This window comes from Hyalella azteca, unplaced genomic scaffold (genome assembly GCF_000764305.2).
Source record: "Hyalella azteca isolate HAZT.00-mixed unplaced genomic scaffold, Hazt_2.0.2 contig13440, whole genome shotgun sequence".
Classification (NCBI taxonomy): Eukaryota; Metazoa; Arthropoda; class Malacostraca; order Amphipoda; family Hyalellidae; genus Hyalella; species Hyalella azteca.
The window spans coordinates 914-73002 of NW_025943363.1; the positions used below are offsets into that span (position 1 = coordinate 914).

The 72089-nt window shown below is 37.7% G+C and overlaps 2 protein-coding genes and 1 long non-coding RNA gene across 3 annotated transcripts; 1 reads left to right on the forward strand and 2 right to left on the reverse strand.

Annotated features, from left to right (window-relative positions):
- The first annotated feature begins 29133 nt into the window (after positions 1-29133).
- On the forward strand, positions 29134-36964 carry LOC108677735 (armadillo repeat-containing protein 6). The gene is made up of 10 exons (XM_018166004.2): positions 29134-29285; positions 30974-31246; positions 31841-31993; positions 32830-32973; positions 33672-33792; positions 34019-34290; positions 34410-34559; positions 35541-35665; positions 36387-36553; positions 36762-36964. Exons 1-9 carry the CDS (start codon positions 29163-29165, stop codon positions 36484-36486), a joined length of 1461 nt encoding a protein of 486 aa, XP_018021493.1. The 5' UTR covers positions 29134-29162; the 3' UTR covers positions 36487-36553; positions 36762-36964.
- Positions 36965-37931: 967 nt separating this feature from the next.
- LOC108677729 (glutamine amidotransferase-like class 1 domain-containing protein 3, mitochondrial) lies at positions 37932-39563 on the reverse strand. The gene is made up of 3 exons (XM_018165999.1): positions 39393-39563; positions 38779-38919; positions 37932-38557 (listed from the first exon to the last, which is right to left on the reverse strand). Exons 1-3 carry the CDS (start codon positions 39492-39494, stop codon positions 38030-38032), a joined length of 771 nt encoding a protein of 256 aa, XP_018021488.1. The 5' UTR covers positions 39495-39563; the 3' UTR covers positions 37932-38029.
- Positions 39564-50422: 10859 nt separating this feature from the next.
- Positions 50423-52713, reverse strand: LOC125177550. The gene is made up of 5 exons (XR_007157052.1): positions 52633-52713; positions 52356-52433; positions 51850-51959; positions 51501-51656; positions 50423-50894 (listed from the first exon to the last, which is right to left on the reverse strand). It is a non-coding gene; the product is annotated as an uncharacterized LOC125177550 (long non-coding RNA).
- Between the last annotated feature and the right edge of the window lie 19376 nt (positions 52714-72089).

Below are 72089 nucleotides of genomic sequence, written 5' to 3' on the forward strand. Positions count from 1 at the left end.
TTGGAGTGGACAGTTGAGATGTACTGTCGAAAGTACAGTTAATCTGTACAAAGATGGGGTGCAGTTAGGATAGGTACTTAAAATATTCAGTTGTGTTAGGGTTGCGGATGTACTGTAAAGTACAGTTGTTATTTACTACTGCGATGTACAGTTTCATTGTCCAGTTTTTTGTCGCCATTGCTATTTTTAATTGCCATGGACAACTCGTTAACGTTGCTTAATATTTTATTTTTTGCAACATTTTTCTTTTGTTTTAATATGATTTCTCTAATTATACACTTTAATCGCTTGCATTTCATTCACTTTTCATCACCCATTAACAATCTAATTTTCACCACCACTCACTATTAAACAGAAACAATAATTTTCTATCGCACGTAATTTTTGAAGTTCTGAAAATTATTTGATAATCCACCAAAATATTGTGAATGATATTCCTACGTAAATTAGAAAATCATAAGGCGATAATAATTCAAGAAATCCAGAAATATTGTCAACGTTAATATATGAATTTAGGGTTTAAAATATCATATACGAAACGCAAATTTAAAATCGAGTTAAATCATCGAATAATCAAGAAACAAATGCTAATTTGGTTCATGGAGGCATTAATTGACACAGATTACAATTTTTCTTTTTAAACATTTTCTTCTTGAACGAAATTTTTCTCATTATCTGAACTACGAATTTTAGCAAAAATTTTCAATGAAATTTCCGTGTTTTAATTTTTAAACAACACTAAATTTTCCGCGGTCGAAACAGCGTATCGCATTATTTTCCGGCGAAAAGTTGTGAGTTCGAGTGAAGTAATTGGTGAGCACATCAGCAACACAACCACACCTGACAACGCCTAACAAGGCACTGGCTGGTGTTCCAGTTCCAGGATTTGCCCAGGGAAATTCTCGGGGTAAAATCAACACAAACTTTATTGACTTCTTCGCCATTCTTTCGTCGTGTCATTGCCGCTAGGAAATATATCATTAGAAGAATGATAATACAACAGATAATGATAGAGAAATGATAGTACAGCTGAGAGAATGATATAGGAATGATAGTACAACATAGAGAATGATAGAGGAATGATAGTACAACAGAGAGAATGTTGAAGGAATGATAGTACAACAGAGTGAATGTTAGAGGAATGATAGTACAACAGAGAGAATGTTAGAAGAATGATAGTGCAACAGAGAGAATGTTAGAAGAATGATAGTACAACAGAGAGAATGTTAGAGGAATGATAGTACAACTGAGAGAATGTTAGAGGAATGATAGTACAACTGAGAGAATGTTAGAGGAATGATAGTACAACTGAGAGAATGTTAGAGGAATGATAGTACAACTGAGAGAATGTTAGAGGAATGATAGTACAACTGAGAGAATGTTAGAGGAATGATAGTACAACTGAGAGAATGTTAGAGGAATGATAGTACAACTGAGAGAATGTTAGAGGAATGATAGTACAACTGAGAGAATGTTAGAGGAATGATAGTACAACTGAGAGAATGTTAGAGGAATGATAGTACAACTGAGAGAATGTTAGAGGAATGATAGTACAACTGAGAGAATGTTAGAGGAATGATAGTACAACTGAGAGAATGTTAGAGGAATGATAGTACAACTGAGAGAATGTTAGAGGAATGATAGTACAACTGAGAGAATGTTAGAGGAATGATAGTACAACTGAGAGAATGTTAGAGGAATGATAGTACAACTGAGAGAATGTTAGAGGAATGATAGTACAACTGAGAGAATGTTAGAGGAATGATAGTACAACTGAGAGAATGTTAGAGGAATGATAGTACAACTGAGAGAATGTTAGAGGAATGATAGTACAACTGAGAGAATGTTAGAGGAATGATAGTACAACTGAGAGAATGTTAGAGGAATGATAGTACAACTGNTGCAATAGGTCATTAGCCATGCAATAGGTCATTAGCCATGCAATAGGTCATTAGCCATGTCAACTCGATCGACTAACCTGTTGCCTGTAATGCTATTCCTACGGAAGCGTGAAACAACATAACTCCTCATTAATTATTAGTCTATTTAATTTGAATAGATTCCATACATTTTTAGACAACTCATCGAAAAATATTTCAGAATTTCATAAGTTCAAAAACTTTTCATGCTTTTTACAATAATTTAAAAAAGCTATCCGAGCCGAGAATTATAAAAATTATTACGACAATTATAATATAACTATATCGATGATCACCGGAATAGTTAATAACATTTTCTGGTCGCATAACATACCATTAAGATATTATATTATTTCCTAAACTAAAATTAAATAATAATATAATAATATTACAATGAATGATGAAATATTTTTAATTACAAGTTTGGATCTATTCTCAATAAAGGCACTTTAAAAATGTGTATATTGTATATTTTCTATACATTATATATTATAATAGATTATATTTTCAGAAAAATAGCATCCAATGATTGGCAGGATTGGCTTGCAAACAAACTAATACAAAAACGATTAGCTGCTGGGTTAATCCAGTATATTCATTCTTCAGTTTTCCTTTATTTTGAAAGTTACCCGCCTCAGGACGGCAGACGGGCAGACGTTCACGCCTGAAGCCGGGTAGACGGGCAGACGGGTCCGTATAAATCCAGTTCGTGTGGTGGCCCGAGGCGTAAAAAAAATTCTTCCCGGAAAAATAAAAGCGGCCGCGGCACGGGCGTTGACTTGCGAGAATTCAAGGTTAGCGACGTCGAAAAAAAAACGTTTCCTAAAACGTACAAAAAAATTAAAACGTAAAAAAAGTTGAGTAAACACCGCGCTTGAATGGCTCATCTTCGCTGGAGACCGACTTTATTTTCGGCATTTTTAGTACACTTCTCCTTATATAACTTAACTTCTTGTTGTTTGTTTGTTTGTCAGCTGCAAATCTTATAATCGATATTTAACATAATTCTAATTGCCCAATCGCTCTGAAATTTTACACATTTGTGTTGAGTCGGAGACAGCGATTGAATTAATTGACAGAATAAATAATTTAAAAAATTAAAACAAATTTTTTAAATATGAAACAAGTAAAAATATATTTATTTTAACATTTAAAAATAGAATTAGAAATTCATTGTACATGTGTAACATCAGAGACAGCTGCCTCTTTAGAAGTGTTGTCTTTAAAAAGTAATTTTTAAACTCATATTATTTGTTTTTATGACGGAAAATTACGATAGTTTTTTGTTGATAAATTTAACAGTGGTTATAGAATATTTATTTTATTGTATGACGTGTATTACTGTACGGTGCTCATTTACTATACGGTTCTCATTTACGGTACGGTTCTCATTTACTGTACGGTTCTCATTTACTGTACAGTACTCATTTTACTGTATAGTACTCATTTTACTGTACAGTGCTCATTTTACTGTACAGTGCTCATTTTACTGTACGGTGCTCATTTACTGTTCGGTGCTCATTTACAGCACTGCTCATTTACTGTACAGTACTCATTTTACTGTACGGTGCTCATTTACTATACAGTACTCATTTTACTGTATGGTGCTCATTTACTGTACAGTGCTCATGTTCCTGTACTGTGCTCACTTTAGTGTACAGTATTCATTTACTGTTCGGCTCAATTAGTTAAATAAGAAAAAAAAACGTTATTTATTTTATTTATTATTTGATTAAATTTTTAATTATTTAATTAAATAATTGAGTCTCACCTCAGACATGCTGGCTCCTGCCAACTGATGTCTTGCGGACGCGGTTGCCAGTTGGGATCAGGGTACAGTTAGTATCACAGTTGTACAGCTGATGTACAGTTGAAAGTACAATTAAACTGTACAATGGTAGGGTGTAATTAGATTGTTTAGTTGCAGGGTACAGTTGTGATGTACAGTTGAAAGCACAGTTAGTATCACAGTTAGTAGTACAGTTGTACTGTACACCGTTGAGGTGTACAACTGATGTACTGTTGGAAGTACAGTTAAACTGTTCAATGCTACTGTGTAGTTAGATTGTTTAGTAGGAGTGGACAGTTGAGATGTACTGTTAAAAGTACAGTTAAACTGTACAAAATAGGGTGCAGTTAGGATGTGGACTTAAAATGTTCAGTTGTGGTAGGGTTGCGGATGTACTGTAAGGTACAGTTGTTATTTACTACTGTGATGTACAGTTTCATTGTCCAGTTTTTTGTCGCCATTGCTATTTGCAGTTGTAATACGCAACTTGTTAACGTTTCACAATCTTTTATTTATGTAACATTTTTCCAGTTTTTTTTAAATGATTTCTCTAATTATACACTTTAATCGCTTGCATTTCATTCACTTTTCATCACCCATTAACAATCTAATTTTCACCACCACTCACTATTAAACAGAAACAATAATTTTCTATCGCACGTAATTTTTGAAGTTCTGAAAATTATTTGATAATCCACCAAAATATTGTGAATGATATTCCTACGTAAATTAGAAAATCATAAGGCGATAATAATTCAAGAAATCCAGAAATATTGTCAACGTTAATATATGAATTTAGGGTTTAAAATATCATATACGAAACGCAAATTTAAAATCGAGTTAAATCATCGAATAATTAAGAAATAAATGATTGACACAGATTTCAGACAAAAAATTTTGTCAGAATTCAGACAAAAATTGACACAGATTTCAATTTTTCTTTTTTAAACATTTTCTTCTTGAACGAAATTTTTCTCATTATCTGAACTACGAATTTTAGCAAAAATTTTCAATGAAATTTCCGTGTTTTAATTTTTAAACAACACTAAATTTTCTGCGGTTGAAACAGCGTATCGCATAATTTCCAGCGAAAATTTTTGAGTTCGAGTGAAGTAATTGGCGAGCACATCAGCAACACAACCACACCTGACAACGCCTAACAAGGCACTGGCTGGTGTTCCAGTTCCAGGATTTGCCCAGGGAAATTCTCGGGGTAAAATCAACACAAACTTTATTGACTTCTTCGCCATTCTTTCGTCGTGTCATTGCCGCTAGGAAATATATCATTAGAAGAATGATAATACAACAGATAATGATAGAGAAATGATAGTACAGCTGAGAGAATGATATAGGAATGATAGTACAACATAGAGAATGATAGAGGAATGATAGTACAACAGAGAGAATGTTAGAGGAATGATAGTACAACAGAGAATGATAGAGGAATGATAGTACAACAGAGAGAATGCTAGAAGAATAATAGTACAACAGAGAGAATGTTAGAGGAATGATAGTACAACAGAGAGAATGGTAGAGGAATGATAGTACAACAGAGAGAATGTTAGGGGAATGATAGTACAACAGAGAAAGATAGAGGAATGATAGTACAACAGAGAGAATGTTAGAATATTGAAATAATATTGAAGTGATAATGAAACAGGGGAAATAATATCAATACATTAGAAATCACGTTGAATAAATGATTATAAAGATTAATGCGATATAAATGATTAAATTGAGAATGGTTTTAAAAGATTAATACGATAGAAATTACTTTTAATTATAACTGAGAAATTATCCAAATCTAAACAGCCATGCGCTTTTTGTCCTTTTCTATGGGTCATCCTGATGCAGTTTGGCCCCACAAAGGCCGTATCAGTGCTACGTCCGCTCTATGCTTTTGCTGAATGTAAGAAAGTCCCTCGCTATTTGGACAAGACGACCCGTTCATTTGTCTGAGTGCTGGGCATGGTGAGGGAGGCTGGCGCCGCCGCTTCAAATCTTCCCTCGGATATTTTTTCCCTCTTATTTATTTTATTTTCCCCTCTTTTTTGTATCTTAGGCGCCGGCCCCTCAGACGCCCAGGCGGCGACGGCTTATATATATAGGCGCCACCGCGCCCCTCGTAGAAACTTGCAAGTCATCGGCAAAAGTTGATGCGTCATGAAAATGATTTTAATAATAATTAAAATCATTCTAATGATATTAAAATGATAAATAGTAAATAATGGAAAATATCATACCTTAAAATATATAAATATTATGCGAATGAAAAAGTAAAATGAGACGAGATAATAAAATTTTAATAAAATAATATAGAAGTAAAATATATTATATTAAATTTGGTGGCGAAATAAGATATTAGGTGAAAAATGATGAACGAAATGATGAAAAGATGTGTAGATTACAATGAAAGAATGATGATACGTTGAAAATATGTTAATGGAATGACATACATTGGTCTGTTGGCAGTTAAAGCTTCAGCAGGTTCAACAGGTTCAGCAGGTTCAGCAGGTTCAACAGGTTCAGCAGGTTCAGCAGGTTCAACAGGTTCAACAGGTTCAACAGGTTCAGCAGGTTCAACAGGTTCAGCAGGTTTTTAATATCCATCCAGAAGAGTTGTTTGTAAACTCTTCGATTCTATGTATCAGATTATCATACAGTCCTTTAATTGCATTTAAATTTATGTGATTCCTTTAAAGTTCTAAAAACCTGTTTGAATTGAACCAACCGGTATTATAGATTTTCTCACTACCTAATTTGAATTTATAAAACTTAACTTGTAAATTCAACTGTAATTTAATGTTATCGAATTTCGACTGTCTAATTACTTGAATAACTTCAGAAGTTATATTCTTGAGAAACAACTTAGGATCGGTAGTACTTATATCATGATAAATATGTTCTGCGCATGTGTCATTAACAGCCTTCTTAATTTCCCCCTCGCACGCATTCAAATTTATTTTTAAAATGGGCATTTGAATCTTCATGTACTCCAATATCGTCCACTTCTAAATTACAAAGATTACAATAAAAGAAAGAACTGGCTATTATGTTATAATTTAGACGTTTTCTATGAGCATTTGTTTGTTCATGCCTTTTCACGTTTTGAACTTCGCGATTACATATCACGCATTTTGTCTTTGTATTGAAGTAAGCATTTGATATTATCGAATTGTTAAAACGGAATTTGAGAAATCAATCGAATGAATTTTTGCGAACATATTGATGCAAGTAATCAGCCAGACTATTTCAGATCAAACTATGGCAATCGTACACTGAAACAAATCGGTGTGTTGGTTGCAGACATCTCAAATAGCTACGACGCTCAATGTAGCTAAACGAATCATTCCAAAACGTTGTACGCCGTTTTCTCAACAGTTCGTTCACCGTCTTCTCTAATTTTCGCTCAGCCAGCCACAGCCGCTGCAGCTATGCGTATGACGTCATGGCAGGACAAATAATGAAAACCGAATATTTACATGCAAGTTCGAATTTAATAGTTAACAAAAAATTATAATAGTTTAAATATTCCTAAAAATGCACAAATTTAAATTATTATAGTTTTGTGATATAACGCTCGCAAAAACACATCCACAATTAAGCTTTATAGTTTTCACTTGCATCATTGGTGTCAGTTTTCCCGCGCATGCAGCGGCTGGCTCTTAGAGCGAAAGTTGAGAGTTTGAGAACTTAATTCTAATGTCATGCGTGAAGTTGGCAAGCTTATAAATAATTTGTATAGGTTTTTGTGTTGTGTGAAAATCAGCACCGAATCTTGAATTTGTCATTGCGTATAGACAGTATTTTGTGCTACAATACATGCCCTAAACTGGCATTTACAGTTTTACACCGTTGGGCGTTGTACGGTACTGACTAAAACCCGGACCCGGACCGGTCCGCCGAACCCGGACCGAGTGACTAAACCCCGGACCCGGACCTGTCCGGCGGACCAGGTTCAAAAAATAAAAGGCTGCAAATCATCTGAAACGTCGAGAAAACTTTTAATTTTACATATAAAATTTTGATATTTACTTAGAAAAATTTCGTCGCCCCCAACATATGAGGGTCACAGAAAAGTTCATTTTTCGATCTAACTAATCGATAGAGAATGTTCTGAAACGTCCAGAAAACATAAAACTTTTCTATCGAATTTTTGAAAATTTACTTAGAAAAATTTCGTGTCAGGTCCGGGGAGCCCCGGACCAAGTGACTAAAACCCGGACCCATGTGACCAAGCGGCTAAAACTCAACCCCGACTAGTGAAGAATAGGTAATTAATCTGAATAAGTATTTTTTCTTTTAAATCTTTCGACAAAGTCAATTAATTAAGAAAAGTTCGGCTGTTTTTGACTGATTATGGGTCTAATTTTTCATCTAATTCCTTGAACTTTACTCGCTTTTACAAAACTATCCAACTTTAGGTAAAATTTTGCGAACGTGTTCACTTTATGATATAAATTACACTACCTTAAATATTGTTAGTTAGCAATGCTCAGCTTTCAGTACATAATGCTTAGTTTTATCTAGTATTTCGTATTCTAAAAGAAAATCAATCTTTTGATTCTCATTAAATTTTTATTTCTCCTCTTGCAACCAATTTGCCCTTACCTCAGATCCTTCGAACAAATTAATATTGGTAATTAATATTTATTTAGCTTCATTCGTTTCAAGATAAACCGATTCCAAGGTCAATAATATTAGAGTAGCCTACTGGGCCTAAGTATAAGGAGAAAATCGTCACGATTATTTTCTGAAATGAAACTCCATTTATACAGTGTATAAATGGAGTTTCATTCATTTAAACAATTAAATATGTGAAAATAAAACAAGAAGCGACTCTTTTAACTATATATGTATCTACAAATTCTAAAGACTTTATAAGAGTTTAAGCGGAAGAATGAGAAAAAACTATAGGTTATGAGCGTGAAATTCGGACATGAAAGCAGAAAAATTGATCCGAGCGATAATTGAATTGAATGCCAAATTTAAAAATTCAAATTTACAAACGTCATATACCAAATGACTTCCAAATAGTTTCACATTAACTTAATCACAGTTGATTACACAATTGCTATGATCATTCTTAGACAAGTCCATACATGCATAGAATATAGATATCAAATATCACATAGATATTTGATATGATTATAATGAACCTTGATTCTTTAAATAAGCATTGAATCTTTAGAACTTAATTTCTAACCAGTTCAATCATTTAAACTGACGGTATTATGAGCTAAAAGTAAAACATAATATTTAAAAATCAGATATAACGTGAACAAAGAAAGTTGTTCATTAGGGCACAAATAATTCTTCATTGTGGCACATTTGACCTTTTCGATATCAATTACAAAATAGTTTTAACCATTCAGGGGTGCGGCCACTTACTACGTAACAATATAGGCGAATATATACGTACGTTATTGATCAGTTTAATTATAGGAGAAGAATTATTTAATCGAACGATGGACACAAGTAAGAGATGTTTTCGTCATTTTGTCTTTGAACTCAATATAGCACAAACATATCTAGCGGCAAGACGATTTTGAGCGTTTATTGATACTTCGTAACTGTTATAGCTTTGATCGACGAAAATTCACACGAACACTGAAATTAGTCACGAGATGATATTCATTAAATCAAAACTTTATTAAACTGCCATAATAATTATACCGAGCCTCCTTCTTGCTAATTTCGGCTACAACGCAATCAAGAATATAATGAGTTGCCATTTGCCATCAGTTCATTAATTTCATTAATTCGCTCAATACTCGACTACAAAAGTAAGCTTCATATATCAACACTGAAGACATTTCATTAAAACTTAGGCCAATTTGCATTAAGTACATTGAAAAATGTTGCGATCCTTGATTCACTCCGACACATCTGCAACAAAATAATATTTGCGGTACAATTGAATTTTTGAAATAAAGTTTCGTTAATGGCGTGTCAGCAAGTTGCACTCAAAGTGTTTGCCCCAGGAAGCAAAAATTGCTACTATAGAAAGGTTGTTTTGGCGACCACATGACGAAGCACACGCCAGTTTGCCGCTCTCAAGCTTGTGTCATAAATCAATCTTGTGGTTGAGTGCGGGGAACACAGTAAGCATGAGGTGGTAACATTCCTGAGAATATTTAATAATAGTGAGAATACGTTCAGTATTAATAGAACGTTTTACGTTGCTAAATATTTATCGTTCATATTTGCCATGACAACAGTAAACAAGACGAAGACAATTGAGAAATTTTAAATATAAATAAATATAAGACAAATTAAAATCTTTTGTAGAGTTACGTATATAGACATGGGAGTATTATATTATAATGCATTTTCTGACCGGCATTTCATTATTCTGACCGTCATTATATCCATTTTCTGACCGGCAACCTTTGCTGCTGCCATCAGTCATGTTCGAGTCAAGACAGCAATTTCCGACATCGACATGTTCGTTCATACAAAGCTAATACTGTGAGATCAGTGGCACTGAAAAGAGTGGACTTCGTCTTGAAGTTGATGCATTAAAAGCTGAGTATTGTTCGCGAATAATATCTGAGTTCAGGCAATTTCTATCCTACAGCATAAGCGTTTGCAAACGTTTACCTAAAATTAGACATGTTTGCTGAGAGCTTATTACTTAGAACGTTTTCAGATTACAAAAAATCATTTATTCTGCAATCGATTCTTAGCGACACCTATTTAACGGTAAGTGAAGCGATACCTATTTTTCACTAGTCAGGGTCTAGTTTTAATCACTTTGTATGGAGTTCCCAAGATCAGACATGAAATTTCATTAAGTAAAAGGACGCAAAATTTGCTAAAGGACGCTTGGTCACATGGGTCCGGGTTTTAGTCTCTTGGTCCGGGGCTCCCCGGACCTGAAGTGAAATTTTTCTAAGTAAATTTTCGAAAATTCGATACCAACTTTTTATGTTTTCTGGACGTTTCAGAAGATTCTCTATCGATTAGTTCGATCGAGAAGTGAACTTTTCTGTGACCCGAAAGTAAATTTTCGAAAATTCGATACCAACTTTTTATGTTTTCTGGACGTTTCAGAAGATTCTCTATCGATTAGTTCGATCGAGAAATGAAGTAAATATAAAAATTTTATATGTGAAATTAAAAGTTTTCTCGACGTTTCAGATGATTTGCAGCCTTTTATTTCTTTGAACCTGGTCCGCCGGACCGGTCCGGGTCCGGGTTTTAGTCACTCGGTCCGGGTCCGGCGGACCGGTCCGGGTCCGGGTTTTAGTCAGTACCGCAAAGTCACTCGGTCCGGGTCCGGCGGACCGGTCCGGGTCCGGGTTTTAGTCAGTACCGAAAATATACTATCTGCAATAACATTAGGTCCTTGGAAAGTAAGCTGCTCCCGTCCTAACCAGGCAAAATATTTGTATGGTGTAGTCTCACCAGTGGAAATTGATGCCGATCTGGAATCACTTCAAGCCTGTCTGAAAGTAGAAGGGTCCGCTGAAGTAGTGCGAATTGAAAGGCTTATGCGGCAGCAGGAGCGTGCAAGAGTACCATCCGCATCTTTGCGCTTGGTATTTACTGGTGACACACTACCAGTCTACCACCCCATATCAAGTTTGGACCCATCCGCTACCGCGTCCGTGCCTATGTTTTCCCTACACTCCAGTGCTTCCGCTGCCAGCTTCCAGGGCACTCAGCTCAGGGGTGTCGTGGTCCAGAACGTTGTCTGGTTTGCGCTGGACCCCACCATGTGAGTAGCTGCAAAAGTAGTGAGGTAAAGTGTGCCAATTGTGGACAGGGGCACAAAGCAAATTCAAAGTTATGTCCAAGACTGACCCCTCGTGTTGGTCAGGGCCCTCAGGCTCAGGGACAGCCATCAAGAGCCATTTTGCAACCCCTGAATCAAACTCAGACTACAGCTGTTCGTGACAGCAATTATGCACCCCCCTCAGTTTGGGAAAGGAGGACAGTGGGATCAACTGTCGCTAGTTCTCAAGATGTAGCCAGCTCCTGGAGCGCTGCAGTTTGCTCCCCTGGGCCAGGATGGCACAACAGCTCTGCAGTGGCTGAAATACATCAAAGCCCTGGAGAGCCAGGTACATGCCAGCAGGCATCTGCTGTGACTGATGCTCAAAAAGTAAGATGTTGTCATTGCAACTGTGGTAATGTGTCATTAAGCACATGTCCGACCTGGGCTGTATCCTGCACAGTTACAAGCAGCGGTCTACAGGCGGTAGCGTCTTTCGATCGCAGCCTCTTGCATGCCGTTATATTCACAACGACGTTAAGTGCCTTGGCACAACAATCAGTAATAAACTCAGCATCCGGAGCATTGATTTTTCACCCATTTAACAATTCCTGAGATTTTTCACCCATTTATTTGCAGTAAATAAATGGGTGAAATAAAATAATAATAATAAATAATATAATATTATATAAATAATATTACATATAATATAAAAATAATAATTTGTCAAAATAATGTAGAGTGAAATAGGGTAGGGTCACAGAAAATCCCGATATACTAAATAACACATTCGATGAGAGCCACAAAAGACACGAAAGCAAAACGTTGTTATTATTAAGGTCAAATTACGTTCCAATCTTTAATAAATATATACACAATGATGAGTATCGAACCATTGTAAACTTTTTGACAAGATAAAAAAAGTCGTCGGGAGAAGTAAGGCGAAGTAAATGTATTCACCAAAGCACCCGTAGCTAAGATACCGCAGTGATGGTTGATATTTAACCTTCTTAGGGGACGATACGTTAGTACCACACGCATTCATTACCAATTACAATCGAAAATGAGAAAATGTCAACGAACCACGAACATGAGCCGAAGTGGCTTAATGAGAGAGAATATAAACTACACACCACTTATGTGTGTGACGGAACCCGCTGAAATATTTTTTCCAAGAACGTAGTATTGGCTGGACTTGGAAGCTAAACTTCATTAAAAGATTCGAGTTTTGATATTATATATTACGTTAGAATATGACTTAATAATGCCTAAATATATTCATTTCATAACTAAATATGGAATCTCGTTTAACTGACATTATTTTGTTAATTCATAGGATTTAGTTGTTAGCGTCTTGGGACGAGACTGAATGTTTTACAGCTCCAACGTGATTGATCAAGTTTCCCCTAGCCTGACGATGGTGCATGTTTGTACGCCTAGGTATATAGTCTTGGACGATGGAGAGCTCGGTTCGGTCTCTTTAGAATTAGTTTAGGATTATTCGACCATAACTTGTGATTAGTTTGCCGAGAATTAAAATTATGATAAATTTATTATACTGTATTATATTATCTTCTTTTGTAGGTACCTGAATTGTGAAGATAGTCCATTTTGTTGCACTGTACACGAGGTATTGTGGCAAGGTGATTTTAGCTGATTTACCCCTCGCGAGCAAATTGTGTGTGCTCAGTTTGACTGGGTGGGGGTGCAGGCGTTTCTACTCGAACTCAAAAAGAAAGCCATGCCTGTGCTTCCAATGCTTCACCGCAGTTCCGGAATATCTCGTGAAGTGATGATATAGCGGGGAAAGTTACATAGGCTGTGGTGCATCGTACATGAAATGAAATTGTTCTAAGAAATTGTGAAATAATCCATAAATATGTTTACTTTCTAGTTATTTTCTGAACGTTTTAGAAGATTCCCTATTATCCCTTAGCCTTAGTTCAATCGAAAAATGTTCTTTTCTATGACCCGAATAAATAGGTCCGGGGTCCGCCCCGGAAGGGTACGCAGCCGTGCACCACTAAATTTGTGCACCAATCAGCCTTGAAAAGAACGCCTAGCATATTTCCGGATGACCACCAATCAGCCGCGGATTAAGCCATCCGTCGGTAACCAGCCCATGACATCAATTTGCTTTAAATATTAGGAGCTTTACGCCACCACATTCTGAAGCGAATAGCCCAGAGAATAATGGTTATGCACCACTGAACGTTGCATCGAATCATCACTTCATACCCTGACTTTAGCTCGAACTGTAACCTGCGGACAACGGACTGCGACCAACCAGCCCAGGTCGCCAGTGGAACTGCATGCATCCTGCCGTGCACCACCAGACAGTCACTTTTAGCTCAACATCCGGGGTTAGGTTTCAGAAAGCATAGTTCTGTTCAAAAGTCTATCGTCCGCCGGCGAGTGACTTCCGCAGCTTCGCTAAATTACGTAACTTTTAGCTCACAGCATCTGGGGTTAGGTTCCAGATAGCATAGTTCTGTTCCAAAATTTATCGTCGTACGACGCGTGGCCGTTCGACCCTGGGCTGATTCGACACACGGGACAGATACGGACGGCTCCGGCGCGCTCCGTCCGGGTGGTTTAAAATTTTTTCGCGTGTTAGCAGACGACGCTGGGCCATACGACGCCAGGCTTATTTTCCTGTGGGCTGATAGATCTAATTCAATGGATGTGATCTGTCTGGTGGCGTGCGGCTGATAATGTTACAGTCAAGATGTGTTGTAGGCTACGTTCTTCAGGGAAGGGATCATGATAGTCCATTCGAAGCACGGCAGTGGTGGTCACCGACAGGCGTCCCCGCCGGAACTGAAATGAAAATTTTCTAAGTAAAATGACAAAATGTCGATAAAGATGTTCTATATTTTATTGACGTTTATGAACATTATCTATCGATTAGTTAGATCGAAAAATGCACGTATCTTGAACCATCATTTGCTGGTGCGACGAAATTATACGGGAATTTTATATATGAATGAAAGTATATATGAAAATTTTATATGTAAAATAAAAAGTTTTCTCGTCGTTTCAGATGATTTGCAGCGTTTTATTTTTGGTGAACCTGGTCCGGCAGACCCATGGTTGAACTAGTATAATGTTGATCCATCAGAAGTCCATTTTTGCGGATGTAGCTCGTTGTTCGCCTGTGACGACACTGATCTCAGTGACGTCACGGGTATTAACCAATCACCGAAATGCGATCAAACCAGTCGACCAGTCCTTCATGGGAATGACGAGTTTGTTTACGTTTCTCGATCTACGTGACGTAACAAGAAAGCTGAACTGAAAGACGAAACTTCTCGTGGGTCAACCTTATATAGTTTAACCATGGGCAGACATCTCCAGATGATCAGATCCGGGTTTTAGTAACTTGGTCCGGGTCTGGCGGACCAGAACGGATCCGGGTTTTAGTCAGTACCCGCACCTCTTAGGGGTGCATGCCAGAGGGTCGCGGAGTTCGATTGTTCACTGGTTGTGTGAAGACGTGTGGTGCAAATCTCATAGAACGAAAACGCACTCTAGTGATCATTCTCATTGAAAACTTAAAACATTGTCAAAGCCTAACGAAAATGGCTTTCAAGCTCCAGGGCCTCCTGGAAAGGTAATTTCTAAAGACGGTGAAGAAAATCTAACCGGCTCGCAGTTAGAACATTTTGTCACTACTGCAGATGACTGGGCCGAAGTTGAAATGAGAGAATCTACTGCTACTGAAATAGTGAAGACCATCACCAATACAGACAAAACCAAGAGGAAAGCTTCAGATGATATGACCCCTGGCTAGTCTGGAAAAGTCCTATTTTTGTCTGAAATATCGCGGCTCTAATATCATATAATTTCAGTAGGTATGAAATCTCGCGGCTCTAATATCATATAATTTCAGTAGGTATGAAATCTCGCGGCTCGAATGTCATAAATTTTTGTTTGATTAAAAAATCGCGGTTTGCACTTCGTAAACATGTCATTTCATAAAATTTTCAACTTCCGCAATCTGCATTGCTTTACCCCCTGGTTCACAACAGAAAAGAAGCCAAAATTCTAACAATGCAAGAGTAACTGCAACAGAAAAGTTGACTAACCAGGAAACTGTGACAATTTCAATGGAGAGATCAAAGCCAGGACCAAACAGACCCAGAAGAGGAAGCAACACTAACCTAGTCACTTTAGACAGTGAGGGAGAGGGACGAGCTGCAACACAAACTGCTGGAGCTGATGGAAAAACTGGAACATCTGGGCTGTCAAAAGCTCATGCTGGGATTAGAGGAAATGAATTGGCAGACCAGGCAGCCAAACTGGGACATGAGCTTGATCACAGCTGCTTCCATCCGGTTGAATATTTTGATCAAAGATATTGGCTGAAGAGACGATTTCTGGCATGTTGGCAGGCAGACTGGCACCAATCTGTTGTAGACACTGGGAGGGGTCGACACCTGTTGACTGTCCGGGAGGACCTGCTCCTTTCCCCTTGGTTGCATGCAAAATCTCGACGTATAGCAGTTGTACTGGCCCGTTTTCGGATGGGACATGTGGGCGTGAATGCATACCTGCACAGATTCTCCATGTCCGACTCACCCCTGTGTGCCACCTGCAACATGGAAGAAACTATTGATCACTTCCTACTCGAGTGCAGGCGCTACAGTGCTGCGCGCCAGAAACTGAAACACACTCTACAGAGCTTGGGCATTGGGACCCTAACTACAAAGATACTGCTTGGTGGAGGAGACTATCAGAAACAAACGCAACATCTCATAATTAAAGAAGTCGCTGCGTTCCTCGCAAGTACTGGACATTTGGAGACACTTTGAAGAGGGACCAACCCACCTGGATCAGCTGAAACAAAAGGAAAACAACTTCAGCACTTCAATCAAGCATCAGCTAATGGGAAATACTATGAAGAGGAATAAGACCGCTTGAAAACATAGAAAAACTGCAATTCCACAAACAATTGATGGTTATCTGAAAAACCATACATTGAATCATCATGGCCAAGAAGATCAACAAAAACCATGATATAGTTGCAGTGCTCCTATGAGCTAATTAAACCTATAAGTGGTTGGAAAAATCAGTATTGGAAAAACATTAACTAATGCCATGTCCAGGTGTGACAGTTGGCCTGACTGAGACCACCTCTACACCTCCAACAAAGCAAGCAAGCAAGCAAGCAGAGGGTCGCCTGCCGAAGACCATCACTGCCCTGGTTGTAATGGACCATCATGATTCCTGCCTTCCGGAACGTAGCCTTCAAGTTTTCAACACTTCAAGCCATCCGTATCTAGGCCATGGGCCGAACTAGCCCTCGGGTTCTGTTCTAACCGTTGAGCGGTTGAGGCAAGCGCAAGAGGTTCTTTGTGCTGAGCTCCCGTGACAGTAGTCGGCTTCGGCCGGCTGCTACGTCATCTTCCTCGAACTTTGAAAATGCCGTGCTGTCCCGCTCCGAGGCGTTGAGCCGGCGAATGGTACGACCAGCTATAAAGTGAATTTTAACTCCTGAACACATATAAATGCTCCCGGCATCTACTAGGCTAACTGCAAAATTTGTTGCAAAGATTTTAAGATGCCTCCATGTGTGGTTAGTGCCCCTGGCCCTGGGTTCATGGTTAGTGCCCCCAGGTGAGTGAGTGGTTAGTGTCCACAGTCCACAGGTAGTGGACTAGTGGTTAGTGTCCCCAGGTAGTGGTTAGTGTCCCCAGGCGGCCAGGCAGGATGGAATTCTAATTTCGAAGGTTCATATATTATTTCGATCCACCAAGACCACTTTTTTGATCCAACATCGTTATTTGAGGCAAAAAATGAACTTCTTAAAGGCTTAAAACACGTACGCTAACTTGCTCAGTTTCTATAAAGTACCTAATCACTTGGAAGTTGCAAGTCTGCACCTTTCACTCAACAATTAAAATTAGACCTATAGTATTAGGTAGTTGAAAATTTGTCTCTTAAGTTGAGTTAGTTGACCGCAATGAACTTAACTTCATTAAGTAATTATAACTACGCTGCAAAGCAGAGTTTCACACACACGCACACTAAACATCATGCACACTAAACACGTAATTCAGAGTTCAGACGAACAGAACTATATAGGTACAGTATCACGTAGGCCAGCGTGCAACTGAATTAAATAGGTACCTACTAGGCTACTAGCTTATTTCCCACTCCCGGTGCATTTCTAGCGGGTTGATCAATTGTATACATAATTCGTATATGATTGTATACGAATTAACTAATCATTCGTATACTTAGTGCAAGAGAATGAATAATTATGTTGTTTCTGATCAAACGAACAAAAACTTTTTCTGTTTCTGATCAAAAGAACGAAAACTTCTGATCAAACGAACAAAAACTTCTGATCAAACGAATGAAAACTTCTGATCAAACGAACGAAAACTTCTGATCAAACGAATGAAAACTTCTGATCAAACGAACAAAAACTTCTGATCAAACGAATGAAAACTTCTGATCAAACGAACGAAAACTTCTGATCAAACGAACGACAACAAACTTTTTGAAGATAATTCTGAAATCGTAAGTTGTAACATCTATTGAATTCTATGAATTTTAATACGGATTGTTAATTTAAACATCGTATTTCCAAAAATCAATTATTGCATTTCTTTTAATTGAAAAACATCCTTTTACATAAAAAACAATGAATTTTTTCTTACAGCTCCTCAGGAATGACGAATGAATGCTCCTCATATTGACAAATAACGATCTTACTCTTATAGCTAAAAATTTTAAATTGAATGATGTATTATTAATGCACTATATGGTACGTGCTCTATGTTTTATATAATGAAATAGTTTCCCATGTTAAACAACGAAAATTTTCTAAAAGACACAAAACGTTTGAAAACGCGGGATGGCAGACGAAATCATTCAGAATTTGAAGTGAATTGATCAAGATGAATTCAACATAATAGGGCAAAAAATTCAAATCTGGAACGTATAAATAGGTTTTTATAATTTAAAAAAAACTTTCAATCATTTAAATCTCAGAATGGAATGTGAATCAAGTCTATTTATTGTGAAATCAAACTAGACACATCCAAAACATAAGTGTGTGACACCGTCACACCGATATGTAAACAGAAAACACCATGTGAATGTACGCAGTGAAAGAGTCGAAGTTTATCTCATAATTTTGTGTGAAATCGAAAACTTTGTGGGTGTTGTCCAATCGTGAGAATTTTTTATGAAGCTGGATGTGTTTTTTTTTTATTTTAGAACGTATACATTGCAAAAATGTGTCTGCTAGCCTACAGATAAACGACTAGTTTACTTGATTAGTCGTTGGCAACACGGGATTGGATTTTAAACCACGCGCGATTTCGGAAGCACAGCTGTTTAAAATGTGCTCAGTTCATCAATTTTCATTGCAGTGGAAGTGGTGTAACGCGGTGGTAGGGTTGGTATTTCAATACGTTTTCTTATATTGACATGAGAATATATTACCTATACAGAATTCCATACTGTGACCAGGACCCCAGGTAGTGGTTAGCAGGGTTGGCGATTTTTTTTATTATTTTTAAAAATAAAAAATCAATGATTTTTTTTATTTTTTCCATGATTTTTTTTATTTATTTGTTTTTTTTTATTTTTTCAGCTTTTTTGTCTTTTTTGAGGTGTTATTTTTTGTTGCAATTAGCCTACTAACAATAACAGTATACATAGTGGCAAACCAGAGATTTTTTAGAATCAGTGCATTTTTAATTTCCTCAATTACTCAATATTTAAACCAATTTCTTATGTATGATAATGCTGTTATCCATGATACTTTACTCAAGTTTACTGGTCTACTTATAGTAATCAAAATTGAACTTGTGGGAGAGTCTAAAAAACTCTCTGCTTTGCCACTATGAGTCTGTCAGTATATGGATCATAATGGATGGCTAAAAAGGGCACTTAGGCCTATTGCCTTCAATAATGGCCAACAGGCCAAGGTGGTGTTTACCACTTTGGGATTTTTGGGTAAACAATTATTGATAAGTCTATTTATTAGCTTTGTAAAGTTTGTATGGAGCAAGGTAATGAGCTAAATATTGACCATTTAACTGGCTTCAATATACAAAAACACTTCAGGAATGCAGATCTCCTAAACATTGAAGAGTCACAAAACAGATAGGTAGCTGATAGCACAGTGCACAGCACTATCAATAGATCTACTAGTTTTATGTCCTATAAATCTACCAGACTCTACCCTCTATACACACTGACTAGTAGTGGTAGTGACTGAGTGACTAACTGCACTGTTCCCATTTAATTCAGACCAATAAACCAATACTAAACATAAACTGAACGATAACCAAACAAACCTCATACGACTTGAAACGAGACTGAAGTCATGAGAAAAGCTAACACTGTTTGAAATAAACATGTGCACAATTCAAATATTTTATATCCATTCACTGCATTTAATATGCTGCAATGTTGCAAAATTTCTTGCAGCCCATGATGGAAAACATTGTTGAAAATGAAGCATTGAGAGATGTGTGGTTCCAGCAGGATGGGGCTACAGCTCACACAGCTCGAATGTCACTCAATGTTTTGAAATGCATGTTTCCCATAGGTCTGGTGTCTCTGAGGGGTGATTTACAGTGGCCTGCGAGGTCACCTGATTTGAGCATTTGCGATTTCTTTCTTTGGGGACATCTAAAAGAACCACTGTGCAGAGAGTGGATGAATATTGCAAGATCTTTGGCGACGCTTCAGTAGCAAAATTAACACCTTCAGATCTTGCCGACACATTTAGATTGAAATTCTTGCATTTAATATATTTGTTAGTCTTCGGCCAACTATTTAAAAAAAAAAAGATTTCCGATATGTTGGATGGATCAGCATGCAGTGAAGCTTGTCCGGAAATCAGTTGCGATGAGTTCCCGCTAAAAAAATGTAAACATCAAGCTTACAATTACATAGTTGCGATCACATTAGAGCGGTCAGACTTGACATGTTCAGTTGACACTTGCTGTACAATCAGACTGTTTTTAGGGTAAAATTAGTTATTTGGGTAACACATGCATGCAACCTTGTAAATAAGTTCGTGGCTTGTAAATAGTTCTTCATTACTCAGCGTAAATGGCTTTTCATTAAAAATTACCGGGCGACGCATCTTAAAATTACTCGGCAATGCTTAGGGCTTAAAAACCCATATATTGGCGACGGTGCATCCACCCTCTGCGCCCTGGTAAAAGAAAGGGTGTTCAGAAGTTGCCCTCACACCCTACCACAGCTAAGGGGACAGATTATTGCAGAAGAGGTTATGGCCATACCTCGCAATATGTGTGAACGTGCTGTAGGAAACTTCCGAGAACAACTCCAACAGTGTGATGCAGCTAACAAACCCCATCTTCCTGATATTGTTTTCAAAACATAAGTATTTTAAATGGTATGTTATGCTAATCTTGAGGAAAATAAACTTTCTTCTTTATGTACCTCCATTACTCTTTTATTTTGCCTCAAAACTGTTCAATCAGTTCTGCCCCACCCTGTACAAGCTAGCTAACACATTTAAATTGTATATTGTAATCATTATATAACAAATAGTCAAATAGTTAGACTACTTATAGCCTTATAAGAATTAGCTAAGCTGCTAGCTATGTATAATGTATTGCACTCTTGATGCCTCTGTATCAAAAACATTCCATTTATTGGAACCTAATACACACTAAAGGCAACAAGTTTATATACCAATTTGTCATTCGTAGTACATTTATACTAAACCATGAATAACAATACCTCAATAAAATTAAAGACTGCCACTCAATATTTTTAAATATATGAAAAAAAAATCAAAAAATAAAAAAATCATGATTTTTTTATAAAAAAATCAGGTGATTTAATCACATGATTTAATCATTGCCAACCCTGGTGGTTAGTGTCCCCAGGTGAGTGGTTAGTGTCCCCAGGTTCCATGGCCTTGTGTGGGACTATCTGCCCTGGAGTGGGGCTTTCTGCCCTGGAGTGGGGCTTTCTGCCCTGGAGTGGGGCTATCTGCCCTGGAGTGGGGCTATCTGCCCTGGAGTGGGGCTATCTGCCCTGGAGTGGGGCTTTCTGCCCTGGAGTGGTGCTCTCCGCCCCGGTGTGGCCTCCACTTTGGTGGCCCCGTTCTGCAACCCTTCAGCCATTGAGAAATCTTGAGTTTTTTTTCCAAGACACCCAATTTTGTACCTGAAAACAAAATTCAGCCAAATTCCTTGAACTGTTCTGACGTGGGGCCGCATTGAACAAGTCTTCAGAGGCTCCCATAAATTCCAATTAAAGAAAGAGAACTAGCCCTCGGTCGAACGGCGACTCGTTGAAGGACGATAACTTTTGGAACAGAACTATGCTATCTGAAACCTAACCTCAGATGCGGTGAACGTGAAATTACGGAATTTAATGATGCCCGGAAGTCATATTCGATCCGCAGCCTGGTGGTGCACGGCAGGTGGTGGTTGAGGCCGGAAGAGGACAAAGCCGAGTCACCCGAGTGGTGCACGGCTGATTGGTGTATGTCCATTGTCCGGAGAGATCAAAGATTCCAAGGCGTTCGCCGTTTGATTCAGGGCTTGTTGGTGCACAAAATTGGTGGTGCATGGCTGCGCACCCTGGCTCCCATGCCAGAGGCCAGCATTGCCCAAGACCAGCATTGCCCAAGACCAGCATTGCCCAAGACCAGCAAATCTTTCATCCTCCTTTCCGCTGAAGGAAAGGAGGATCTGCCTCCATCCTTCCTCCATTCTGCCTGCTAAAGAGTAGACTAAGGGATTATATGTTAAAAGCCAATGGCACAAGTCCCCTTCATGGAAATTGGAAATTAACCAGCAAGCTAATGAGAAAAAAGCCACCAATACAATCGCTCTAAGCCGTATTTAAAACTGCCCAACAGCTCTATCCCATGCCGTCTAACGGTCTAACCTCACGATTTTTGGTAAGCAACTCCCTATGCCATAGCAGCCATGCCGGCAATACCGCTGTTGATACACAGCCAGCAGCCCAGCACTCCAGCCCGTCTGTTCATCGCAGCTGTTTTCCCCCAGCGCCAGCATAACTCTACCTCCACACTTATTCTGTCTCCCTGCCTTTTTTCACTGACTGCCGGACGGCTTTTCTTAGTTTCTGCTCACTTGACTGCATTACTTGACGCTGTAACCGGGCGCACTAGCGGGTGGAACAAACTCGTTGTTCACTTACTGAAATTTACTCTTATAGTGCTCGTCACAGAAAACAGGAATTAATGACTTACTTAGGGATTTGCTTTTATTTGAGTATTTATTTTCATTTATTAAAAGAAAAGCCAATATGTTAAAATTTTATACAATAAGAAATAGTTTGCCAAACTCATACTTAGAATTGGATCAATAAACAAGATAATTGAGGACTATAGAACTATGAAACTATAGAATATGAAACAATGGAATGAAACAATGGGTGGAGTGAAACACACAGCAACTGAAACAAACAAATGAACATAAATATACATGCAATAAGAGACATAATAATTTATTTGCTATGTGAGGGAATTTAGTGAATTAATTTGACTTTAAACATGAACAACAAAATAGGATAGTGAATTAAGGAATATATTATATAGAGTTAAAACAGTCAAGAGCAAGTGCAAGTGCAGATCTTTTAAATGCAAAAATGATTTAAGAAAACAATTAAAGTAATTATTGCAAGCACAAGCATCGCACTAAAAATTAATCAAACTGACAGATATGAAAAGAACCATTGTAACAATAAATGACAATAGAATGAATAAGAACCAAAATGCATAAAACAATCAGCCTAAAATATGTACATAATTGAATCGCACGCAAAGACTAAGCCAACTCACCAACTGGTGACGGCAGTGCAAGTTTCAGGATTTTATCTGCTCGGTAGCTAACTCGAGACAAGTTTATTTGGCATGCATTAATTTAGGTTTATGGGGCCATTCAATACCTGAAACGAGACATAAAACATAGGGCGACATTAGACACAAATGCATGAAATACTATTAGTTTGCCTGATAAGCATGAAAGACGACAAATAATAAACATGTTTGCAATAAGTGAAAACAATAAATAAATGAAATCGATAATAGACATTTGTGAGCTGAAACACATGAGCTTGGTCTGCCCTAAGATTACCCCAGGTAACAACGCTATGAAAAGAGGATCTACAGTGGGGGGAAATAAATATTTGTACACTTGAAAAATCGTATTTTAATGTATGTAAGTACACAAACTTAACAGGAAAAGTGATTTAAATTATGTATAGAGATGCATAGTATTCAAAAATACTATCGAAAGAAATTAAATATCAATGCAACAAAAAACAATGCAACGTGTTCACTTTTTGGGTGAAAAAAGTATTCGTACAAAACAATAAATCCGCATTATTTTAATTTAATACTTGGTTGAATACCCTTTATTCAGATCTGGTAGTTTGCAGCATTCATCCTACCATCTATAAGTGATATGTTACCAACACCTTTTGCGGAGAAACAGCCCCAGATCATGATGTTGCCACTAGACTCCTGCATCTTGAAATAATTTTCTCGAAATGAACCGGGACAAACGAAACAAGACGAGAAAATTATGGGAAAAAAATAACGGGACAGAGGGTAAAATTTGTCCTGGAATAAACATATGAACCGAGACAAGACTTCTGTCCTGGACTTTAAAACTTGTGTCCCGGTAAATTATGAACCGGGATGAGACAGACAGATTTGAAACGAGACATAACGAGCCGAGACGAGATTTGTCTTGATTATTTGATACAAAACAAGTTTTTTGATTACGATACGAATCATTTTGAAAACATGGGTTGAAGAATGACAGGTTAGCCCTTTATTGCTAATAGGGACATAGACAGTTACAAGGTAAATTGAGTTAATTGCAGATTTATCATATCATAACATAACTTAGTGCTCTCGGCACTGCAGTGTAGGCCTGATGTGGCCTGTCGCCAATTCTTTTCCTTTTCGTGCCTTCAATGGCACTTATGGGAACCGTACGAATATGAGTCGAGTTTATTACGCGTTTGGAATGAGTTCAGGTGCCGTGGAGCGCATAGGGAGTAGGGACGCAGAGCTAGATTAGTTGGCCAATTAGTAGAGAGTGGAATGGGGACCTGGTAAGATATTCCTAATAATACTAAAGCTAGTATTAAATTATCTCTGCCTTTAGTAAAATTTTGTGCTAAGCCTGCAGGAAATCTTCACAATTGCGCAGTTTCCTGAATTGTTATCAAACATTTGGGCTTGTTTAACATTGTTTATTATATTTTTTCCAACTTGAATTTCGTTGTATTTTAAAATGTTGTTGATTTTTCTTTCCAAACTTTTTTGTTGAAGGAGATTGCTTAAGGCAAGATCGATGAATCTGATTCTGTAATAGAGCTGGAGGCAAATTAAAGTCTGTCCAGTCAGCCAATGTCACCAGCTACAGCTAGTATGGCCTCCTCCAAACCATCATAGAACACAATTTTTGAAAAAAACGTGTTTTCCATTTTTATTTGCCTGTCTAGATTAACTACCATATTAAACCACATCATGTATTCGTCGCAAAAATAATTTTGATTGCCGAGCTCCAATCAGAATAGTAAAAGGATATGTCTCAAGTTATTATATAAATGCAGAGGTGGGCAGTGGCGCGCTACATGTAGCGGCCGCTAAATTTTCAGTAGCGGTATAGCGGCGCTATATTTAAGCAATTGTAGCGGTAGCGGTAGCGCCCGCTACATATTTAAGTAGCGATACGAGGTTTTGCAGCTACAGCGCTACCGCTACATTTGTAGATAAAGCCTTTAGAGATTTTACTTAATAATATTAAATATTATTTAAAAATCATCATGATACACACATAATATAAATTACAGAATAAAACTGTACCGTTACGAACAATTTCGGTGTAATGTTGTCAACCTCAGCCTGTTAATATTGTTAACATGTTTGTTGTTACCAGAGGTGGGCAGTAGCATGCTACATGTAGCGGCCGCTACATTTTTGGTAGCGGTAGTGGCGCTACATATAAGCCATTGTAGCGGTAGCGCCCGCTACATTTAGAGCAGTAGCGGCCACTGCATTTCAAAGTAGCGCTGCCCAGCTCTGTATAAATGTATGACGGTAAGCCAAAGTTTACACCACATCAATAATTGATTAGTCTCGTTATGTCTTGTTAAAATGGCTGTAAATTCCAGGAAATTTTAAGGTACCTATTTTAACCGGGACGTCTCGTCTCGTCTCGGTATCGTCCCGGAATTCCAATGGAAGGCTGAAAATTGTCCCGGTTTTTATTGTGAACCGGGACAGAGCCTGTTGTCTCGTCTCGTCTCTGATTAAAAAAAATACCAAATGCAGGAGTCTAGTTGCCACCACCAAACTTTACAGTAGGCACAGTGTTCTTTGGAAGGTAGGCTTCACCGTCTTTCCTCCACACATGGTGACGATAATTTCGACCGAAAAGCTCAATTTTTGTTTCGTCCATCCAAAGAACCTTTTCCCAAAAAGCATAGTCATTGTCCTCATGCTCCTTGACGAATTTCAGCCTGGCATCTCGATGTCGTTTCATTAGGAGTGGGGTCTTTCTTGGGGTGCGTGATTTTAATTCGTTTCTGTGAAGTTCATTGCTTATCGTTCGTTTGGTTACTTGAATTTCTGAGGCACTCAGGTGACTTTGCAACTCTCCTCGAGTAATCTGTGGATTTTCTTGGATTTTTCGTCCCAATAATCTAGCAGATCGTGCAGAAATCTTCCTAGGAGCACCTGATCGTCTTTGGTTTTCAACGCAATCTTCCTATCTTTCCTATAACTTTCTTCCTTCCTTCCAACACGATAGAATTAGTTGTTTTTGGGAACTTGTTAGTTCTTTACCTTTAGCCATTTTTGAGACCTTCTTGTACTACGGGCAGTTGCAGAATGATCTGGTAGTTGCAAAATACGTTAACTATGGGAACTGATTACATTACTGGAACGTGCTACATGTTTCTAGTACATTCTGGAATGTTCTGGTGTGAAATATTAGTCAAAAGTTGTTTTGTACGAATACTTTTTTGACCCGAAGAAGTTAACATGTTGCATTAATTTTTGTTGCATTGAGATTTAATTTCTATTGATGCTATTTTTGAATACAATGCACCTCTATACATAATATAAATCACTTCTCCTGTTCAGTTTGTGTACTTACATACATTAATATACGATTTTTCAAGTGTACGAATATTTATTTCCCCCCACTGTATACGAGTTGTAAGTTACTTGTAACCTAACCTAACCTAACCAATATTGTTGCATGGATGTGAGGTGAGAGCCTAATGACTCCTACTTAAAGAACTGCGTGCACCAAAACTAACTAACTAACCTTAGACTTTAGAGACTCTGTCAAACCCATCCAGGAGACAGAGCCTGCTGCTCCTAAGTCCTAACATCAGTAACATGTTAAGAAAAGTCATTATCATTGAGCCAGTTGCAGATACCCATCCAGTTGATGAATTCTTTTCAAATGATCTTACTCTGAGCAAGGCCCTGGGCTCCTGGCTGACTCACCTTTGAAGAGCCTAGAAAATATTTTACTGAATAATATGATGCTTGCCATGCTAACTCCTCTATCTATGCCAACATTCTATAGTGCACACTATAATCACCTATCACCATTGCACATTTTCTACCCTGGACCTCTCAATAATTTCCCCAAACTTATTACCACTAGCATCAGTGCACATCAGCACATGGAGGCTTGGAGGACAACTTGGGAAGTGACCACTACCTTGTCACTACCTGCATTAGTGTTAAGGCCTCAACTGTTCAGCGCAGAGCTCAACCCTCCTGGAGATTCTGTACGATTCAAAAGTGGGTCATGGGGTGCAGGGTCCACTGCCCTGCAGCAGAGTGACTTAGCACCATCTCTTGAGTCTTGACCACTGTGCAGAGAGTGGATGAATATTGCAAGATCTTTGGCGGTGCTTTGGTAGCAAAATTTATGCCTTCAGAAGATCTTGCTGACACATTTAGATTGAAATTCTTGCATTTAATATATTTGTTAGTCTTTGGCCAACTATTTAGAAAAAGTAAAGTTTCCAGTATGTTGGCTGGATCAGGATGCAGTGAAGCTTGTCCGGAAATCAGTTGCGATGAGTTCCCGCCAAAACAACAAATGTAAACAACAAGTTTACGATTGCATAGTTGCGGTCATATTAGAGCGGTCAGACTGCATTATCACATGTTCAGTCAACACTTGCTGTACAATCAGACTGTTTTAGGGTAAAATTAGTTATTTGGGGTAACACGTGCATGCAACCTTGTAAATAAGTTTGTGGCTTGTAAATAGTTTTTCATTACTCAGTGTAAATGGCTTTTCATTAAAAATTACCCAGCGACGCATCTTGAAAATGGTTGGTGATGCTTTGGGCTTAAAAACCCATATATTGGCAATGCTGCTTCCACCCTCTGCACCCTGGTCTCTTGAAATTGATGTCAGCTGCTCTAACTTAATAGATCATATCATCTCTGCCAGTACCAAGGTATTTTCACGAAGTATGGCAATTATTACCCCCAAATGTAACAAGTCTTGGTGGACAGTGGACACCAGCCACCAGGCTGTCAAAGCTAAGAGGGTGGCAAAGAGAGTACGTATTGATTTCACAGCCATCTCCAAACAACCTAGTAGCATTCAAGGGATGTGAAGCCAAGGTTAAGTGGGATATTAAAAGAGCAAAACAGAACTCATGGAGCAATTACTGCAGCAAAATCTCATCCAACACTCCCTTAACTCGATTGTGGAAGAAAGTCAAGCTTTTTTTGCTAACCTAGGCTTTACTGTAAATATGGTTTAGGGGTGTCCATTATTACCCTGGGGGGGTGTCCCTTGTTACCCTGTTGTGCGGAAATGGCCACCAATTTTTTCTGGAATGAGATGCGCTAATTCTGTCAATCACATTTTTAAGCCAACACCTGTGTGCAACTTTTATGTAAGTAAAATTTTGTAATACAGTGAATATATTTTTTCCTACAGATCTTAGCAGAGGTACTTTTCCAAAATATCAATTTTCACTTTTTTTTTGAGGATTTTTTAGAGGTATTAAATGTATGACTTCTCAACTTGCTTTATGCTACATAAATAGTAAAAATGTTGAAGTTTATGCTACTATTTTCTGTTTTGCAATATTTTAATTAGTTTAGCTGCTACAACATTTCTGTGAAATGTCAGAGGACTGTCCCTTATTACCCTGCCCGTCCCTTATTACCCCGTTTGATGGTAGAAAAAGCATGCTCTGGTCTTCAATCTAACTTGTATAGAAGAAAAGCATCTGCCAAACTATACCAATATATACGGTACATTATTATTGGAGCAACAAGATTTTAGCAACTAAAATATTTGGGTTTGGATCCTTAGGCAAGAAGATACATAAGAATATAACTGTGGGAGAATTTATGTTGCTATTTTCTCAGTCCATGCTGATGCAAAGAAATATAATTAGAACAAAATGCACCATGCACCAAAAATAATTTGAATGGATAGTATATCAGAAGGAAACATGAACCCAACAACATAAACTGCCACATGGCTATATGTATTTGTATAAGTGATTGTGCATGCAACTTGTAAGTATGTTCAATGTTGTTGAACTGAGTATCTGGCATCAGTGGCATGGACACCAACTGTCTAAGCCAATTTATCAAATTGACATCCTTGTGGTTCATTGCATCATCATTTGAATTTGATGTCTCTTCTTGGTGCAGAATGGATATTGATAATTTATTGTTAATATGACTGGGCCTAAGATCATCAGCCAAGAAACCTATGATGAAGTAGTTGTAGAAAATGTAAAAGACTTTGACAAACCACTTGATGAGGCAATCCAAGACACCATCCAGGAGTTTGAAGCTCAGGTAAGATTTGTTCATCTCTATCATTGATTAATCATAGGGAGTTGATGGTATTTTGTGTGTTATGTTCCAGCCTGAAATGATTGAAACATTTTTTACTTCTTAATTCTGCAGTTTTAGTGGAGCTCATGCAAACTTAATCAGAGTAAGAGTGTTGCAAATGGGAAATTTGATGCGATTTTCTACAGATGTTCAGTAAAATAAAAGGGAAATAGTTCTGACCCTAATATTCTTTTACCTGCTATTAAAGAAAGTGACCACAAGTCATCAACATTGAAAATCTTGATAAATGTGCAAGTTCACCTCATTCTATGTTTTATTATGTCTATTTGGTGAGTGTCAAGCAGTGGTCTAGTTTCATTGATTTCAAGTTAGAAAGAGTGAGCTGCATGGGCTGAAACCTGCTAGAAATACAAATGAATGATTATTGAATTTACTTCTGTGATGAGTAAATTCAAACTTTTTCATTTTTTTACACTATTTTCTTTCAAGTTTTTCCTTTATTTCTTCATACAGTAAGGTGTTGTAAATCATTGTATGAGATTTTATGATACTTGGTTGGTTTATGTTGTCCTTTTTCAGATACCTTGTAAAAATTGTTGACTCTGTATTTGTAATGAGATGAATTTTCAAAGAATTTAATGCCTAACTGCAAAATTAAAGCAATTAATATGTCTGCAGAAGAGAATTTATGAGCAATTAATTTATACATGCTGAAAATAAAATTAGTTTATATTGCTATGCAACCAAAGAAATTTTACTATTTAATTTTTTTCAACCAATTAGTTAACAATTAATGTAGAGATCTAATGAATATTTTTAGTTGTTATTTTTTATCACAGCTCATCTACTATTTTAGCAAATAGAACTTTGATTAAGTTATTTTTTTCAGTGTAGGTAATTCATTGCCAATTTCTAGTTTTGGAAAAAACCTGCTGTCATTTACCCCTTTGTATTCTGATAATAACTTGGACCAACTGGGCATTTGATTCTAAGACAATCAAATGCTTGAAATCAATGGCTATGGAACTCATATATTCAGAAGTTGATGCAATATGTCAAAATTTACTTCTGCTTCTGACTTATATGTTGGTAAAATTTTAAAGGTAATGCAAGCCATGCATTAAATTGCTGCTCATTTTGCATATTCTTTGCTAACTTTATCACTTCAAAGCAATATAATAGAAAGTGAAAGTTCATAATGCACTGATATTTTTTCTGTTATATCTCTCATGGAAATAAATGACAGATAATTTTAGAAGTTAATGCTCTTTCTGGAAGAGATAAGCTTTAACTTGTAGGGACCACTGTATCATTGAATAATAATTTCCTTGCCTCAGATTGAGGTTTATTTAAACCTCAATCTGAGGGCAAGGAAATTTTTATTCTTTACCTGACATTTAGAAATGTGCTGCAATTGTACTTACTATTTCTAATAATATTATTCAGTTTATTAATAGCTGGCTACTTTACTCCTATTGAGTACCTTAGCCAATACAAATTCTGATAATATTGTACTGTTTATTAATAGTTGGCTATGTTACTCATGTTATGTAGCCAATACATGTTTTAGAAGCCATTTTACTTTCATGTGTGTGCTTGCCTAATTCAGCTAATACATGCTTTAGTAGCCATTTTATTTTCATGTATGTGCTTAACTAATCCATCAACATGTTTAAATTTGTGTGCAGGGTGTGTTGCTGGCCAACATTATAAAGGAGGTGAAACTGGATGCCAATAATGAGAAGGTGGTTCACCCAGTCCTTGAAAGTTTGGAGGTGATCAAGTCTGCTACATCAGATGACAGAGATGAACCTGATTGCCATGCCACGACTGCACCAGTTGATCTACTAGGTGCTTTGACCACCTTTTCTGACGAGTGCAAAATTTCTCTCCCCCATCGGGTGTTGGCAACTAAATATGGTGCTTACTCCTATCTCATGCGCCTTCTCAAACAGGCCAAGGTGTGCATTTTATGCAGTACAGGACTATGGCATGTGCTTACATTTAAAATATAGATAATAGATGGCAGCCTGGAATATCTTTACTTCCAAGAGAACAGAAAAGTTTTTCAACTAAATTGTACTGATATTTTTTGGCAAATCAAGTTAATTACTTTCTCTTTATCTGCTATGCTCTTAGTTTAGTTATGCCTAAATATGTTGAGTATTTGAAAAACTCGTTTCAAATCCATCTTCAATTGATGTACCTATTTCACATGCAATGTCCTAATATATAGGCTCCATTTATGCAGTAGAGTGACTGTTTTGGTAATAGCAGTTGTTTACTGAATGTTTCTTCACCTCACTATATTTTTTTAATATGCTACATGGCACTATTGATTCTATTTACTCGTATAAGTAAACCCAATATCATTATTAATGAACTTTTGTATGAATTCATAGATTCATCAACTTGATTCTTTTATTCGACACTTTCTAGTATAATTTCTCTTTTTGGAATGATTTGTTATTTAATTACATTTCTTTGATGTAAATGAGTAATGCACTATGATGTTTTGGGTCAAGTTTCTGTTAATTAGAATCCTTTTTGTTCAGGATGATGGAGAGAAGTTGAGTCGTGGACTGACTGCAATGCAGGCATTGAGTGATGGAAATCCTGATGTGTTGGAGGACTCGGGTGTCAATTTTATGCTGGAGATGATGGAGTGCTGGCATAGTGACATGCAGTCCAACATCATGGAAGTGCTCGTGAGTTTAATCTCTCTTAAGCCACTAAATTTGTTTTATTTTGTTTTAATTAGCTATACTGGCAGTAAGTAGCTCGAATTAAAGTAAAGATTTCTAACAATTATAGAAATTCTGATAACTCATCGAAAATACCTAATTAATAAATTTTCACCCTCAGACATAAGTTTGAACAGTTTGCTGAAATCATGCAACTAAGGTTGAATTGGGAGAGGCACCAGAGTTCCTTATTTTTAGGAATGACCACCAACCGACGCCATGTGGCATTACAAGGATAGACCAGCACCCGATACATTGTTGATCTAGATTGTCAATCATATTATCCACTGTTATGTTTCATATTATCCCTGTTCTGTCAATCACATTATCCCTGCCAATTTTCAATTATAATGATATTATCAAGTTCAACATATGTTTAGCATGTAACTATTCAACTTGCTCTTTCAAATTAGGCGTAAATGTGCATTTTTTATTCTAGAACAAAATGTATACTTACCAATTTAAAAATTGCATTTTGATGTTTTCTTCCAAATTTATTTTGATGCGCCCCTCATTGTTTCAACATGCTTTTTTTCTCCCTGCAAAAATAACTTTTCAGGCTTATTTAATTTGTTGATATGGTAGGTACTTATTGTTAATATGCACTCAAATGACCGTCCGGCCGTCATTTATTTATGGTGCCAGGCTTTGAACCAACCCACAAATTTTAATCTATAAAATTGATAATTGCATAAAATTCGTCATTTATTCAGTATAAAATGTTTTTTTATGTTATGTTTAATATACATTATGTTATGTTTATTCAGTATTAAATGCATGTTTATAATATTTGTTGGCAGGCTCGCTGGTGCCACAGCTGCAACATCAAGCATGAAGGCAACCGCCAGCTGCTGTTCAATGCTGGTGTACCGCACGCGCTTGTGACGTCATTGCAGGGCTGCAGTGCACAGCAGCACCAGGGCCGCATGGTCGCCACACTCAAGGTGTAACTCTCATCCTAGCTTATGATGATGCATGTGCTAATCTAGTATCTTGGTAACTGGGATAAGGTCTCTAGACAGGGAGTCAACAAATTTTTTGGGATAAATTTAGCAAGTTCACTGCTTTTTGTATCTAATGCTCTAGTAATTAAAGCAGTCAAATACTATAAAAAATGAAGTCAGGACTTTTGCAATGTTAAGGTCAGGACTGCAACATTATTTTTATCATCAATGACAAAAATAATGGATGGTTTTAGAAATCGAGATCACCATTCAGAGCTGTTAATGTCTTCACAAGACGTAAGTGACAAATAGATCCTATATTTTTACCAATGTAACCTTTAGCGTTTTGCTGGAGTGAAGAGAGTTCCTAATTATTTTAATATGCCTCGATAAACCGCAATAACGGCATCACGTATGAGTTAGTTGTTTCCCTTTGTCATCAAAGTGAAAGGAACTTTAGCTTTCTCTATAATTGTGAACATAATATATTTTTTTTTGTCATTTTCATAGTTATGTTTGTTGTTTTCTGGGATATACTGGTTGTTTTTACATGATACATATTTTAATACATGCTACTTGATTACATGTATCTAATAAAGCTCGAAAGCAAATGCTCCACTACTCTTTTCATAGAAGAGTTCAGTTTTTAAGTAACTTAAGACCAGTCACTTGACTTCCCTTGACTTGGCTGTCCCCAGGCGCTGAGGAGCTTTACTCTGGACGACGATATAAGAGTGGAGATCGGGCGCGCCCACGAGCACTGCCGCCACCTTGTGGAGGAGGAGGGGCTCATAGCTGTCGCTCTGCAAGTCATCAAGGGCAAGTTTCTCTTGCTTATGAGGCTTCCAAGTTGTCTGTCCATATTATGATTATAAGTTACGTATATACCAGCACACATACAGGTCATTGCTGGCACAGATTGTAGTGGTAAAAATTGGAAAGAATTATGTTGAATGGTCACAGTTTATGTTCAAACTTAATTGAAGAAACAAATAATAATATGGTCCAGTATCACTGTTTCCATCATGTTGAATATTTACCACAGGAGCGGTGGCATGTAGCATGGCAGGGTTAGCTGGAGAAGCCCTTGCGACGCTGAGCTGCGTGTGCGTGCGGGCCGAATACTGCCAGCAAGCGACGGAGGCTGGAGCTCTGGACGTCATCAATAGCATCCTCATTAACTTTCCTGACTCTGCCATCATCAACAAACAGAGCATTGCGCTCATAGCCACGCTTGCTGGCGATGACAACGTCAAGTCATTCGTTATGAAGAGCGGAACGCCGTCTCTTATCGTTAAGGCAATGGATAAACACCAGGTATGCTGCCGGCATAAAATAGTAACACACTAATTACTTTTTACACAACAATAATGCCCTGCAATGCTTACTGCGCACGCAATTACTTGTGCTTTTTTACATTGAACGTTTGTCGGCAGCTGAGCGCGGGCGTGTGCAGTGCGGGCTGCAGCGCTGTGTCGATGCTGGCGTTGCGTCACCCGCAGAACGCAGCTCAGCTCGTCGATTGCGGGGCGGCCGGAGCGGTACTGCAGGCCATGAAGCAGCACCAGCACGAGAAGCAGGTCCAGGTGAGGGTGGTGGTGGTGACAGCACGAGAAGCAGGTCCAGGTGAGGGTGGAGGTGGTGACAGTACAAGAAGCAGGTCCAGGTGAGGGTGGTGGTGGTGGTGACAGCACGAGAAGCAGGTCCAGGTGAGGGTGGTGGTGGTGGTGACAGCACCAGCACAAGCTCCCCCTACTCTTCCTTAATGGGGCAGCTATAACTGCAGTAATGCAGTGATTCCTTTTATCATTCTTACCCAGACTAAATAACTAGTTTTGCATCCAGTGACTGGCGGACTGCAGCCAGTGACTGACATTTTGCTACCAGTGACTGGCGGGCTTGACGTTTTGCCTCCGGTGACTGGCGGGCTCTGACAGAACCCGCTGTTTTTTAGATATAGTTCCCCATGAAGCGTTTCAGCCCGATCATGTGCTAATGGTTCAGAAATAAGTCTACCATCCGTCGGGTTATTGGCGTGTGGGTAAATTAACAAAGTTTGAACGCAACTGGCAGTTTCTGTTGTCAAGCTACAGTTAAGAATGAAGTGCTGCTGTACCGCTTAAATCTGTACAATAGCTTGATTAAATTTTGTCTTTGTAGTTTCGCTTAGAGTGGTACTATTGTAAGTATGTCGTATTTAGTTTTTCTCATGGCTTTAATTTTCAGTAAGGATATTATTATCACTGAAAATCGTTATTTAAATCACGTAGTTTTTTAGTGACACCAGTAAATATGAAGGTTTTTTCCTTTGTTATATCATACTTGGTAGGAACATTTGTATATAAAATTAATCATTGTCAGGAACATGTGTATCTGTAGTACAGCGCTGGTTTGAAGTTCAATTATATGAACAAAAGCATACGACATTTTGGTTCCTAGTAACAATAGGGTATTGGGCATCACAGGAGTAATAGTATCACTGTAGCTGCTGCTTCATTATTGAGTGCTGTCGTGTTGCTGAATTTGTTTATTGTGTATCAAATTTTGATGTCACGTCACTGGTGCAGAAAATGGGGTGCCTCGCCCTGCGCAACTTGTGCTCGCGCAGCCCCCAGGCGGCGGAGCTGCTGCGCCTCATGCAGGCGGACGGCGTGGTGCAGGCGGCGCTCAGCAACCACGGCGACGCAGTCAAGTCAGCAGCTACTTAATTACTTCCGTGGAAATAAATGAAAAATATATATTATAATTTTGAATACTTTTTATAATATAATAATTTAATAGTTTTCCGTTCAAAATGCAAAAGCTACTGGCTTTTAGGCCTTGTGATGTACAACTATACGAGGCTTTGGTGTTTCAGGAGACTAGCGTGTGTTTGATTCAGAAATTGACGGGTGTTTGTTATGGGGTGCATTAGCAGGGTTGACAAAAAATGACAATTCACTGCTAGATATTATCACACAGCTTTTTTTATGAAGCAATTTGGCGATGCAGTGGACGAGCATCAGAATAATTGACACTCAAATTAACTCACCTCGAGGTAGTAGTTACAGACATCAACCGTGTGTTTTTGCATCAAATGAGTGATTTTAAATTGTCCGTGATTACAGCTGGAAATAAATTCCGAAATTCTTAGATACGATTTTAAAACGTGACGTGTCTATTGTCCTGATAAATGACATTCATCTGGTTTTACTTATTATTATTACGTTTACGTTGACGTTTATAACGAATTGACTGAACACTAACAACAATAGAAGCGGTTTGGGAAGCATCCTTGCAACATGTGTGATGAGGCTTCTTCTGTTCCTTTTTCAGTACAATACTAGACGCATTGCAAAGACCCAGGGTGCCAAATTAGAATGATGGTGTGAACTGACCAAAAATTTTGATAGTGTGCATGGCTGGTTCTTCAGAGACCTGGCCAAGAGCGCCCTCAGGGACATGGGCGTGGACGTGGCCCTGGAGGAGCGCTGGCACGGCAAGGGCCACGAGCTGGCCATGGGCGACCCTTGAGCGATCGTCCGTCGGTTGTGTCCTCGCCTGTTCCATGCAATCTCGTACTCAGCTCAGCACTAACCAGGTTTGGGCTGCCTAGTTTTATAATATAATAAAAACGTTGCGATGTCAGCGTTGTAGATTGACTTGTTGCTACCTCTCGAACTGGAAATCGTTTGATGCACTTTGTAGTTTTGGATCATGTAGTAGTAGATTTATATATGTTCGATAATTAGGATTTAAAATTCAAAGAAGAAATTTTTTAATTTAAACTCGATTTTTCTCCATTGCAGGTTCTTCGGGAGGAGCTTTCACTTACGCTGCACGCGCACTGTGACGCCTTTTTTGATATAACACGACTAGTGTTAAGACACGTAGACTACCTAGTGCTTAGTTTTTCTACTCACTTTAGAATTATTTATTGTATGGGAACCAGGATAATGCGGTTCTACGTTGTATTTCTATTTATCTCTAACAGCAACATGTTATGTTTGTCTCTGGTTATGGAAACTTTGTGCTCAACAATGTTCTTAAATTACACGAGAAAATTTTTTAGGCAGCTTGTTGAAATACTTTTTTTACCTCTGTATTTTTATACCTTTTTTGCCTATAGTTTTGATCAATCGTAATTTCAGAGTGCAAATCGTTCTGTAAATGAATATAATATTGCAAGTTATTGAAAACTACAAACAAATTAAAGGCTTCAGTAATATATTACTGGTGGCCAAAGCAAGAATGAAGTGCAATATTCAAAGCGTGGCAATTCTATACTTTGTTGCATGGTAGCAGCGTCTACTTGACTACATTTAATTCAAGTCCAAAGGTTAGTGCGTTCATTCTAATACACGAATTTCGTTAAATAAGTTACTGGCGTTCATTGCAAACTAATACATTATTTGTGAAGCGTTTTAATATTATGCTTCGATTCAGCCTTTACGGAGGGCAAACTAAATTAGTACTCGCCGTATTATGGAAGGAAGTTCTTCAGCTGTACTTGAAATGCAAAAGAGCACTGAAACTAGGGTTGTGGTGCGCACGCTAAGCAAATTAACATGCCTATCTAAATTGAATCTGTATTAGATCTTCAAGTAAATTAAATACAACTATTTTGCTTAACAAGCAACCTGCAACAAAAGATGTATTTTTAACCTTTAAAAAATTTTCTTATTTGTACCAACTAATGCTTATGAAACTTTCCACTTTTCATGGAAGTCGACATTGTGAACCACACTACAACCTTGTTTATGATCTATATTACCTCGTACATACTTGGCGATTACGCGAAGAACATCGGATTTGCAATTCTTAAAAGTGCACGAGGCAGATGTAAAGTAATTTTAGCTCGCAATGTGATACTTTGTAGTGCATCAGTGTAACATCAGAAACTCAAATTCGTCTCGGCAACCACTTTATCGGATACAGAATAAGAAGGATGTAAAAAGAAGGTTAAATTTATATTAGAGTTTGATAGACGATTTTATTTTCGGGATTCAAAATAATAACAATTAGCATATGATAATGATGAACAGATACTCGTAAGCTTAAGGAAATTTTTACATTTTCATTTCAGCAGTGCAAGCACTGCAGCGACCATTTTGCCCACTCCGTCGTGTATTTCATGGAACTTTCCTTCGTACATGAAGGCGGGTGTCGTGACAACTTTATTCTTCTCGTCCACCAGCACCTCATCAACAGCTTTTTCAACAACGTCTGCGCCCATGGCTTTGGCAGCGGTTATGGAGGCAGCGTACGGCCACTTGCCAGACCCATCGTCTGTTTTGCCAAGAGTTATGCTGATGTTGTGACTCCCAAGCACTTTAGCAGCAAGAATTGGAGCAATGCAGCACAAGCCAATAGGCTTCTTGGCCGAGTGGAAATCAGTGAGCACCCGCACGGCATCTTCTGAAACTGCCATGTCTGCTCCCTTCACGGCAAAATCGGATAAATTTTTAGCAGCTCCGAAACCTCCAGGAAAGATGACGGCATCAGCAGACGAACTGTTTAGTTCAGATAAAGGTTTTATATTGCCGCGAGCAATACGTGCTGCCTCCACCATGGCATTGCGAGTTTCGCCATTGGCAGGCGCGCCCTGGTTGGGAAACAAATAGTATTAATTTGTCATACAGAAAAGTAAAAATATTTCACTGCCGCTCAAGATTTATAGTTGAATTTCGAATTTAAAAATGACATTTTTGGAGCCGTTAATTAAGTGTTAAAGCATAAATTTTCTTTATAGATCTCACTCCCCACTTAACAGCTATTAATATACGTTAGAAGCAATGAACGAGGAGATTGAGTCATGGTCATTACCTTGGTGTGGTCGACGACGTGCAGTTGTGCGATGTCAGGAGCGTAGCACTGCACCTCAGCACCACCTCTGGTGATACCAGCCAGTGTGGCCGCAGCCTCGTGTACTTCCGAGCCATCGTAAACCCCACTGCCAGAAAGCACCTGTCATAGCAATTATTTTTCAAAATACCATTAACTGTTTGGTATTTAAGCCTATGAAAAGGAATAAATATTCTCCAGCAATTTCTGTATATTAGCATCAAACATGTACCTAAGGGAAATTAAAAAAAAAAGTTTCACTTCAGTGATTCAAGATTAGGTATTTCTTTCATATGCATAATAAACTTCAAAGAAAAATTTTTATGACCAACATTTAATCTTTATTAAAATACAACAAAATTTAAATCCACTATTAAACTGTGCATAAAACATAAATCCACTGGATCACATGTAGTTTTAAATGAAATGTCATATGCAATATTTCATGGGACAGAAGCAGTCAAGCACACATCCAAGAAATTTTCTGCAGTTGGAGCAAGTGATATCCAGCATAGATGAGAAAGTAAGTCTCATTCATGCACAAAGGCAGGTTTTGTGACAACTAGCACATGAGGCTTCTTTATAGCTTTACTTACCACAGCAACAGTGGGAGCATTCAGCATGGCACTTGAACATATTAGTCTGGAGATGTTCAAGCTACCACCTGTAATACGGGCACCTTGAAATAGATACAGCATGATGATTTGTTAAATTTTGGAATTATTCATTTGTAAATCAATAAAACCTGTGGGACACAAAAGATAGTATCAGATTTAGACAGCAAATTAAGAGTTACACAAAATCTCTGTACGACAATGACACGTAAGAAGAATATTACAAACTACATGAACTAAATATCTGAAAGTTGATATTTCAGAGCTGATCAAGTTAGTCCAGGCTAGATCAATCTTTAATGTATGAACAAAATCCCTAGAAAAACCCCCCTTGCCTATTGGCAGGATACTGAAGGAAATGAATTTGACTTTGAGGTTAAAGATTTGAGCTGCTAATGATTTTCACCTGGTCTGGCACTCTGGCTGTCTGGCAAGTTAGGGAATGGTTCCTGACCCACTTCCTGCTATTGGGTTTGTGGAATTGCCTGGTTCTTCTTAGGCTTTGGTGCTTTTCTGATGCTTGTGAGTGTGACTTTTGGATTTTTTAGGTTTTGTTGCCTGGTCTATGCCAGTTTTAGCTTCAAGGTCAACATGTCCATTTTGTAGTTGTTCACTGATTTCTATGAACTTTAGTCTAGAATCTAGATAGCAGAAGGCTCAAGCCTCAAGGCTAGGTTGCAGTTTGCACACTGACACTGTCACACTGGTACTTGCTGCGTTGTGTTGACGTTTCTGATATTCTTCTTCATCTTCTTCTGGCATGTCAAGAGTCAAATTCTGATGCCTATTTTGGACTCCCGGAGGCTATTTGGAATATTTGACAAAAGTTTCCCAATATCAGAGCCTCAGAGGTAAAAATGAACAATTCACAGGTGATTTTTAGAAATTGCAGTTAAAATAGGCTGTTTTTCTTACTTTCCAGCAAAAAAATTGAAAAAAGCCATAGCCCCATTGGGCCCATCCCCATAGGCTGCAATAGCGGGTGAATAGCCATATCCCCCGGGCCCCATAGGGCCATAGGCCATAGGAAGTTAGGAACATCATATTCATATGTAGCATGTACCAACCCAAACCCAATGCAACCTGACCCAACCCAATCCAACCAAAATCAATTCAACCCAATCCAACCTAATTCAACCACACCTGAGAGGCCAAGACCCCACTCAATTCAATGCATTTTTAGCATTATTGTAATTACATTCACTGTGAAAATTTTTTACATATATCACAGATCACATCAACACAATCATTAGGATTTGGTGTTGGCTGTATGACTGTATCATCTGTATGAACGCCGCTGGCTCTCTTTTAAGTCTCTTCAATCCTCATGCTGTTATGATATACATGTACGAGACCCCAGCAGGAAATAGCTGACAGCCTGGGAGCGCCGCCATAGCCCAAAAATTTGACTCTTAAATCAGCCCAACTCTCAAGAGCCAATGCCAACCCTCTACATGCAATAGAAATAGTTAGCATAACACCTATCATCTATGTTGCATGCAGCTGTTCTTACTTGCCTCATCTTGCCACAGCAGCCACACCAGCTTGAAACAAGCAATGCCTCAGCAGCGGCTCAGCCCACAAGCTGATACTACAAACGGATTATGCCCAATAGCTCCTAGCCTCCTACAGACCTACACCAATCACCAATGATTTAAGCCCATACCATCACTTCTTACAAATGCCGTAAGCCACAGGGTCCACAGACCACACCAGAGTCCAGACTGCCGTAAATGGGAACGGCTCCGCACCGGACTGTCGCATCGCCTTACCCACTTCGCAGGCGTAAGCCCAGCCCTGACACTCACCAGCATCTTCTTCCTCCACACTTACCCCCCTTATCTCCATTCTCCAGCTTTCTGCGAAAGGGTTAGGTTAGGCTAGGTTAGGTTTAGTTAGAATTCTTCCGCAAGCTGGTACCGAAAGGAGGGGGAGCAGGGGGTAAATTAAGGGTAAGCGTGGAGGTTTAGCCTCCAGAAGAACGGACAGGCTGGAGAGGTAGCAGTGTACTGATAGCACTGTGGCGCAGGGCGTTCTTTATCGAAAGTGGGGAAGGGGCTAGGCTGCATGGAATAGAAATATTTTGGGGTTTAGCGTGTGGGTTACGACCATTGTTTTGGCGGCCTGCAGCTCATTGGCTCGCTGGTTTACATCCATGAAGGGGTTTGGTCCCAGTGGCTTTCAGGAAGTAATCCTGTTGGCTAATTTGCTCTGCAGCATGCTTGCGCACGGGGAGAAGTATGAAAATTATGCTGGTATTGGGCAATGCTGGGCTGCTTCAGTCGTCACTCGTCCCTACAGCGTACAGCCTGTGAGCCTGACAGGGAGCACTGACTAAAACCCGGACCCGGACCCGCTCCGGTCGGCCGAACCCGGTTTACGAAAACTAAAAGGCTGCAAATCATCTGAAATGTTGAGAAAACTTGAAATGATACACATGAAATTTCAATACACACTTGGAAAATTTAATCTGACCTGTACATGAGGGTCTAAGACTGTCCAACTAATCTGCATCTTTTGATGGAATTAATCGATAGAGAATATTCTGAAACGTCCATAAAACACAAAACATTTGTATTAAATTTTTGTCATTTTACGTGGAAAAACTTCATGTCAGATCTGAGGGACGCCGACCCCAGTGAGTGACTGATGCGTGGTAGTTGCTTTTTAATGCTAAAAAGTGTAAAGTAATCCACTTTCGCAGGAACAATGAACAGCAAGATTGCAGTATGAGAAGACATGGTTGCAATGATAGTGTGATGATGTCGAAGTTGACGACATAAAAAGCTTTAGGAATTAGTGTCGACAATGACTTAAAATTTTCTAAGCATATTGAAGCTCAAGTTAATAAAGCCAATAAACGACTTGGAGTGATCAGACCCTCATACGAGTACGGAGTAGTGGGATTACCTAGATGCACTGATGCAGAAGCGATGAAGCTGTTGTTTGTCGCTTTCGTGCATCCAAACCTAGAGTTTGGAAACGTCGTGTGGTCATCAAAACTAGGAAAGGACAAAAATTTAGTCGTGAGTGTTTCACCAAGGAAAATTCCGAGATTAATAAGCAAGTCTCACGAAGAAAGATTGAAGATTATGATGCAGCTTCCAAGCCTCTGTTATCAACGTATGCGTGGTGACCTCATCGAAGTTTAAACGTTTACCTACAGTAACCTACCGTTTATACCAGGTCCCAGAAGGATTGCTAGAATTTGAAACAAGAACCAACAGTCTATGAGTCCAACACCATGAGCCAGTGCCACGGCCATGAACTAAAGAAACTGCGTTGTAACACATCCATGCAACAACATTTATTCTCGCCTCGAGTCACTGACATGTGGAACAGCCATCCTGAAGATATCGTTGACGCTCCAAGTATGAACTCGTTCAAGAACAGACTAGACAAGGCCATGCAGGAGCATATGTTTAGTCTTGAAACAGGAGCATATGTTTAGTCTTGAAATGCCTCGTATCCTACGGAACAACTGAAATCTAGAAACGCTTTTAAACCTACCGCCCGTTGAAAAGATTTGATCAAAAGGCTGGTCTTTTAGATAGGCGAACTAGTCAAGGAAAGTAAAAGAACCGGCGACATGCCTTTCCAGGCCTATTCTTCAATGCCTAAGATACTATACTATACAAAGTGCATTTTTCGATCGAATTAATCGGAAGAGAATGTTCCAAAACATCCAGAAAACATGAACCATATTTATCGATTTTTTAATTTACTTTTATAAAATTACATATCAGATGTATCCAAATTTGCAATTTTGGGTCTCACCGAATGACTCGAAAATATGGTGGTAAATTCTTTTTTATTTTTACAGTAAAAAATTCATTCGTCAACAGAAATTTTATTAAATTAATTTCTCTCTATTTGCTGTTTTGCACGGCTTTTGAAATTCACGGACTTGAGAATGAGACCATGCTTCGGAGAGAAGTAAACCTCCGCCTCTTAAAGGACGACATTGTGCTTATACCCATTATGAAACATGAACGTTGGATGCTCTTGTAGACTTAATTAAGCGGTTCATATTGTTGCTAGATAGTTTACAAACCAAGTCTGAGAAGCCCATTCAACAAATGACATTATTTTTGGCTGGATTACATGAGGCTCATTCCCATCGCAGATTCGACATGAACTTTTGGAGAGGCTATAAGCCTTGCCTAACTAATGGTATGCACGTCACGACTGCGGTATGCACGTCAGCAAATATGGCAGAACCATTTGCAGTGACAGAGGAAATCTACGGGTGGACGCTGAGCGATGCAGGAACAGAATTATAAAATATTTGGAGAATGCAAAAGACCAAGTATTTTACCACGAAGAGGAACGGTCAAAGCGAAAGTGCTTGAGTCTTTAAAAGGCTGCAGAAATGTAGTCGTTAGTAAAGCACCTCCTGGGTCCTTCACAGTAACGCCTTTGTACTTACAAATCAGCTCGGCACACGGTACACCGTTCAGCTCGGCACACGGTACATCGTTTTCGAAGTGCGCCCTAGACAAGTGCATAAATCCCAAAAAGATGATCAAAACATGATCATTTGTGACAGTTGACGCAAATGGTATCACCAAAGTGCTTAAGTAGGGTAACATGGGGCAGCGGGCCCCCCTCCTTTTATAAAGTAAAATATTGATGAAGTTTTAATTGATACGAGGCAGTTCCTTGTTTTGTGTAAAGTTGCAACTAATGAGGAATGTATGATGTGAATTAGACGCCTATAGAATTATTCAATTTTTAATGTAACACTATTTTGTAAAAACTATCAAAATGGATCATAGTGTCAAAAGCTAGTCATAGGTTAGACAAGCTCATTGAGATAAATCTAATGATGTATAACACAAGACTTCACCGAGGGATATTGAGCCCACCATGGGTGCTCTGCCCTGTGACACACATGGGCCCGCTGCCCCACTAGGTATCATTTCAAATTATATCGTGTCAACATTTTATTTAAATTTATTATTTATTTAAATATTTCATTTCAATTTATATATAAAAGCGAATAGTCTAAACTTTATCCCAAAATTATCCCTATAAATAGTACTTTCAAAATATAATTCACACTAATTTCATAAGCTTCATACACAGTAATCGAAAACAGTTTTATATAGCAGCAAAAAAAACTTTTATCTGGGCCAAACAGTTATTTGCAAGTAACCTAACAACCCAAACTCTTAGCAAAACGTAGAGCCTGACTGCTGCTGCAGTAAGTATCACTTTGACAAGCGTTTCATAAGCAAGCTGAGTGAGCAAAATTTGCATGAATGGAGTCTACGGAGTTTGCTCCTGATATTTAACTATAAAATCTCATTCGCTAAAAACTATTAGGGTCTGTTGCACGACTTTTTCATAATATCTAATTCGCATCACAATAAATTTGAGAAATATTGTAGTCATGTTTAACCCAAATAATTTTCGTCATTAATTTCTAGGCGTTAGATATAAAATTAAATAAACCGAAATTGTTCGGTCTAGAAAGCCATAACATACATTTTTCGTAACAGCTATCATCATCATCCTCTCTCGGTTCCCTACTTTCATATATAAAATTAAATCATCGAACATAATGTGCATTGCATTTATATTCATTAATCATCTTAAATAATGATCACCCCTACATCACTCATCTTGAATAATAAATGTTCGATAAAAGCGAAATTCAAATAACTACAGATAATAATGGCCTGAATTGAAGTTGAAATATTTGATTTATGCAACCGTAAATACATAACAAATAAAATTATAACAATTTAAGTGGCCGACGGTAAAATAATTTCATAAGAATGATTCCTACTCCATTTCCACATTGTCCGAAATGCATCTCACAATTCGTACAAACATGGAAAGCGAGTTAATGTACCTAATACGGGAGTCCACACCTAAAAACTAAAATGCCAGAATCTTTAGTGAATTATGAGTTTTTTCGATATGCTGTGATGCTGAGCCCTTAAAATTTATTTAAATTGGGAAAAGCAACGCAAGGAGCGTCACAAATGAAAGCATTAATTCCTTCTGGTGGCGCAATCGTGATGAAACTCTCAGGCCCTGGAGCTCCGCTGCCGCCCTCTCCAGTCGCGCGAATTGGGGGTCACCTAAACGAAACACAGTGATGAGTTAAACAGCATCCAGTGATGAGTTAAACAGCATCCAGTGATGAGTTAAACAGCATCCAGTGATGAGTTAAACAGCATCCAGTGATGAGTTAAACAGCATCCATTGATGAGTTGAACTGCATCCAGTGATGAGTTAAACAGCATCCATGCAGTGATGAGTTAAATTGCATCAAGTGATGAGTTACACTGCATCCAGTGATGAGGTAAACAGCATCCAGTGATGCAGTGATGTTTTATCGGGCCTCACCACGCAGAGGAGGAATACAGAGAACTTGATAGTTTGGCGAATTGATTGTGGAACGTCCAAGCTCGCTCCGTCGGATTGATGAAAAGTTATTTTTGCTTTAGCGGACGATGCTAGGCCATACTCAAACCCGGCTACTTTTCTGGAGGCTGGTTGATCGAATTTAATAGGTTGTCTTCGTCATAGATGCTTGCTGCCGATGACGTGTATGACGGAATTATTTGAAGTTAAGTAATTGAAAGAAGGGATAATGTACGCCGTTCGTAGTTTGGTATTGTTGGTCTATAAAAGGACACCCTAAGGAAAAAAAACCAAAGTCATTGAGTTTTCGCTGAGTATCTGGCTTCTAGAAAAATTTGTTTTAAATAATCTATTCAGTGCTAACCTATGAATCTAAAAATTTCGTATCTACAGTTAACTATTTATTTTCTTTGGTATTTTTGGTTATTATTATTGCACTTTCTCTTACTTCACATTAAGGAATACCATGATTATATTTTCTTCGGTTTTCGAAATTTATTTGGTGTTAAAATTTGTTTTTAACTTATAACCGACTTCCTCGAAAGCCTGCGAAGCAGCGACAATCCACGAATGTTTTTCTCATTAACATTTCTTGCAAAAAGCGATAAACTGAAGTCCCGGTAGGTGAAGCACGATATAGCAAAGAATTACTATATAGTTCACCATTGTTATATACTAAAATATATTATATTATATATATTATATTATACTAAATTATATTTATATTATTATATAACAACGGTGAGCTATATAGTAATTCTTTGCTATATCGTGCTTCACCTACCGCGGCTTCAGTTTATCGCTTTTTGCAAGAAATGTTAATGAGAAAAACATTCGTGGATTGTCGCTGCTTCACAGGCTTTCGAGGAAGTCGGTTATAGGTTAAAAAAAAATTTTAACACCAAATAAATTTCGAAAACCGAAGAAAATATGATCAAGGTATTCCTTAATGTGAAGTAAAAGAAAGTGCAATAATAATAACCAAAAATACCAAAGAAAATAAATAGTTAACTGTAGATACGAAATTTTTATATTCATAGGTTAGCACTGAATAGATGATTTAAAACAAACTTTTCTAGAAGCCAGATACTCAGCGAAAACTCAATGACTTTGGTTTTTTTCCTTAGGGTGTCCTTTTATAGACCAACACTACCCAACTACGAACGGCGTACATTATCCCTTCTTTCAATTACGTAACTTCAAATAATTCCGTCATACGCGTCATCGGCAGCAAGCATCTATGACAAAGACAACTTATTAAATTCGATCAACCAGCCTCCAGAAAAGTAGCCGGGTTTGAATATGGCCTAGCATCGTCCGCCAAAGCAAAAATAACTTTACATCAATCCGACGAAGCGAGCTTGGACGTTCCACAATCAATTCGCCAAACCCTCAAGTTCTCAGTATTCCTCATCTGCGTGGTGAGGCCCGATAAAACAGCAGACTTGGAACTTTGAAGATCCAAAGCCCAACCCCATTTTTGCAGGTTAACAGTAGCGTAATTAACTAAGATGCCGGGACTCTTTATCCAACGTTCGCCGCCAGCAGAAATAATTCAACTCTCAAGGAAATTCATGTCAAAAGCAGTGCCGGCGATGGACCATAAAATAGATTCGCAACGACAGATCTATTTAGATCCACATCGACGGACCATAAAATAGATCGACGACAATTGTGCTTAGATAGGGTAGGTACTGACCAAAACCCGGTCCCAAACGCATCGGATGTTACAGGAACAATAAAATTTCTTGCTTTAGAGTCTTGACTAATGTTACGAGTCTTTGTGTAAATTATTCTTACATTAATGCCTTCATTTCCTCAGAATCTGGAGCATAGTTCTGTTGTCAATAGGTTGTATTTTCATCCGAAACCTTCAGTGCGGAGGCATTAAAATAAATACCAATAATCATTTAACGCCTAAAATTAATTCTTGATTATGCGACTATTACAGTTTAATATTTATATGCAGCTAGAAATTTTGCATAATCAGTGTCATATAACGTATCATTATACAATTTACCTTCATTGTCCTACAGTATACAATGATGATGCAGGCTGCGTACCGTGGTGCTAACTTCAGCTTTAACAGAATTCAAACAAAATGAGCCAATCAAAGTAGTACCAGTTTTCATTTTATGTAACCTTGTTCGATATATGGCTGTTGCAACGTTGGCCAGCCAGCAAAAAGCTTTTGCATTTGCAGTTAGATTTATGTTTTTTTGGGTAATTAGAAATTACGTAATGGGCAGTTTGAGTGATTGTTTATTTGGTAATTAGATATTACGCCATGGGCAGGTATATGCACCATTTATTATCATGTGGTTTATTGGGTAATTGGAGATGGCATTATGGACCAAATGGAGATGCGCCAAATTATGAGCTTATCAAATATCTTTTTACTCGATGTTACCACGTTTTTCTTGACTTCGTTTCGTGTCCGTCTGTCATCAAAAATGCAAACCTTAATTTAGAGCACTTCTAAACATCCTAGTAAGTTGAAATTTGGCATTCATGCTTATGCTGCCTAACAATTCAAGATTTCATCATCAGAAATAATAATTCAGAAATAATAAATCGGACTTTATTTTTATATAGAGTTTCAACAATTTTTCAAGTTTTCTAAAAACTTCCTTTTCAATTACACTTAGGCGTCGAATAACCGAGAACGCTTCCTTGTGGCACGCCGCTGCGCACTGAAGCCCAGTCTGATACGGACCCATTAATACTGACACGTTGTCGTCTCCCTACTAGAAAATCTCTGATCCATTTGAGTACATTACTCTCAATTCCCAAAGACTTCAATTTACGCAACAACCGCTCATGTGATGCGCAATGAATAAACAGCTGATGAAAAAAAGGAATGTGTGGAACAAATTTAATGCGAAAAAATATGGAGCGATCCAGAATATGTCGACTTCCTTATGGTTGCTAAAATTTTCACGTTCAACCAATTGTGTGGACTAAATTATCAACAGCTTCGAATCCTCTCTTAGCCTGGAACGTATTCGCTAACGATGAAATAATCATCGCAATTGGCGATTCGAAAAACTGAAAAACCTGACACCATTTAATTTATGGAGAACCAATGCAAGAATTTCAATATAATAAGATAACCATTTTATCATCATATTAGATCTACTTCTATGTCGGTAGAATTGGTAAACTGGAGGGATGTGCGCGATGGTGTTTTGTCTAAAGTGACTCCTGCCAATATTCTCATTGTTTGAATTTTGAGTTAGTCTAATAGACCAAGGAACAGACAACTTTATTAGTTTACTAATATTAATATGCCTCATCAGAGGCGCAATGAATGAATCGCAGAAAATGCATTCACGTCCTTCTCTAAAAATTAATAAAATTATAAATTTACCTCGTGCCTTTGATTGATGCTGAATTATGAAGAGTTTTAAGAACAGTTTTGAAGATAGTTTTTTTATAATTCCCACCTGACTAACTGTTGCTGTCATGGTCTTCCCTTCTCGATGCACCAGGTGCAGACCCTGGCGGGCCAACGACCCTATTATTCCCATCTCAGAAACGAACCTATGTAAGATAATCAGGTTAGAGTTAAGATAGAGGCTTAAGATAATTATCTTAGCTTAGTGTCTTAACTAAGGTTAGGTTAAAATAGGTTTGGTTCCATTATCTTAAATTTTTTTTTATTCGTGAAACTTGACCGAACTTACCCTAACCTATGAGGACTCTCACCAATTAAAGATAATCGAAAATTATCTTATACGTGTTTTAGCGTTTTCTAAGATTATCATTATCTTAGATGTAAAATGCACCTGTAATGTTTTATAGGGTCGCTTACAACCTTCTGGTATAATACCAGATTCTGGTATTATTACCATTATTATAATACCAGATTTGCCAGCGACACTTAATTGACTACCTGTTCTGGCTGCCGCTCTTAAGTGATATCGACCACATAAGTAAGTGACACTTGTTTACATGAGTCCAAATAATACAGCTATGGAAATTATTCATGTTAAAATGACATGCATATGTCTCAATATATTTCCGTTACATTGAAGCTTTGGCGACCTGTTGCATTTCTGTCATGGATGAGTGCATTATTAGCCCGGTTATTTTTCCGTGATGGACTCTCGTTGTGTTTTTTTTAGATTAACATGCCAGAATAGTCTTTTTTAACATGAGCCTTTAATGTAAAAATTTTGCGTTGAAAATGATAACATAAGAAGATGAAGTTTACGTAAAACGTGTTATTCTAGAGATATGTGGGTAGAAGACTGACGCAAACGGCGCTCTAAGGTGTCATGGCGCACTAGTCAGCGCCGTGTCGCCTTAGTCGTAGCGCACCTTAGTCGCCGCAGTCAACACGTGGCTAACCACTTCATAAAAGCCTTATGTAATCGTCTAATTCGGTAGTACACTGCCTTCGGAGGATAAAAAACAAGACACAGTAATTTCTGACGGTGAACTCATGAACTTCATTACACTGTGTAAATATTACTTCCACATTCGGCTTCCACTAATTAATTGACCCTCCTATCGAAATATTCTATCTAACGACAGGCACGTCCTTCTCCAAAGAACCATTTGTTCGTTCCTAGGACTGACTAACAATTGAGAAAAATATGTTAAGAAAAATAAAGAAAATTGAAGATGATCTCAGAAATTTTCAGAATAACAGAGATAAATACAGACTCAAATAAACAAATAGTTATACGATATGCTTTTCATAACAAAGGGTATGACCGACATGATGGCATAGCATGATTTTGTCTCATGTTGACCGCATGCAACAAATGTTATTATCTTCCTGAATAAAGTCCCCCAGAAGAGCATCATAATGCCTGCACTGTTGCGTTTGCAAATGTGACCAGCATTATTAAGCTTTTCTAAATTGACCCTCAAATTCCTAGATATTAAATTATAAGCGAGAAATCGTGTAACTAGATTAGGAATACGCCAATTATACCCAGAGAAAACCCAACAGAACAGAATTTACTGCACGCTGAACAGCTCATCCTTGTAGCCATTTATCGACTTCTTCTTTAGGCAAGAGTCCTGCCGCTTGAGCTTTGTTCAGGAAGTCGATGATGCTGTTTCTTTTTACCGTCGCAGGATTTTGACCCTGGCCTGAAAAAATTACATAAATAAACCTGAAATATTTTCTAAATCTTAGGTTTTTTATCGACTTTAGACTTCACGCATATGCTTTTTAGTACGTCACATGTAAAGTGCTGTTACGAGGCAAAACCAGACTGTTCGTTAAAATGACCTCTTGACAGAAATAACTAAAGTCGTAAGTTTAAAAAGAGAGATGAATGTTTGTAAAATAAATTGAGTAAAATTATTAAAACTTTCACAATCCTTAACAATATCTCATTCATGTGCATTCGAAGCTCTACTTGATGTTGTTCTCGATTAAATTCTTATGTTTGTAGATGGTCTCTCCTCTTCTCCGCAACGTAATATAATGTAATATACTAGAACATAAATGAAATATCGCAGGGCTAGGAAATTTGCTATGAGCGCAGTTTTTACAACATGGCTCCATAAGACAAAGATATGCTGAAGTAACTCGTCAATTAATGGATTCAAGGAACTTAACGACGATAAAACAGTTGCTAGGTCGACTAACTTCCTCCTAGGATTTTTTTTCACTTATTAAATGCATCGGATTTTTAATATGAAACGATACATCCGGGATTTTTCTAGTGAGCGATGCAGGTGAAACCTTACCACTGCCTTCGATGCCGAAAAATTTGTCACACGCGAAATTTCCAACATAGTAGAGCTGCCATCGAATGACTTTCGGTCATTCGATGTATTAGTCATTCGATTCGCGTGTAGTGACACTGCGACCCCATGAACTGCACGGCGTCATTCTTCCACAACCTGCACACGAGTGTCATTCCATTGATTCATGATCAGATGTTGTTAACAGTTTGAGAACTTCTTTAAAAATGAATTTAAACGGAATCACTAGGATTGCTTGGACATTAATTTTTCGTGTCAATGATAGTTTCATAATCGAATAATAAGCATGAGCTAAAATTATGCAGAAGTTGATAGAGGAGACAAAACTTACGCTAAAATTTTGCCGGAAAGCAAGTTTATAACAGCTGACCAGTCATACGCCTGACACTCATGAGTGCACGTGAGCGCCACCAGCGCCAGCACCAGCACGCCTGCCTTGCCCTGCGGACCACATAGCGTCAGTTGTCAACTACGAAGCTTCTGCTTTGCAATCAGACGATGAAGCTTCTGTTTCTATTTCATTTTTTCTAATATAAGGTAAATTTGTTATTTGAAGCCTGGTGCTTCAGCTATTGATAATATTCGAGAGTTAACTAAATAGACATTTTTTAAAAATTCGGTAACGTTTCTTAATAGCATATATAAATTCATGCTCCGTAGCACAGTCCCAGGTCTATGCAAACCAAACGTAAACTAAAATCAAACATAATTAAAATTCAGGAATTACGTTACCTTACGTTACGGAAAAATTAGATGTGCGTGAAAAATTGTTCACATGGAAGTGATCATCTTAGAACTTTATAGACAAATCTGTCACATTATAGACAAAACTCTCACCATTGCGCGGGTATGAGACACGAACTGCTGAACAATAGGGGGCGTCGATTTTGTGGACGGTCTTTTGTGCTGTAACCTCTGGAAATGTATTAAAAATACAAATTTTAAAATTTGGTTCGATATTTAATTTTTGAAAACATTAGTGTTTTTAAATGATTGAATACAATGAAAACAGCAGTTTAAAAAGAATTCGTATTTTTAGAATAATAACCAGACATATGATAAATATTACATTCTAAACTGACTGAATTAGGTATCGCTTCGCCTGGTGACCAACCTTGTTGCCTGCAGGCCGCTGTCTCTCTGAGCGCAGAGTTGCAGTTGACGGAATATAAAGGCCAGCCTGCACCTTGCTGAGGGCCAATAGTACGTCAGAAACTGCATGTGTTTGTGCTCATGACGATATACATCAACATGTGCGTGCGCAGTGTTTTCTACCTGCTGTGCTTTTTTTTATATATGCTCTATGAATGAAGAGGGAGTGATTATTGCGATGAATTTTTCATGTTAGTCTAAAAGGGAGCATTAGCGGATTAAACTTGGAATCTTTCTCGAAGTCCAATGTTTTCATTACTCTCAGCACTACCACTTCACTATATGAGAAATGAAGCTTCAAAAAGTTTTAAAAATAAATCATTTGATTTGCTGAAATTGTTTACGTTGTAGCGAGTAACCACTAACACGTACGTCTCGGACAAATTTACGGCCGGACTCGCGGCCGGTCTCCCCAAATTCAGTGAGCAAGGAATATCTCTCAAAGTAATGAACGTAGCTCAATGAAACTTAATACACGTATTCATTAAAACCTAACGGTTATGTTTAGTTTTTCCACTTTAACCTCATTCGTAATTTAAACAGAAATACGTGCTTAAATTTGCAGTCAACACGAAATTTCTTCTAAAATACTGGACATATTTTAACGAAACTTCGGATATAAATACCTAACCTCCCAACTGTGATGTTTAGCTCGTGACACTTTTTTCGATTTTGCCTTCGTTTGCAAGTTATACGGCTTTACGTATACGGTTCTTGGTCAATGCAACTTTAAAAATCAGCCTGAGCTATGCCGGTCGTTTCTCAATATATCCATATAACTCAGAAACGAAGGCGAAATCGAAAAATTGTCACGCGCTAAACATCACCGTTGGGAGGTTAGGTATTCACATACGAAACTTCGTTTAAATCTGTTCAGTATTTTAGGAGAAATTCTATGCTCATTGCGAATTTAAGCACGTATTATTGTTTAAATCACGAATGTGGGAAAAATGAAAAAAAACTCGCAAACGAAGGCAAAATCTTAAAAATTGTCACGAGCTCAACATCACCGTTGGGAGGTTTGGTTTCTATGTTCAAAGTTTCGTTCAAATCTGTACTGTATTTTCGAAGAAATGTCATGCTCACTGCAAATTTCGGCGCGAATGAAACATATTCATATAACTCACGAATGAAGGTGAAATTTGAAATTTTTTATGAGCTAAACATTACCGTTAGGTCCTAATGAATACGTGTACCAAGATTCATCGAGCTACATTCATTACTTTGAGTGATATTTTTTGCTCACTGAATTTGGACACCGGCCGCAAGTCCGGCCGTAAATTTGTCCGAGACGTACCATACGTACGTAATCGAAAGTCAACTGTACATTGCGTTGGCGAGAAAATCTAAACACCCAGTATGGCTCAAGGTGGTAATGGTGCAAGTTATCAAGTCGTAGTCATAAACAAAATACGTTGAAACCAAAGGGTTATTGTGAGGCAGCGGCAATCAACATTTATTGTAAGAAAGGATAATTACTTTCAATAATCACATTTGCTAATCATCTTATTCGATCGCACTGAAGATGCACCACCTACAACAATTGTCTTGATAATACAACAATTGTCTTAATAATACAAAAATTGTCTTAAATGACGTCTCCTGGGAGATTCAGACGCTAGCCACTAAATAATACAATGACAAATAGGGAAATATGCGGTTTTCTTTCACTGACAAATTTACAAGTATGTTTTCCACTCTTTCAATAATATAGATGATTTCATATGATGAACTGGGACCGTTACGGGTGACCGTTAATATTCAAGAGGTGCCGTCTTAAATAGAGTTGATTCAATTTTAAATTCAACACGAGGGATTCCCGTAGAAATGATTCACGTCATCGAAAGATACCACAGCACCGTTCCTACAGGAATAGCATTTCGGGTTCGAAGTACAGCAATCCTAACGATTGATCATTTTAGCGACATATCGTTTTAATGGACCCTTAAGCGTTTACGGATGATATAGACATTCAGGAGAAAAGTGACAGAGGAATTGGTAGAAATTCACGTATATGACGTTTACCTCCATCGTCTGTCGTCCAGTATCTGTCTTCTCCCGCTCGTATCTCTCCATTTTCAAAAACGATAAACGGTCGATAATTATCGCACACAGCACAGTACCCCACAAAACGCCGAGTTCAATTTCTACCCAAATATGATCCTGATAATTTTGAATCAAACGATTCGCTATGAATAAAATAATCTGAATACTTATATTATACGGTATACGGTGCTGACAAGTGCTTAGTGGCGACGGTTTTTACGAGGGCGAAGTAAGATCAGGAAATTCGTTGATCAGATTTAGTAAGGACTTATTGCTACCGCTGAAGACGTTGCCATTGCGTTTTGCGTCAGAGCATGCTAGAGTGTCAAGGTTGACAGACAGATGGGCTGTGTTATTGACGATCTTACGCTTCCCTACGTTTACGGCTTTACGCCTAGATTATAAAATGAAAGAAAGACTACGCCAAGAATTGCGTGTTTTACGTTAGCAATTGTGAGAGTAAATTGGCGTCGCAGGTGAAGATCGAGAGAAATAAGTTTTTCACCGTAAACGAGAATCGGCGAGCCATTCGCTGCTTTGAGAAGCTCTTTCTCAAATTCATTCATAAATAAAAAAAATCATTCCCACAATCGCTCACTTCTCCGAAGCGAGAGAACGACTGAAGAAAGATACGGGCATAGTTAATCCGTTGACTGTTTGTCGGAGGACTGCTGCCGCAGCAGAGTTGGATGCGTCACAGGCGATGTACGTCTCCGCGCCAGGAATTGGGTGCGACAGCATCGTTGCTTCAGCCAGTAAGCCGTAAGGCAGACGCATGAATAAGGCACGCATGTCTTCTAGATGCTGTTCATCGTCGTCTGATGCTACCAAGATGTCGTCGATGTAGCTGAAAAAAGTTACTGGACGAGTTACCTTCGCTTAAAGGAACTGACAAATCACGAAGGGCTTCATCCAAGAAACGCTGAAAAGTCTGACTAGCAGAGCACAAGCCTAAGCTCATTTCAAGAAACCTGAGTAAACCAAATAAAGTGACAATATTGTTGTGGTTTTTGGAATGTCATCAGGGTGAATCGGCACTTGTAAAAAGGCTGATTTTGGATCAATACGTGAAAAACTTTTCTCAACATTATGTTTGGCATTGAAATCTTTTGAAATGGTAGAGAGTAAGCATCAGGCTTTGTGAGCTCGTTCAGCGCGAAATAGTCCCCAATTGGCTTTCAGGAATTATCTTTCTTTGGACTCTTAAAATATATATATTATATATTACAAACTGGATGGTGTTATTAATATTATTAAATATAACATATAACTATTATTGGAGTTTTATGTTATATTTAGTCTATAAAATAAACTCTCATACATACATATATGTATATTATAAGAGTTATAAGCTTAACAATAACCGGACAGGATTAGTTACATTACCGGACAAGGGTTAGAAACCAGGACAAAATCGCTTACGTTTATATACTCTGCAATTAGTTTGTACTTAAAAACCGGACACGAAAATGAATGAACTACACTACCGGACACAAAAAAACGCCAACCTCATTAAGTTAGGGTTAGGTGGGTCTAAAACCCTTCTTTACGTTGCTAAAGACTTTTCTACACGGGTTGGGTCCAGCCAGGTCAATTTTTTGCATATATTTTTGCAATTTATAAAAAAATTTGAATTCCGGTCAAGTGGACTTATAAATATATATAATAATATATATATACATATATTATAATATATTTCTATATGTCCGGTGCGTCACTGTGGTCATCGTCATCAGTTCCATTCAAGTTATCGATCGAAGTCAAATAACGACCGCGCCTAAAGAACAGTCGACGACAAGCTAACGATTCTGCTTCAAGTTATCGATCGAAGTCAAATAACGACCGCTCCTAATGAACAGTCGACGACAAGCTAACGATTCTGATAGCTGAACTGCATTCGTACATAATAAATCTCTAATGTTCTGTTGGATGCTCATAGATGCGGTCTTGATAATAACGTTCATGTTATCAGCCTAGAGCTCGAATGATCTCTCCTTTGCATCGTTCTTTTCAACTTGGTTGCCTAATGTTATCTTTAATTGAGAAAAACACTTGTGTCTACGTTAGTCGTCGAAAATAAACTCTTATTGAAGTTATCTCGATGAAATAAATCGCTTTAATGAGTTTTCTTAGCCAATACTTAACATCTCGGGATATCTAAGTAACGATCATTGAACGATGCATTCTGTTTGAGATCCTTCCAAGCTTCGAACAATATAAACATAAAATATCGAGAACGAGATTTGAGATTAATCTGAATACTACTTAATGATAATGAACACCTGAAGTAATTAAAAAGATTGATTACTAAAAATGACAACCTCCACGACGATAAATTCGATTGATTCTGGTTTAGCTGCCAGACACTGCTTCATAGAATGCCATGGATACACGGGAAGCTTTTTCAAATGTAATTATCTGTGGGTGCAAATTTTGTCAGTGACTATATTCTTATTATATTTTTTGTATTGCGTACTTCAATTCGTGACATCGTTTTGGATTTCAAATTAAATTATATAAGATTCGCTGTCGGGTGAAACTCGACGATCTTAGGTAGATTAATCCATTATAATTTTGTGATGAAACTATATGAAATTGTCATTATTGTGAATTTACCTTTCCCTCTAGTTGACTTTAACAGTACATGTTAACCATGAACTATCTTCTCAATTAAATACCAAATCAAATATTAGTCATATTCGACAATATTCAAAATTAAATTTCACAATTTTTCTGCACTAACATTTGAAATTCGCGTACGAAATTTGTTAGGAAGCACTCAAGTATTATTCTTAAAGTCATGCAGTAATTTAATCGATTATCTGTACGTATGTCACGGTAATTCTTCAGAATAATTATAGTTTAACATAATAATATTATCTATTTAATTATATCTATATATAACGGCAATTTATACTTTTAGTTCAATTTTGTATTTATGAGGGTCAGGTCCAGTGGCCAATATTTATTTTTCATTTAAACGCCCAAAATATTGTGTTCCGTGGGACTGGAATTTTTATGGATTTGCGAAATTTCATGATTAAACAAAATTTTCATACAGAAGATCTGGAATTAGAAAAATAAAAATATTGGATGCAGCAAAAATTGGTTTCAAAAATCAAACGATTAATAGGGCGTAAATACTGTAAAATATGATTTCACACATTCCAAGAATTTTTGACTATTATAAAAAATACAGGACTAACTATGCTGTTCATGGGTGCACGCCTGCTTAGGACTAAATTGCTAAAATGCATGGCTACTGCCCGCATATTTTGTTGCCTAACTTTTGCTAACATCAAACGACTGCAAGTTTATTGCCATAATTTCAAGGGCGCACGACAGTATCCCAAATTTCGAGAACGCAAAATTTCTTTTCACTGCGGAAGAATGCACCACTATTGCATATATTCCATGGATGTCTATGAATTGTAATACATTCTAAATACCTTTCATTTCTAATGCAATACTGATTTAATAACTGTTATGAAATAGATGGAATTGGAAATAATAAGCACAGATAAGCCTTTAACCAAATTAAGCACCCATCCTCTCTTCATTGGTGATAATCGCTCCAAGCATTGGCTCCTTTCATAAGCAGGGAATAGTTAATTTACGAAAAATCTTCAATTTATATGAGTAGATAGCAAACCGAGTTTATCATCACAATCGGCAAACAGCTTAACAGTTACCGGCCATATACCCAAAATCTTACCCCGAATCTTGACAATCAGAATTGACCAATTACCCCGGAATAAAACCCGGTCACTTACCCACGATTCGTATAGAATGTTGACCTGCACACATTTGAGCAATGTTTTCCGATCAAAAACCTGACCATTTACCCACAATCTTACCGCGATTTACCCAATCTTACCCAAGAATCTTAAACGATCATTTACCCCGATTGACCGAGCACTTTTTAACAGATAATCCAGGGTTTAACCTTTAAGCGGCTGTCGAAAAAATACTTCTGTGGGTTGTACAATTAATTTAAACGCTTTAAATACTTTCCAGAACCTGGGTGCTCATCTTTATTGATCAACACAAAGCTATAAGGTACGTTATGCGTCTCATTACACAGTTCTTGAAACTCGGCCAAGGGTATATCACAAGCAATGATATCACTATCTGAATATTCTTCATATCTATGAAAAGGAACTAGAATAGAATGAATTAATTTGGATTCGCTCTAATGGTTTCTCTTGGTAATGTGTGAGAATTTTGGGATAAATAAATTGAACTACTGTTATTATGGCTTCTACGGGTGTAAAAACTGTCAGCTGGATTTTGATTCTTTTCCGTAGCAATATCATCAAAAATGAACAAATTCTTCTTCCTAGGATCTATAACACTGGGATCAGGTACAGAAACAGTTTTCTCAAAATATTCGATTGCACATTTTTTTGCCGTCTTTTAGGTAGGTTTTCAAAATATTCATCTATATTGCCTATGCCGTTAGAAGAAAACAATCAATGATTTTATATTTATTATATCCCCTATCAAAAGCGTTCTTCAACAACTTATATTCAGGTTGATGAGTTTACATGCTACACAGGAAAAGATTTTTGAAATCAATAAAGTTCTCCAATAGCAATTTCAGTAGCAATGACTTTTTCCGCAGTTCTAACTTCCAATTATGAGACACCTCAAGCTTGGAGAAGGAAACACAAATGGTTCTTCTGTTTACTTTTATTTCCGTCTTTCCACTTATTGAGCATTTTTTAAAGTTTTATCTCCAAAATCCTTTTAATTATTTGTGCTAACATATTCATTCACATGAATTATAATCTGATTTATTTCGGGGGAGAGATGGCGAATATCATTGCGAATATTATCAACATCAATCTGCAGCTGATTAATCGTTCCATAAGTGAACATCACCTCTCTTTGCACATCTGTTATTGCGTCTTCCATTTTTATAAGAAATGTCATCAAGCTTTTTTCTCCTCACTGGCTGCCTCGAATGACAATAGCGTGTGAATGAATAGCGTGACAATAGCGTGTGAAACTCTATCGAGTTTAATTTGCTTCCATCATAAATCACTCTGTATTTTCGAATACTTTTAATGTGTTTATCATACGTGATTAGATGAAATCTAATCACGTATATAAACCGATGCGTAAATACATTACGTAGAGTGAATTGTATATCTTTTATTTTATATTTTTTCATATGGTTCATTAGCTTTCATTTTCATCAACCAAGATTACAAATGTATTTGATGAATTTATGAACTTACTTAGAATGTTTCTAGTTCAGCTGGAAATCAGAAGTCCGCTCCTCATTTACGTTCATTTTTTCAGCATCTTTAAAAAAGTTGATCTTAAATTCCTCGTTCGTTCTTATATCAGGCGATATTTCTAACAGCACCATCAATAGGCGTTTTAATTTCAACCTGAATCCCTTTCAGTAATAATACTTTTTCATTCAAAGACATCAAATTTTTCATTTGTTTTTTTTTTCCAATTTTTCCCGAATTGTTTTTACTTCCTCATCGAGAGTTCCCAACATTGAAATCACTTCTATCATTTCCATAGTTACGTTTCCATCAAGAGTTTATACTATTGATTTTACTGCAGACAATAATTCTTTCTCGATAGGGTAACATGGGGCAGCGGGCCCTCCCTTTTTTTTAAACTAAATTTTTTATGAAATTTTAATTGATACGAGGTGGTTCTTTGTTTTGTTTATGGGTACAACTAATGAGGAATGTATGATGTGAATTAGACAACTATAGAGTTATTCAATTTTTAATGAAACACTATTTTGTAAAAAGTGTCAAAATGGGCCCATTGCCCCACCCCTAGGGCAATGGGCCCATGGGCTTGGGGCAAGGCACCCACCCTTGGTCCCTTTACCACATTTGCATATTTTTCGTTTAAAAATGATAAAAACAACTCTTTACAGTTAAAAATAAGAAAAATGCAATAAAAAATATGACATTCAATCATTTATTAACAACTCAAAAAATCATATCCTTAACTTGAAATAAATATACTCTCGGCTCAAAAAATCTATCACTGACGTGAAGAAAAATATTTCATTGACATAAAAATATATATCCTTGACTTGAAAAACATATCCTTGCGATAAAAAATTCGTCCTTGATATGAAAAAAATGTATCCTTGACTAGAAAAAAATATATTTAGTTTATCAGAAAAAAACTTCGTTCCAGTTTCGTCCATAATCCAGATATTATGTGCAGAGAATTCGTACCTAATCGTGATTTCAGACATCACCATAAAAACTCATCAACTTTTGGCTCATTGGTGTTGACTGAAATCAACTTTTGGCAAGGCAAGACTCAATAACTCAATAAGGGGTCATAAATACGCATAACTAGAAACTAAACCTGCTGCCTTGGCGCGGCAAATCAAAAAAATCAAAATGGCAAATATAAAAAAAATCAAAATGGCAAATACCAGAACCCATTTTTGGTATTTGCCAAATGGACCAAAAATATAGGTGGACCAAAAAATGTTGCATTTATTTATGTACGTTTTAAACTCGTTAGAACATGTCAAACCATAGCTATCAAAGTAATAATATGTACATTTACCTTATACAAACAAGTCCAATGCAGATTCACTTCCCTCTTCCCTATCCAAATTCAAGATTACTCGCTCCGTTTTAATTAAAAGGTGACCTTGGCAGTGTCCCTCATGAAAATATCTGACTCCAGGAACTTACAATACTCTCAAATAATGTTTAAAATCATGTTGTGTAAAGGTTCAATGGGTATTATTTTCTTAGCAAATTCAAGTAGAGACCTCCCCCACAAATTTTTGTTGTGAATTTTTTTTGCTGAAGATTTTTTGTTACTGAGATCAATGTCTAACCAGATCCCTTTATAGCTTCCATTGCTTCATTAGGTCGTTTCGTTTCTGCTATAAGTTTATCACCAGCTTTCTTTTTATTAACCGCACTAGCTATGTTAGAAGCCACTCCTGCTAGAGACCCAGCAGCACCTACGTAGAGCTCCTATTCCTAGCAGGAATTGAAAAGATGAAACCTCTTTTTGCTGATGACGCGGCCTCATTGCCAGAGGCCCCAGATGGTTCGGTGAATGAAATACAGATTTTCTTAATCTTACTGTACTTCTTATTTTCAGTCCATCTTCACATGACGCGCTCTGCTAAACAGAGTACCGTAAGAAGGCAGAACTTAAAATTAGTCTTAATGGTAATTCCTAGGAAACGTTTGTCGGCAACGATTGAGCAATTCAAGACGCTTAGGATTATTCAGAATTTCTATCTAGGCGGCAACATGAAAATATTTTGTCAAGGAAAGGTTCCGCTCAGGGTTATACAGTACAAACTGCCTGGTCACGTTACACAAGTGAATTTAAAATAGTAATTGATTCATAATTCATAGACAATTGGATTAATTCGCACAATCACTTTGATATTGCAGTAAGCTAGAAAATCAGTCTCAGAAAAAAACATACACACGTCATAAATGGGGCAAAACAGCTAATAATTGACAATATCAAGATCATTTATGAGAGTTTAACCGAATTCAATGACACAGAACATAGTTTTTAGGCTGTGCATTATGGGATAGAAAATCATGAAACAGTAAACAATGCTTGAACATCCCTGCTCATATCACTGATAAATCCGGCAAAATTACACATAAAAATAGTGCAAAGTTATCAGAAAGTGACTAACTTATATTCATGTTATCTGAGACACACTTGATACCAGAATTCTTATCAAATACAGGTCGCATATGCTAAGTAATACTGCATACGACATATAAGTTAAGCTACTGGCCAGGGGAATTCTATAAAATTAATGTTTGGTAGAAACGATTTCACAGAGTCGTATTGCAGACAGTTGCTATTAGTACACTTCTACAACATGAACAAAATTAGTCACGATAAAATTACGCACTATTTTTTATTTCTCTGCGTGTCACATTGTTGTTTATCCCGGCAACGGGGATCGACGCTTCTCTAACCGCCAAAACTCCTAATAACCCAGAACGCGCCTGTCCGTGTACGCGGATACTAAAAAATATTAAAACTAAAACTAATAATAATGCTAATGCTGGGATTTATCTCAGCACAGCTGATAGAAAAGAAGTTTCAGTTTTCTTACAAATCAGCCAACGTCCGCTCTTTAATATTTTATTATTTTTCAACATAACATACTGAGCATGCTCAGTATCAGTCTTTTTTTACATTTTACGCAAGACATAATTTTAATAAGATATAAATCCGAAAGACTTGTTCAATTTTTAGTAATTTATATTCATTTTTGCACCATCAGATTGTAATTGAATTACCCCTCAGGGGGGACTTCTGACGCGTGTCTGTGCGCGTCAGAAGTCCTATGGGATTTCGCGTTCCTAGGGGGATTGTTCCTGAGCGCCCCACCGCTGAGCTCGCGGTGTCTGACTGCAGGTCTTAGTTGTGGGGTTAAGTTATTATGTAGGCAGGATTCCTTACATTTCCCTTCTCTGTCTCTCTTGTGCGGGCGGCCGACGTCCCGTGTAAGCGACCTCTTGTTCGAGTGTCTTCGTTTCTGTTGCTTTTCACGTGTCCCTCCTTGTCACTTCGTCTCTTTGAGATGCTAACGCTGCTTCTTTCGAGCCAGCTTCAGCGGGCTGGACAATTGAGACCTTCCGCCTCTTGTAGGTGATGAATAATTGTGACCTTCCACCTCTATGGTGATGTTTATCTTGACTTTCGGTGCGAGATAGCTAAATAGCTGAAGCGCTAGTAAACATTTGGCCACTAAACTAACTAACTAACTTGTAATTGAATTATTCTGTCTGAAAGAATCAGAGCATAAACATGTGTATTATCAGGAATGTTATTATTTAACTCAGCTTTAATCTTCATATCAATAAGACTGTCCTTCATCTTATAAACTACAACATAATAGTTACTATTAAAATCAATTTATAAGTTTAGTTCAAGATACCTTTCGCTATTTAGCTGGATATATGCATTCTTCATGTCACAGTGAACAGTGCGTTATTAGAAAGTTCTGAATTATATCTACCAGTTTGAAATGTTAAAATTACACAACGAGGTCTTTGAGTACCCGAATTTGGTGTACGTATGAGTCCAATCCAAAAACTTTTGATTAGGATTCATTATTGTTTGTTCCAATTGGCGATTCATGTATGCATTTGATATTCGAATTTTATATTTTATTTTGGTATTTTATTATTGGTGACTTGGATCTTTGTCGTTTGCCTTAAACAGAGCATTTGCATCATCACCTCTTCTTAGAGTTAAGTCATGCTTGACTCAATAAATCCCGTTGTCATAATTTTCACGAATCCAAAAACACGTTTATGGGAATTGTAGCATTAAATTGACAAACAGGAGCTCCTAAATAATTGCCACGTTCATTGAATTCATCTTTTGCTTTCTCATTTTTTTTAGTGTCAGCACACCAGAAGAACATCATATATTCTTTGGAGCTTCGTTTTTATTTTATTATTAATCCTTTTAGAGCTGTGGCAATTCCAGGATAATTATAGCCCTCAACTTCCTCATTTCCGATTCTATAAAATACTCGATCAAATATATATATATATCAGACAATTTTTTATAATTGATATTTTCTCATCTTTAAAGTAATAATTACTAAAATCCTATTTCTTTAAAGCCCTTTCGATGTAAATACAGCTGTTCGATGGCAGCAAAAACTGATCTTGATTCTGAATAATAATCTTGGTATCATTGTGTTCACGATTTAAATCAGTTCTAATTTGAGGCTCATAATCATGAGTTTCAACTTTATAAATTGATTCATCAATTTGAATAGTTTCGTTCCATTGTAAGTTTTCCATTTTTATAAGTAACATTTTTTAAAAATTATATAATTTTTTTCGACCCCATGTGCAGTCGTACTGTTATTTCCTCGCCTCTAGTATTCATAAGATTTCTATTTTGATCCGTCAACCAAATTCGGATATTATAAATTGAAGGTTGATCTACGGTTAGATAAATTGGTTGACTAGGATTTTTATATCCTGGGGGAACGTTGGGAAAAATTTTATACAAAATATTGTGTACATCACCATTGAGATATGATCCTTTGATTATACTGCAGTGAACAAGTATTGCATTAACTGACGTAATGTTTACTATATTTGTGCTTTCATGCTCTCCAACACCTTTCAACACTCCTTCATCAAAGCCTAACTGAGTTTGCAAACTGTTGGGTTTATTGAAATAAATTTTCAATTCAGGGTCACGAATAGTTATAACGCATTTCAGAGTATTGGCGTTTGCTTTTATATCAATCGAGTCCTCGTTTTCGTAGCTATGCATTTTTGATAAACTTATTGATACTCTCTATCTCATAGCATCCGGCCGGAATAGTTATAGGGATTGCTATATAATGTTTCCCAACATAAAAATTATTTGTCTCATCGATATTCGGGATAGAGTGATACAAATCCATTCCCAACAATGCAAGTTCATGAAATTTGTTTGTATCCAATTTTATTGCAGGCGTGAAATTCGTGTAAACATCACTGTTTCTACCGGTAATAATTATGCTCTGCGATTCCAATTACTTAAACAAAAATCATTCAATAGATTAACATCCTGGTGATTAAATCAATTTCGTTTATAAAGTTCATGTGTGAGTGCCTGCAATTCATCGAAAACTCTTGTGTTTCCAGCATTCAGAAAGCTAAATAATAAGTGATGTCTTGCAACAATATCATTAACGTTAGAGGGTATAACTATTATTCCTGATTCTGAAAAGTCTGAATTAGTATCCGGAGTTGATTCCGGAGTTGAATCCCTAGAAGATGCGGGACTTGCTGCTCTAATTCGAGCAACTTCGTGACTGACGCACTCCTTCGTATAGAGTGGCCTGCTGAATTTGTAGTATTTATCTCCCCTGTTTGTTTTTATCGTTCCATCCGACCTGAGATAAACCTTTTTCTGTATTATAATTCGCACATAATTTTCAACATCTTTTTTATCGAATTTTTCAAGGACTTGTTTTGTTGATAGCTCCTATAATCCGACAGTTCCCTCAAAAACTTCATTACCAATCCCTAACCTTGGATGCTGACAATTTTATCTTTTATTATGGAATTTTTTTCCATCAAATTTTATAAGCTTTGTCATACTCAGCTTTGTCATACTCAGCTTTGTCATAAGCTTTGTCATACTCAGATCCAGGTTTAAAGGCTAGACTTAAAAAAGTTTCAGCTATTGAACCATAACTAGTCCTTTTGAGTCTGGAGGTTCTAATGAAAATCTTTCAGCAGGTTTATTTGTCAATAATTCTCTGGGAACATTTGTCAGAGCTATAACCATGTTTGCTTAGTTTCTTCTACCATTTTGACGAGAGATTCAATTAGAGGCTTATATACTTTTTTGGCATCATTGTATAAATATTGTTCCATACATTTTTCTGGTATGAATTGTTTTCTTAAGTCTCACTTTAATTTCATTATATCTTGTTTTGTTTGTATATCAGTTAACGTCATTATATTAGGTAAAATATCTCAAACAACTTGAACGAAATGTGTGCTCATTTTGAACTTATGTATGTCTAACTTAATGTCAGTTCAGCTTGATGTTATTTTAGCTCTGGAATCCAAGATGGATCATCATATCCCTTCCATTTGACTTACAATTTCCCAATTTCCCGGTACTCTTTCTCAATTTATTATAAATTTCATAAACATCGCTACTATATTTTGATAATTCTTCTTCGTAAAAACTCCCTATTACTTCTTCACCGCTCATATCTTTCAACCTATAAGTTACTGGTTTTGTCGATAATAAATAACTCACGTGTGAAATTAGGGAGTTATCTTTATTGCAATCCTTACGTTTTCTACTAATTCTGACACGATCTCCAATCTTGAATTTAGGCTTTCTTATGACAGTCTTTATCTCGGGAAATTAATTTGCGTAGACTATTTTACTGTTCTGCTCCATTGAAGCTTCACGAGGAGTCATTTTTATTGATCTATGATAACTATTGTTATAATTATCAACTAAATCTGGTAAAATATCTACCCACTTTTTTGTCTTGGCGTACGTGAAATATTTCCACATTTTTGTCTTGAGAGTTCGATTAAATCTCTCAACAACTTGAGCTTTAGTTTCATTTCCAGTTGCAAACCATTGAATTTCAAACTTTTTGATAACTCATGTGTTGGCTTGTTAATGAACTCTAGACCTTTGTCTGTTTGAATTTTTAAAGGGTCTTCGTTCAGTGATAAGCTTTTTGAAAGAGGTTTTAATCTCTTCACCAGTTTTTCTACGTATAGGAACTGCCGGGGTGCATGCCGGAGGCCAGCTTTGCCAAACTTCACACTTAGTTCATATTCCTTTCCATAGGTAAGAACGCTGGAGTGCATAACGACCTATGAAGTCAAGTGCTCAAAGCCATAGCGCCGGATGTCCACAGCCATAAAATAAGCTGGTCAAAGGTAAACATGGCCATACTGCATCTGGCCAAACCTCCGCTAGCCTAACCTATACAAGCTGCAACCTTTCTCCACCAAAAAAGAAAAACTGAGCGGACCTAACCTAACTTCATTGGCTGCAAGAAGTTAGAAAGGCGGTCCAAGTGTGCTGGTATATAGAGCCAGTCATTGGCTGCAAGAAGGTTATGAGCAAAGACAGCGTGAATAGGTTAGGCCAGAAGAGGTTGGGCCGGAGTAGGTACAGCCGGATGGGGAACTGCCTGCTTATGAGCGAGCATGCTTAAGCAGTCGCTGATGACCTATATACGGCACTATTATCTTTCGGCTGTGTGTTGCTTGTCTGGATTACGGAGTTCAAGCGTAGTCTGCGGCTTCTAGTCCTGAGGCTGAGTAAAGTTAATATCAGGCAATAAGTCCAGCAGCTATCTCAATCAATCGTCAGCTATAGAAAGATCGGGTTCCAAAGGCCGGATCCCTTGTGAATAAAGTCACGAAAAGTTCAAGAATCGGCAACAGGCCATGGGCCTATTTCTTCAACGCCGACACTTCTAGCTAGGCGTTTGCTACAGGGCTTTTTTAAGAGTACAATTTGTGGCCTACGGCTGCGCCCCCTGATAATGAATCATTTCTGATTGTGATTGTCTTGGAATTTCTAGAGCTGTCTTTAAATATACATCACCCACGGCACCGTAATCAATAGTTCATTTAGAATCTTGCATGTTTAGAAATATACCACAAGCATAGATACAATGGTAAAAACTAAATCATTTATAAGTTTAGCAGATTTGTGGTAATATAGACTGTTAATTGTGCGGTTTAATGGAATGTTTTACTTTCAAATTTCATTTAAAGCAACCAGGTTCAACCGAAATTTATGAATATCGTGTCGGTAACTCGCATGCACAATAAATTCTCTCAATCCCTTAATACATAACTTGATAATGCATACAATTGATTATTAATTATTATTCGTTAAAGGCGATATTGGGTGAGTGACGGTTCAGAAATTTTTACTGCTTGCAAGTTGTCAGGCAGCATGAAAAGCGGATCTATACGAAGAAAATACAGCAGTCTAACGTCCAAGTTTTCTCCTACAGCAATTCTGGGCGGGCAATAATACTTGGGACAATTGAACAATTCACAGCATGACTCGCTTTGGTCAAAATATATACACTTGAATCCATATTGTTATGTGCGATAGAAAAGGGACGTGCCAGCGATTTGTAAGCCTGAAAGCTAAGTCCTACGAGTGGAATTGAGACGGAGAATTACAAGCATAATAGCAACGCCCTACAGGAGGAAAAAAGGTAGGCCTTGCTGGTGAGCGTATAAACGTCATTTAAAAATAGATGGAATATGGAGGTTCTCAATACTATAAGCAACGTAATACAACTTTTAAATCCACGAAGTATCGAAGTATAAAGCGGTATAGAAGAGTAAATGGGATGAAGCCTTTCTGTCGCACAATTTGAAATCGTGTATGGAGTTTGGATGAGGGAGAGTCAAGCCGCAATCATAACATAACATAACATAGTGATCTCGGCGCTGAAGCGTAGGCCTGATGTGGCCTGTCGCCGATTCTTTTCCTTTTCGTGCCTTGTTTATAGAAGATCTAATATCGTTTCATTTGACCGGATCGTTTCATGACTGACGATAGTTTCAAGTAGCTACTAGACTTCCCCCGGGTTCGATAATTCATGTCTTCTCCATTGACTGCTCACGATACATAATTCTCCTCACGTAGCCAGCGGACCAAAGTGCATGTTAGCTTGTTCACTTGCTTTGACCTCTCCATTCTAGCGTACATGAACTGACTGTTAGCCCAGCATGCAGACATCTGACGTTGAAACACTGTCGATTACGGTTTGATGTCAGGTTGAAAAGTTGATCGACCAAAATTACACTCAAAATCAACGTTGACACATAACCAACACTCGAAGAGACGTGAAACAACTTTATTTCAACAACAAGTTCTATTGAAACATCTATCTGCATGCCTTATATGATGGAACAGATCAGAGAAAAACGTCTGAACAATTGGAGTTTGATAAACAAAATAACGGGTTTGATCGTTATTATCATTAATACAGTACAAATTTCTCATGCTAACAAATATTAAAAATTTTACACGATTAAAGCAATTTACGAACAACGCTCAGAATTTCTATTGGAGAGCTCGAGATATCTTATCATGATCGTTTATGTCATTGTTTTGTAGTCTTCCAAGTGAGAATAGAATGCGCTGCAATGCTCGATCTGACAATAGGTTGTCATAAATTTGTTATCTTTCAGTTTGAATGCAAACGTAGTTATACATTTGTCGAGGCCTAATATCTAATAGTCTTATCCGCTATTTTGAGTTGCGACGGAGGGAGTTTTTCGTTCACGTGTTTTGAGAAGACGACAATATTTCGACTGGGTGGCACAGTTTTTCAGGCTCGATCAACGTTATTACTAGGATTATATTTCAACACAAATTCAGTCTTACGTATATATTGAATTCAATAAACCAATTTATTTAAACATCGAATTATTATCGATGTTTAATCAAATGTTCTTTCCGGTAGGAACTAAATCCTGATTGACAGATGTTATTCCCGACCAATGTCTCTTTCGGCACATTTGCATTCGTATAAAATATATTTAAGGTAGTGAAATTTCTAATTTGTTTTATTCTAAATTTGTTTTTTGCTGTTAGCTGTTATGCTCGGATTATTCGATCAAACGGACTATTAAAAAACATTAGCGTAACAATATTATAGCTCCTAGTACCTGAATATGCACTTATGTATACATTACCGGAAACACCGCCGCGAAGATGACATAATTAAGGGTAGCGTTATGATAAAATGAAAGCGATATCACGACTGCTTTTTAGCTACCAACTCTTCGGAAGCTCTGTTCAGAGTACATTCGGCGGCAAATGAGTGGTTATTAGTAGAACTAAAAATATACGTTCTCGATGCAACGCTGTAGCGCGTTTAAGGCCCAGTGGGGATGTGAGCCGGAGGCCGGCTTAAACAAACTTCACGCTAGAGGGCATAACAGCCTATGAAGTCTGTGCCCAAAGCCATAGCTCCAGATGTCCACAGCCACAAAATAAGCTTGCTAAAGGTAAGCATGGCCATACCGCATCTGGCCAAACCTCTTCCGGCCTAACTTCTTCAGGCCCAACCTACACATGTACGTTGCAACGTTTCTCCGCCCAAAACAAATCTGAGCGAATCCAACCTAACATCATCATTGGTTGCAGGAAGTTAGAAAAGCGGTTTAAGTGTGCTGGTAGAGCCACTCATTGGCTGCAAGAAGGATGTGAGCCGGGACAGCGTGAATAGGCTAGGCCAGAAGAGGTCAGGCCAGAAGAGGTTAGGCCGGAATATAGGTGCAGCCGGGATATGTGCAGCCGGATGGGGAACTGTCTGCTTATGAGCGAGCATGCATAAACATTGGCTGAAGACCTACAGCGCTATTACCTTTCGGCAGTGTGCCGCTTGTTTGGATTACGGAGTTCAAGCGTAGTCTGCGGCTTCTAGCTTTGAGGCTGTGTAAAGTTAATGCATTATTAAGCTGGGCGTTTGCTCCAAGGCATATTTAAGAGCAAAATTTATTGCCTACGGCTGCGCCCCCACCCAGTGGACATTAACCATAAAGAAACAACCAATGCCATAAAAAGACAACAGTGGCAACACAGAGTTTAGCAAAGTTTTAAAGCGGCTGTAATGGTACAGACTCAAATTATAAAGAATATTTATTCATCGGAAATTAGTAAAGTAAAAAAATTATTAGGATTTTTTAATACTCAATTATTTAGATTATTTTTATTCATGGCAAATTGTTTATTTCGAAATTAGCAGGTTTATATTTTTGTAGAAGATGAACTCTGCGATTTGTGGGGCTCTGCGCCTGTGTGCGATAGTTCTCGCGTCGTTTATAGTTTTTCAAAAAAGGAGAGATACGAGCGGGAGAAGTGAGATAGCACCGGAGAGTCAGAGACAGAGGAGGCCATCAGTCGTAAGAGGTTGCAAGAGATTCCAGGCTTAGTTATCACCATTTCGTCTAAACTATTAAGCTCGTATTAAGCCGGGTGAACGTGACAAGTATCCAACCAATGTATTTGTGTCTACCTAACCCCGCCATTCTGTGACTGTAATACGTTTGACCCAAGTTTTGCCCGCTGATCAAAGATACCTTAGCGTCATCGTGGTGACTTGTCAGTGAACTATGAGTGATTTCGTCGGTGCTGTGCAATATCCGAGCGAAGTAAGATTCTCTATCACCATTGGTCTGGAACTAACAGTGCAACCTCGATCAACAACCTCGATCATTACTGTCCACCGGCTGAACCCATCCACCCAATCATCGTCTATTGTTATTATTTATCTGCCTGGCTATAAATTTAAAATGTTCTTTAAATACATTCGCGGGCCAGTTAATAATCCTCCAGAAGGTTAAGCTTAGAGACGGATATTCCTGACAGTGCCGGACTTTTCAACCAGTGACGTCATCGAGATTCAATAGCTCCGTCATATGGGTACGGCTTCTTACGATAGTTGTCCGTGGCAGTGTCAAGCTCTTCTGTAAAGTTTACAGTTTATAATATAGGTTACTGGTTTAATTGACCTGTAAATAAATGATTCCTGATAATTAAGAATAATTTGTGTTTTTGCAATTTTTTCAATTAAAATATTAATTTCAGGTTCTTTCATTGTGCATCTCGTATTACCATCTTATTTGCAACGCAATGTTCAGTAGACTTCCGATCACGATCAGTACATGCTAGTGGTTCCCCGCTACAAGGTGTTGGAAGTGGCGCGCAATGAATAAACTGCTAATGAAACAAGGGGATCTGTGGAACAAATTGACTGCGAAAAAATATGGAGCAATCCAGAAGATATCGACTTCTTCATGGCTGCTAAATATTTACGGTTTAACCAATTGTGTAGAC

Coding starts and splice junctions, on each gene's coding strand:
- LOC108677729 (XM_018165999.1), bottom strand. CDS start 39,494: ATGCTGTATCTATTTCAAGGTGCCCGTATTACAGGTGGTAGCTTGAAC. Junction 38,920..39,392: donor ATGCTCCCACTGTTGCTGTG/GTAAGTAAAGCT, acceptor TTGCTATGACAG/GTGCTTTCTGGCAGTGGGGT. Junction 38,558..38,778: donor ACGTCGTCGACCACACCAAG/GTAATGACCATG, acceptor TTTCCCAACCAG/GGCGCGCCTGCCAATGGCGA.
- LOC108677735 (XM_018166004.2), top strand. CDS start 29,163: ATGACTGGGCCTAAGATCATCAGCCAAGAAACCTATGATGAAGTAGTT. Junction 33,793..34,018: donor CGCTCTGCAAGTCATCAAGG/GCAAGTTTCTCT, acceptor TATTTACCACAG/GAGCGGTGGCATGTAGCATG. Junction 34,291..34,409: donor AGGCAATGGATAAACACCAG/GTATGCTGCCGG, acceptor GTTTGTCGGCAG/CTGAGCGCGGGCGTGTGCAG.